Here is a 60,948-nt window from a genome sequence, read left to right on the forward strand (position 1 = left end):
TATTCAGATATATATTATACAAGCTCAAAATTTAACAATATGTTAATAATCTCTTATAGAAGCTCCTAATGGCTCTAGGGTGGAACACAACAATATTCGCACACTTTCCCCTAAGGAAATTTTTTTGGATCATTTTTAGAGGATTATTCATAACAAACAACATAAAATAAATTATTTCAGGTTCAGCGTGGGGACAGGGTTTTGGTTTTGAGGTGGAAACAGTTGAAATAGGGGGTGGGAAGGTGTAATGATGGTGGGATTGGTGTAATATAAAATGTAATAAATTGCTGTGAACAACTTTATAAAAATAAAATAAATCTTAAAAGGTTGGGGTGGGGAAAGGGAAATTGTCAAATAGGTCACATTCCTAGCATGTGAAAGACCCTGAGTTGGTTCAGAGCACCACATGCCCCACCCTTTGCGCTGTCTGTGAGCCCTATCAAAAAAGGAAAAGGAATTAGGGGGTGGGAGGCTTGTGTTTTAATTCTCACAGGCCCATTGTTGTACCACACTTATTAGTTCCTGCTACCCCAAACCTCAGAAGCTGTGAAACTTAGGCTTGGCCAAGAGTTAGCCATTTTACATCCAGAAAAAGATGTGCAAGTGGAACTCAAACATCTATTTCAAAAGAAACTTCGGTTCCAAATTCTAATAGAAAATGGGATATAAGTGTAAGTGCCTTTCTACTGAGACGATAATGAACAAGCCTCTTTCTAAGAGACAAAAACAAGAGGACCATGGGCAACAGGAAACCTCCAGCAAGGGGTGAAGGCAAGTTCGCACAAAAGTGTCAGTGAGAGGAACGAAGTAGGGGAACAGCAAACGTCCTAGCACAGAAGCAGTTGTTTGAACCATAGAAGGATCCTGGGGCGCAAACCCTTCTTCTTATGGCCCAAAGGTGCTCAGTGGCCGGGTGATGTTCCTTACTCATTTCCTCCTGAGGCTGGGCAGGTGTGTCTAGCAGCCACAAGCCGCTTGGGTCTCCGCCGGAAACAGAAACTGTGTCTGACCGGAAGCGGAAGTTGGGCGGTTGACCGTTGCAGCGCACTCGCGCGAGACAGGAGTGGCCGCCATCGAACAGTCCTTTAGTAACCGCCAGCCTGTGACTGTTCGGTCGCCTGTGCGAGCACAGCTCATGGCACCAGTGTCTCGGTCCCGCTATCCAGACACCTCGTGCTCACGGGGAAGGCGCCGCAGCAGCAGCTCGTCAGAGAGCCCGCCCTCCACACAGGCCGGACCTTCCTCGTGGGGTGGCCCTTCACGGTCCCGTTCCCACTCCCGCTGCCGGGAGGACCTCAGACCTCCCTGGGGTGGGTCGGGGCTCGGGGCTGGCTCCTCGCTTAGCTCCTCTGGGTCGCAAGCGCGACCCCTGGTGCCCCGCAACTACCGCATCACGTCCGCATCTGTCTATTATGGGGGATCCAGGTACCACCACCACCACCACCACCACCACGCGGGCGACCAGGACTGGGCTGAAGACTATGAGAAGGAGAAGCAGGAGAGCTATCGGCAGAGGAGGCTGAAGGAGCGGGAAAGGATCGGGGAGTTGGGTGCTCCCGAGGTGTGGGGACTGTCTCCGAGATTTCCAGAGCCCGATTCGGATGAGTACACCCCCGTTGAGTATGAAGAGGTAAAGGCCCAGAAGAGCAGCAGCAGCAGCTCCAGTTCCAGCTCGGAAGAAAAGAGGAAGAAGAAGAAGACGGGCCATTCCAAGAACAAGAAGAAAAGAAAGAAAAAATCCAAACGGAAACATAAGAGATGTTCCGATAACAGTGACAGTGATTCAGACTCTGACGCTGATTATAGCTTCCATGAGAAACGGAGAGCCAAGAAGGCCAAGAAAGAGAAGAAAAAGAAACACAGGGGGAAAAGGAACAAGAAAAAGAAGAGTAGGAAGACTAAAAAGGAATCTAGTGACTCAAGCTCTAAGGATTCAGAAGGGGAGTTGCCGGAAGGTATCTGGATTGGCCAACCCAAGGTTGCAGATACCATGGATCTGATAGGCCCAGAAGCACCCATCATCCATACTTCCCAAGATGAGAAACCTTTGAACTATGGCCATGCTCTGCTCCCAGGTGAAGGTGCTGCTATGGCTGAGTATGTCAAAGCTGGGAAGCGAATCCCACGGAGAGGGGAAATTGGGCTGACGAGTGAAGAGATTGCTTCCTTTGAATGCTCAGGTTATGTTATGAGTGGCAGCAGGCATCGCAGAATGGAGGCTGTCCGGCTGCGAAAGGAAAATCAGATCTATAGTGCTGATGAGAAGAGAGCTCTTGCATCCTTCAACCAAGAAGAAAGGCGGAAGAGAGAGAATAAGATCCTGGCCAGCTTCCGAGAGATGGTGTACAGAAAAACAAAAGGAAAAGATGACAAATAATGACTTTTGGAGCATGAGTTTTTAACAGTTTCATATAACCAAAATAGTATCTAAAAGGCTTTCTAGGTGCTACTAAACCTACTGTGTTAATGTCTCAAAAAGAAAAAAAAAGCTGCTTTCTGACACATCTCTAGCAGCTTTTAAAAAAGGTAATGGATTCAATTATTCATAGTCAGTTAACACCAAGCGCTAATATATGGCATTGAGTTGTCCCTGCTTCATGAACTCTTACAATGGATCTAGCAGCTTCTGCTGGTTCAGGTATGGTGATAAATGCCTCTGAGATATGCTTCATAGAAAGGTTTTTATTCTGTTTGATTCAGTAGGGGTTAGCAGTGGCAAGATTTGAAACTCTTGGAATAAGCCTTTTAACTGGCTAGTTGAAGAAAAGTTCCTGAAAAGTCAAATTATGCCCTAGTTTTTCCCGTAATTCTGCTTTATATGGTAGCTTGTAATCATCAGAGTCCAGTATAAGAATAATTCATCCATGAATTGTTCAAGGAAGTCACATACAATGTTGTAGTATTGTGCTCTCTTTGCAGCTATCTGGACCAACAGCAATAGATTTTTCCTTGTTGAATGGAAAGGGATATTGACGAACTGATAAACATTGATCCAGTCAATGCCAACTTCAGCCTAGCATGAGATAGAAGAATTGACAAGTTAATTTTTTTATTTAAAGATATTTGTGTTTGCTTTGGGGCCACACCTAGCAGCACTCAGATTTACACATAATTCTGCACTCAGAACCACTCCTAGTAGGCTCAGGAGACTGATGGCATGCTGGGGATCAAACCTAGGTCTTCTGGGTGCAAGCCAAACACCCTGCAAACCATACTATTGCTCCAACCCAGATTTGACAATATTATATTCTGGCTTTCTTGCTGTCTGATCCTCATTCACCCATGCTTTGAGGATCCTACAATAAAGATTAATACATCACATGCAACTCTGTTCAAAGGTACAAGAGCTGTGGAACAAGAGACAGCGTTGGGAAAAAAATAGATGGCCCCACCCCCCACTTCCTGTCCTGTGTATCTCTGTGTGTAAACACTCCAGCCTTGTAAAGGGCATAATGTAGGCTCTTTAAGTAGAGAAACACCAGCTTGGGGTTAATATTGCTAAACTTGTTCCTTAATTCAAGATTTAACACGGACTTGGTATTTTGTCTGTGAATTCTTGGGAGACTTTGCCTCAAATAAGGTTTGAAACTGTTAAATTATGCCCCTTAAAGAACTGAAAACTCCTCTGATCTCCCCAATGTGCCTGTCATCTTTTTTCCACTGACTATACAGTGTCTTGGTGTCTCAAGATAGCTGGTTCAGTTATTTTTTAAAATCTTAGTAGTAAGCACACATAGCCTTTAAAATAGTCAAAATGCTAAACAGTAAAATATAAATCCTCCTTATCCCCAAAGAAATATTTTTGGTATTTTCTATATTTGTCGTTGATTTATGTATTGCAATCATATATGTTTCAGGATAAAGGTTGAAGATACTAACTTGAAGTTGTTTTTTTGTTTTTTGAATCACTGTTTCCCAAGCTTTTGTCCCTCTTTGAGGACTTCATTTTCTCATGGGGACCATTATTTACCCCAGGGAGAACAATAACAACATCAACAACAACAACAAAAAACAAAGCATAGAAAAAATGCTTCTGGTTGCACTAACCGAGTGGGGTGGGGGTGGGGGAAAGGTTGTATTGTTTATAACTGGGTTTTGTGCCTGGCTCATTTAATAGAGAACTTTGCTTTTTTATTTTATTCCCACTCCTCACTGTACTGGGTCAATGCTCAGGGATCATTGCTGGTAGGCTTGGGGAACCATATGGGATGCTGAGGGTGAAACTCCAGTCTTCTGTGTGCAAGGCAAGCAACTTACCCACTCTACTATCTCTCTGACCCTGTTAGAACTTTGGTTTATAAGCAATTTTCCTCTTCAGGTTTGTTTCCCTTAAGTCATTGTTGCCTAAAATAATCACCAGTCTATGGAGGAACTTTATTTTTCAGAGTTAAGACTGAGGGCCAGTCTTGAGGGAAAGACATTCCAGAGTTCTAAGTAGCTGCTTCCTCCTCAGTAAGTTCCATTTAATATACCATTGTAATGGATGGGGCAGACTCAGTGGAGGGATGTTTTATTATATCAACATTTTATTTGCTTCACTTACTATTATTTTTTGGATTTGGGGCAAACACTTGTCTCAGCATGTAAAGGCATATGCATGCTCCTTCCCTCTGTGTCATCTCCTTGGCTCCAGTATTTACATTATTGTGAGTAGATGGGAGTTTGGGTCACACATCTGCCATACTCAGGGGCTGTTCCTGGTTTTGGGCTCAGGAGTGACCACTGGCAGTACTTGGTTGCAGGATCTGGGGAAGTGGGAGGCATATGCAGTGCCCCGATAAACAGGGTTGGCAGCATGCTAGGCAAGTGCCATACTTAATTTGCATTTTTAATTTGTTCTAAGGGCATGTGATAATTCTAAATATCCTAGCTCAGAAGCAAGGATATTGCCCACTCCTCATCTCCCAAATTTTAATAAATTTAAAAAAAACAAAAAGGATACATATTTTGAACTCTGGAGATCAGTATCTCTAAGGCAGAAGCATTCTGGTTGGGAGGAAATGCAGTTTAAGAGAAAATTTAGTTAAGATATATTTTGGCAATCCGTATGGCTGCTTTGGAAGGTTATTTCATTTTGTTGCAGCAGGGGTCAAAGGGGTCTTTACAGTCAAAAGGGAAAGATTTATTTTGATTTTTCCCATGGATGTCTTGAAACCTCTGCAAAATTCATTTTTTTGTGCCCAAAATTGTGAATCTTCTTCCATAGAACAAAAGAGCTGCCCCGTCTCCTGAATTTGATTGTATATTTCCTGATCCACAAGTGAAGAAACTGTTTTAGCGTTCCAAATAAGAATCCTGAGATTTAACCTAATTGGATTAGTTTAGGTCATACACATGTTGCAGCAGGAGAGATAGCACAGCTGGTGGAAAAAAAAAAAAAAACAACCAGGAGTATACCCTGAGTGCAGTGGGGTTTGGCCTAAACCCCTACCCACTTCTCATATCCCAAAAATTCTGTTGCCAGGGAGATACAATGAGTTGGAGTTGTGGGTTCAGTCCACCCATGTGCTACATGGGGAAGAAATAGGCACCTAAATAAAATTCCAGAGTTTTTGGAAGAGGGAAGAGGCAACAAAAAATTTGACCACTTGGTTTTGAATAATGTTTAAAAACAGAATAAAGAATTCTGAAAACCAAAAAGGATTTTTTGAAAAAAAAAAAAGTTTTACCTATTAAAAAACTAAATTGAAGGAAGCATTGAACTTATCCACAAAAATTGACATGAAGAGCTGGAAAGATTGTACAGGAGATAAGGCACTTTTACTTGCATGCAGTACACCCCAGTTTAATATCTGGCACTGAATATGGTTGTACCCTTTTCTCCCAGCACAGCCAAGGTCACTCCTGAGCAGAGCCAGGAATAGCCCTGAGCACTTTGAAAATGTGATCCAGACCCCCTCTCCCCAAAAACTGGTATCAAAATAATAAGATATATAACCGGTGTGCTTGACTAGGAGAACAAAACTGAGAAACTATAAAGGAGGAGACATTTGGTAGAGGTGATGAGATCAGATTAGAAGGGATCACTTGGACAAGAGTATTAAGAGAATAGCTAGCACCAGTGAGTGTTGGGGGCAGAACCCTAGAATGGACTCCATTCATGATCTATGATAAGGAGTTGGTAATATCTGGTGGTACCCATCCGAACCCTAAAGCTTCCATTTTAACACCAACCAATCTCATTTGGATAAGCTCCTTTACAAGGTTCAAGACCATGGTAAGAAGCCCCATAAAATTGAAGGCCCTGCAGTGAGTGTGAAGTACTTCTGGCACCCTACCTCAGTATGTTTCTTGATTAACACTGAATCCCCAAAGATATCCAAAAGCTTGATATTTCCCCCAAAGATGATCAAAGAACACTGGTAAAATATGCTATTATTACATATGTAGAGGACTGGAGTGAGAGCCCAGCGGGTAGGGCTTTTGCCTTGCACGTGGCCCACCCACGTTTGATTCCTCCGCCCCTCTTGGAGAGCCCAGCAAGCTACCGATAAGTATTTCGCCCGCATGGCAAAGCCTGGCAAGCTACCCGTGACATATTCGATATGCCAAAAACAGTAACAACAAGTCTCACAGTTTGTTGTGAGACATTACTGGTGCCGTTTTGAGCAAATCGATGAACAATGGGAGGACAGTGCTACAGTGCTACATATGTAGAATTGCATTTTAAAAAACAAACCTTACCATATCCACATGACCCTACACTTCTTTTTTACTAAGTTGGAGATGTTTCTATGCCACCTCCTTTCTTTTTCCTATTTTGGTTTTTGGGCCACACCTTGTGGTGCTCAGGACTTGTTCCAGCCCTTTATGCTCAGGGATCACTCCTCACAGAAGATGCTGCAATTGAACCTGACTCAGGTTCTTGGTCATTACAAGGCACCAGCTCAGTCCCCCTACCTACCTTGTTCTTTTCAAATGACTTTTGTTTATTTAGAGTTTTTGTTTTAGATTTCCCGGCTGTGCTCAGGACTTATTTCTGGCTCTGGGCTCAGAAATCACTTGTGGCTGGCTCAGAGGACAATTGGGGGTGCCAGGGATTGAACCTGAGTCAGCCACACATAAGACAAGTGCCTAATCTGTGTTACCCTGTCCTGGGTTCCTCTTTCATTCTATTGTATGGAAGGACTGTTTTTTTATTGTATGTTTAATATGTTTCCTATATTTTGCTGTTACTCGATACTGTCGTGAAAGTCTTGGTAGGTATGTATTTTATCTGAAACATTCATCAATAAATATTGTTGAGTAAAAAATTGTGTTGTTTAAAAATGCACTTTAGAAATAGAATTATTAAGTCAAAGAGGAAGTATTAGGCACTTTTGTGTGCTAGTCATTGTGGCAGGTATTGAAAATAAACTAAGGTATAAGTTGGGCAATTCCTGCTAACATTGTAACAACGGAGTCTCCAATGGAGACTTTACTGGGCCTGCTCGAGCAAACATTGTTTAGTACTTTATATTAAAAAGTAAACTACTTAAATTTAAAATGTACATCTTCAACTTTTAAAAAACTTATTTGCTAAGCTTCATCTCAGTTTTCAATGGGTAATCAATACAGTGCCAATTTTTGTCTTGAGCGACGTTTAAGAAATCAGTTATGGGGGTGACTGAATCATGAAAATTCAGCCGTGATCAAATTCAGCACCTCAGGCATGCTGAGGTATGTTATGGTGGGGGCAGGGGAATCCTTCTTTAGAAATAGATACAATCATTTATGTAGTTTTCCTTTAAAGACAGATGATTAACTTCTAGTTAATAAAATAATTACTTTGATTGGATTTGTAAGCCTAAGGAAGACTTTAAAAACAAATATATTTTATTTTTACTTTTGGAAGTTATTTTAAATCTCTGATACCCCAAGAGAAAATTCTCCTTGTGATAATGAAACTTGTTTTTCTTGGTTTTTCCTTTTCTACAATGATAATCTCAGTGCTTGAAACACAATAAAATACATTTTCTTGCAAAAGAATGATTGGTGATTATTTAATGACTCAAAACAAACTGATTCAGATCGATAAAGGTTCATTTTATTCAAAATCTGTAAAAATAGTTTTTACTGGGATGACTAAAAGAGGAAATATTACTGTTTTCTTCCATAGAAATGATTTTACAAAGGTGATAGCCAGTGCTTCTTTACTTCCTAAAGCTATATTGCAAGTCTGGCTTGATGATTCTCTCCCACACCCTCAGACTTAATTTTCTATTACAATAAACTTTTCTATTCAAATGCATGTTTATTAATTATAACAAGATACTACTGCACAGAGGGTGGGGGGAAAAGTTTTGTTTTTCAGAGTTAAAATGTAACTTTAACCTCTTCTGGCAGCACAGAGGAAGAGTTGTGGATAGGTGCGTCCCCATTGCCTTAGGACAGACTCCAACTTAAAATGCAATTGGGCTTCAGGCTGCCTGAAATCAGTGAGGACCCCTGCCAGGAACTACGGTGCAAACAGTTCTGGCACTTGTGCTATGAAGAGACTGCAGGACCTCGAGAGGCGCTGGGGTGGCTCCGTGAGCAATGCTGGCGGCGCCTGCGCCCCGCCATGCTTGGGGGACCATCTGGAGTGCAGGGGATTGAATCCGGGTCGGCCAGGTGCAAAGCAAGCGCCCTACCCGCTGTACTATCACTCCAGAGTCTCTTCTTTATAACTTTTATCTCTCCCACAGCTAGTAACTATTATTTGTTATTAATGTTGCTTACAGAGAAAGAAAGTATAGGTGTTAAATGGCATGTGTCTTACATGCGTGACCAGGCCTAGTCCAATCCATAGCACTACGTATGGTCCTTTGAGTATGTCCAGGGGTCACCACTGAACACAGAGCCAGGAGTAAGCCAGAAGGCCTTCCGACAGATCCCAGACCTCACTCAGCATGGAAAGATCCAGGATGAGGAAAAACTCTATGAGTGTATTGAATGTGGGGAGACCATCAGGCAGGATTTGGGTCTTTTTCAACATCAAGGGGTAACACTACAGAGACAAACTGGCTTGAGGAGGGGTCCAAGAAGGGACACTAACAGATTGGAGTGAGGGGTTTGCACAAATTTACAAGCCAAAGTCAAGTATGAATAGGTTAATATTTTTGTCTATGCTATACAACAGACATTTTTGTTGTTATATTTTGTTTTGGGGCCACACCCATTCACAGGGCTTACTCATGGCTCTGCGCTAAGGAATTACTCCTGGCAGGCTTGGGGTGCCATACAGGGTGCTGGAAATAGAATTCCAGTTGACTCAGCGCAAGGCAAGTGCTCTGCCCACAGTACTATTGCTTTGGCTCCCACAACAGTCTTTTCTATACAATCAAACTAGTGAGGTGTGGAAATACACTTAAAAGGTCTAAAATTGCAGGTCAGGGGCTGGAGCAATAGCACAGCGGGTAGGGCATTTGCCTTGCACGCAGCCAATCTAGGTTGGATTCCCAGCATCCCATATAGTCCCCCAAGCACCGCCAGGAGTAATTAACTCCTGTGCATTGCCGGGTGTGACCCAAAAAAGCAATAAATAAATAAATAAATAAAATTGCTGGTCAGTGATGAGCATTTCTCCCCGCTGTATTACCTAACCACTCCCCAACTTGTATTACCCCCGCCCACTCCCACCTTCAGTCAACAAAAGCATTTTGGAAAACAAAATATATTTTGACATTTCCCATCCCAGTCTCGACAATTGACCTCTTTGACTAAGATGTAAATTAAAGTTTTATTTGGGCTATGAAAGAGACTTATGCCATTTGAATGTTGTTAAACTTACAGAGCAACACTCTTGGTGACTCCTGGGAGAGTATGTGGCTCCTGTCTGACCCTCTTTGGTGAACACCCAAGGAAAGATATTCAGGCTTGTGCTTCAGTACTGAAAGTGCAGCTTTAAATTGTTGCTTGTTTGGGATTTGCTTGGAAGTCATTAAAGCCAGCTTTGCGGAGATTGTGAATCTTTATATCATGATATGCCAAATATGCTAATGATGAAGAGCATTGGGCTAGAGTGTCCATTCCCAAACAGTGCCATTTGCTTACAGGTGGTAATTGCTTCTACCTGGACCAGGCTTCTCAGTCTACCATGAGAATATAAAAGCTGGTAAAGACTCTTGTTTTGGGGTGCAGAGCTAGGAGTAACCCATGAACATTGCTAGATGTGACCCCTCTCCCCCCAAAACTCATATTTTTCTGAAGGATTTGGCTCAACTGCATATAATTTTAAAACAAAGTTATAGAAAACAGGAAAGGCCAGAAATGAGTAGTAGCCTAGTAAGATGGTTCCAAGACATCAAAAGTGACCCTGGCTTGTTCCTTTCAGCTCCCCACCACCGTATTGTATGCCACCAGTTCTTGAGGCCACGTGGTTCTCCATGGCTGCTAAAACTTCAGCCATTTCATTTCATTTCATCATCCTGTTATTCGTCGATTGCCTCAAGCAGGCCCCAGTAACGTCTCTTTCATCCTAACCCTGAGACTATATTCAAGGCTCTTTAGGAGAATGAGACCCATCATTGTTACTGGTATTTGGCATATTTGGTACGCCACGGGGAGTTTGCCAGACTCTGCCCTGTGGGAAGGCTAAATTCGATAGCCTGCAAGTTTGTCCAAAGTAGGAATGAGATGATAAGATGTCATAAAAGATGTCCTGATAAGATGTCAAGGCCGCATCACATGCAAAAAAAAAAAAAAAACTTCAGCCATCACATACAAAAGAGTAGGCAGAAGAGCAAAAGTTCAGTCAGTTCCCTTTGAGCAGCCTGCCTCTAAGTTTCTCAGTTTCTCCTATACATACATCACAGACCCAAACCTTGACAAAGAAGGTGAGAAAGTATCTCTTTGGTGGCAGCTCAGATAGAGAAGGGAGCACCAAATAAAGGGTGTTGGGAGGATCCTCCCAGGATCGGAGATGCATGCTGAAAGTAGACTATAGACTGAACATGATTGCCACTCAATGCCTCTTTTGCAAACCACAGCACCCAAAAGGAGAGAAAGAACAAAAGGGAATGCCCTGCCACAGAGGTAGGGTGGGATGGGGGGCATGGGGGGTGGGAGGGATACTGGGATCAGTGGTGGTGGAAAATGGGCACTGATGGAGGGATGGGTACTCGATCATTGTATAATTGAAACCCAAGCACAAAAATTTGTAAGTCTACAACTGTACCTCATGGTGTTTCGCTAATAAAATTTTTTTTAAAAAAGTATCTCTTTGGATTGTAGTGTGCCCAGCTGAAAATCTTGTTTCTGTCACAAGAATAAAGAGCATGAAGGCTCAGATGGGCACTTAGCAGTCTTTGACCCACTTCTTATTTCTTCCTACTCTGACTAGGCCAGATGCAAGTTAATAACTCTTTCTGGAGGAAAACTAAATATGAGAAAGCTGCATTTTTTTTTTTGCTTTTTGGGTCACACCCAGCGATGCACAGGGGTTATTCCTGGCTCTGCACTCAGGAGTTACTCCTGGCAGTGCTCAGGGGATCATATGGGATGCTGGGAATTGAACCCGGGTCGGCCGCGTGCAAGGCAAATGCCCTACCCTCTGTGCTATCTCTCCAACCCCTTCTTTTTTTATTGAAAGCTGCAATTTTTTGAGATCTTAAAGAAGCTCATGAAACTCAGCCACATTCTATCACTGAGGAAGCCAAAAAGCTTTGTATCTTTTATTGTATTTTTTTAGTACAATTAAATTTATCACAAGGATTTCCCCAGGTTTGAAGGCTGAACCCCAAGCACTTAAACATCCAGCTCTATGTTTATAGATTAAATATGAGTGTTATATGAAGAAGGAGCATAGAATGTTACCTTTATAATTAATAAAAAGTAATGACTGTTAAGAGTTGTAGTGTCTGGGGCCAGAGAGATACTACAACAGGTACTTACCTTGCCTGTGATCAACCCCGTTTTGATCCTAGGCACCAAATTTTGGTCCCTGGTACTGCATATAGACCCCAAGCACTGTTGGGAGTAAGCCCTGAGTACAGCCAGGCATGGGTCAATATCCAAAAAAGAAAAAATAACCGAAGTAGACATCAATAAATAGTACATCGGTACAGTGGAATCCTGTTAGCTGTTGAAGAATCAGCTAGGGGTTGGAGAGAAAGTACAAACTTGCACAGGTCAACCTGGGTTCTATGCCCAACACCACATAAGGTCCCTAGAGCACTGCTACTAGTGACCTCTGAACACAGAAGCAAGCTCTGAGTACTGCCAAGTGGACCCCGAAAGAAAAAAACGAGAAATGAACAGATTTTCAAGCTTTCCTCACTGGAAAATCTGAGAGCTTGGATTTGTCATCTTGTCTGCCACTAAGATTGAATACATAGTCATTCAATGAAACAAAATGCTTATTGAGGGCTACTATATGGCAGGTTGTAACACGTGATTATTATCAAATGGTTATCTTTGAGAGCAGGAGCACTTTTTTTTTCTTTTTGGGTCATACCCAGCGATGCACAGGAATTACTCCTGGTTCATGAACTCAGGAATTACTCCTGGCGGTGCTCGGGGGACCATATGGGATGCTGGGAATCGAACCTAGGTCGGCTGCGTGCAAGGCAAACGCCCAACCCGCTGTGCTATTGCTCCAGCCCCAGGAGCACTTCTTTTTACAGTCTCTACGCAACTTGAGTGCATATATCATCACACTAAATGCAATTAACATGTTGATTTTCATCTACACTTGTCTGGGAATATTCATCTATTGTCATTCTTCATCCGCCACCTGTGGGTATCGAAAGAGATACTCGTGTCGTGGGCGTAGGGGTCGGTCACAGGCATGGTTGAGGCGGGCGATGACAGTGGGTGGGGGATTTGGGAGGATGGAAAGCTGGCCAGCGCACCACAGAGACTAGGGGCCGCGTTCCTAGAGAGACGCCGAGGGGGCCGCACTCGGCTGCCCGGGCGGCAGGAAGAGAAGCCTCGAGCCCAGCCCCGCGGCGGCGCGCAGAGCTCGCGAGACTCGCGGGCCTCTAAAGGGGCAGCGGCGCTCACCTGTCGCGGCCGGAGCGGCGCCGTCCGAGGCGTCTTTGCCGGACTGTGGCCCGGCTTTGTGGGACGCCGGCCGCGCTTGTTGGCTTCAGGTAAGGGGGGGCGGGTGACGGGGAAGCGGGGCGCCCACCTCCCGCGGCGACCCTCGGGGACCGTTTTCTCTCAGGTGTGGGTGTTCGAGGTGACCGAGCCAAGGTGGGCCTCGGGGATTGACCCCGTTGGGGGGAAACAGTTTGTCAGCTCGCCAAGGAGGGTCCCCCCCGCACGAGAAGACGAACCCCCGAAGTCCGCTCAGAGGAGACGCGACGCATCGGGGCATCGAACCCCCGAGACCGGCCGCTTCGTGTCTTCGGTGTGGCCCGAGGTTCGCGCGCCCGGGCCGGAAGAGAACGACGCGCCCGAACCGACGGTGACTCGAGTGGACGCATCGGGGACGAGGAGAGCCCCGGGGAATCGGAGCTTCGTGCGGACCCGGAGCCCGGGGAAACGGCGCCTGGAAACGGAGCGGTCCGGGCTGAGTTGCCGCTTGGCGGGGCGCGGGTTCGAGAGTGGGGGTGGGGGTGGGGGTGTTGGGAATGCCGTGCAGGGGCGCCCGTGGACGAGAGTCGGGGACGCGAAACGCCCGTCCGAGCCAGAGATCGCGGGAACTGGGATGCTTGGCGCGAGGGAACCCAGAAGATGTGAACCGCGTCTCTCCCGTCCCCATTATCTATTGTTCCATTAATGAAAAAATTAAATAAAATAAAGACACGCAAACTCTATAAACAGTGGCTTAAAAGCCAGTGGAGCTTTTATTTATTTATTTATTTTTGGGTTTTTGAGTCACACCTGGCGATGCACAGGGCTTACTCCTGGCTCTGCACTCAGGAGTTACTCCTGGTGGTGCTCAGGGGACCATATGGGATGCTGGGAATCGAACCTGGGTTGGCCACATGCGAGGCAAAAGCCCTACCCGCTATGCTATCTCTCCATCCCTGCCAGTGGAGCTTTTAATTTGTCAACGATTCTGAGGGTTGAGCCTGTGGTTTGGTATTCTCCGCAGTGACCCACGTCCCCACATCAGCAGGTGAATCCGAATTGGTCCTTAGCTCGGGCCCCTGGTTCTCATCCTCATCCCTTGTTGGTTGAGGAGTTTGGGCTTCCTCACAGCAGTGGCAGTTTCCTGGCAGCCTGCCAAGGGCCACAGGCTTGCTTGCTGTATCGTTTCTCCTTTCTCTGTTGGTTAAAGCAAGTCATAGGCCAGCGCAGATTCCAGGGAAGGCCTGATAGACCCCATCTCTTGATGAGGAGAAGGGCAGAATCTCATCAGAAAAGGGAGTTGGGAATAGGAGACTGGAAACTGCAGTCAACCTCACCTGTGTTGAAGGGGAATCTTCAATGAGAGGAAACAGAGAAATTCCTTTTGAGAGTGTATCATCTGTCTATGGGCTGGGGCGATAGCACAACGGGTAGTGTTTGTCTTGCACCCGACCTGGGTTTGATTCCTGCGCCCCTCTTGGAGAGCCTGGCAAGCTACCGAGAGTATCTCACCCACCCTGCAAAGCCTGGCAAGCTCCCTGTGATGTATTTGATATGCCAGAAACAGTAACAACAAGTCTCGCAATTTGTTGTGAGATGTTACTGGTGCCTGCTCGAGCAAATTGATGAACAATGGGAGGATAGTGCTACAGGACAGTGCTATTATCTGTCTATGAAGGTAGCTTTCTGGCTTCACTCTTGGTACCATTATCCCTTCTCCCGAGCTTAGTATAACTGCTCTAGCATTCTTATTGTTAATCCTTCCTTCATATTCCTTACATCCCTTCCTCCCATGCTACACCCACTTTGGGTTCAGTACAATCTTCTGATCAATTGTTCTGGCTATATGAGCAGTTGCCTCAGTTTTTGACTATTGTGGGGACAAAACATGTCAGTATGTTAACATAGACTTCTGAGACTTTCATTGTTTTCAGATTACTGAGAAGTTCTTTTTTTTTTATTTTACAAAGTTGCTCATGATTGGGTTTCAGTTATACAATGTCCCAATACCTATTTCTTCATCAGTGTACATTTCCTACCACCAGAGTCCCCAGTTTTACTTCCACCACAACACAACACAACCCCCACAGACTGCCTCTATGACAGACACTACCTCTCTGTCTCTTCTCTCTCTCTCTTTCTTTCTCTCTCTCTCTCTCTCTCTCTCTTCCCCCCATCCCTTCCTCTCGCTCATGCTCTCACCCTCACTCTCTTTTCTTTCCTTTTGAGCATTATGCTTTGCAATACAGTTCTGAAAGTTTATCATGTTAAGGTAAAGGTAAAGGCCCTCCCGTTGATCGTCGATTTGCTCGAGCGGGCCCAGTGACGTCTCCACTGGAGACTTTGTTGTTACTGTGTCTGGCATATCGAATACTCTCGGTAGCTTGCCGGGCTCTCCGAGAGGGGCGGAGGAATCGAACTCGGGTCGGCCATGTTGGCCGCTTGTAAGGCAGACGCCCTACCCCCTGTGTGTTATCATGTATATATTCCTTTACTTCTTTACTGATCAGCTCTGCCTCCAGTGTATATTTGTAAAGACATTTCCGAAAACATTCCAGTCCTCAAAGCACATGTGAACTTCTTCCTAGGCTTTAAGCACAACATGGATGAAGCTCAGCTGCGCCCCCATCCGGAAAAGGAAGTTGGCTTTGGGAGAGTGAAGGAGGAAGATGTCAAATGGGAGCAGACATGCAGCTCCCAGGAGACCGGCACCCATACCCCAGAGCTTTGCCGCCTGTGCTTCCGACAGTTCTGCTATCAGGAGGTAGAAGGGCCCCGTGAGGCCCTGGCCCAACTCCGACAACTTTGCCATCGCTGGCTGCGGCCAGACACCCACACCAAGGAACAGATCCTGGAGCTGCTGGTGCTGGAGCAGTTCCTCAGCATCCTGCCCGGGGAGCTGCAGGCCCGGGTGCCCACTTACCCGCTGCAGAGTGGGGACGAGGTGGTGACTGTGCTGGAGAGTCTCAAGATGCCAGACACGGGAGACATGAAACAGCAGGTGTGTGTGTGTGTTTGATTCTCAAAGCAGCGATTCTGTGTTTGTCTCTTCTCCCTTTTTGCCATCTCTCCCCGGCACATAGCCCAGAGCCTGCCCCTTATGCATGCTGTCTGTGTTTGCACAGTGAATAGGAATCTGCTACTCTGTCTTAATGCTGCTAGTCTGGCATTCCCTGGAGAATGTCTCTCGGCTATGTGCTCCAATCCCTACCAGGATGCCTTTTCAAAATGGATCTTTTGTCTTCAGGTCTCTGACTATAACCAGGAACAGGTGCTGCACCTAGTGGTGACCGAATATCAAGGAACCTCTTTGGTAAATCAGAACCTCCAACTCCTGCCTAGGGTGACCACCCTGAAGTGTGAACCTCCAGAGCTTCCTAAGGAAAAGACCCCCGTAGTGAGTGGTGAGTGCCAGAGGGTGAGTTTAGTGAGGGCAGTAAGTGCAGATCCCAGACAAGTCCCCGATCTCTCAGTAAAAGCACCTCAAGTTTGTTTTGTTTTTTTCTAACCCCATATCTTAGTATTCTTAAAAGACTGAAAATTGTCAGTCTCAGAATTCTGAGATCCTTTTATCCAGCAATTAAGAGTTAGAAAGGAAAAAAACTCAACTTTAAATGGCCTTGTCCAGGGGCTGGAGTGATAGCACAGCAGCTAGGGTGTTTGCCTTGCACGCAGCCAACCCGGGTTCGATTCCCAGCATCCCATATGGTCCCCTGAGCACCACCAAGGGTAATCCTGAGTGCAGAGCCAGGTGTAACCCCTGTGCATCACCGGGTGTGACTCAAAAAGCTAAATAAATAAATGGGCTTGTCCAGGAAGAGAAGCTTTCAGCTGTAGTCATCTGCTATCTCTCCCACTTCTCTCCTTACCCTATATCTCTGTTCTGCTTTTCTAATTTTATACTTGTGCATGTTTCAGATATTTACTTGGTTACTGTATACTCAAGTCTATCTTTTCCTACACAGTAGCTTTTGGGGGAATGGGTGATTATTGTCAGTTCCTGTAGGACCACCAGCTTCCAACAATGGCCAGCCCATTCTCCAACCAATATCTTGCTGTGTGTGGTTGTTGTTTTTGTTTGTTTGTTTGTTTTTAAGTTTTTGGGCCATCCCTCTGCAATGCTCAGGGATTACTCCTGGTTCTGCACTCAGGAATTACCCCTGGTGGTGCTCGGGCCACCCTATATTATGGCAGGGATCCAACTGGGTCAGCTGCATGCAAGGCAAGTATCCTACTCACTGCACTGTCTCTCTAGTCCTACTAAGTATGTCCCTACTGAGTATTTTTTTTTCAATAGTTTTACAGAATATTTGAAAGACACAGAGATTTCCTGTATACCCACAAAGGCTCCCTATTACCAATTTTTTTTTCACTGCCATACCCCATAGTGTTCAGGGCTTATTCCTCTGTATTTAGGGATAACTCCTGGTGGTGCTTTCGAGACTATATGTGTTGATGGGAGACGAACTCAAGTTGGCCATATGCAAAACAAGCATCCTGCCTGCTGTAGTATATCTCTGGCCCAATTCTCATTCTTTTGTATTTTTCTCTTTTCACCTCCCGTGTCTTCTTTGCTTTGTCTCAGTCCTCTACTTCTCTGATCTGTGATTTATTACCAGCTGCTTCTTTCTTTCTCTTTGTCTCCATCAGTGATTTAAAATGTTTTCTTTATGTCAGTTTGATCAGCTCACTCTATAAGCACGTTTTGGGTTCATAAAACTGCTCAACCCAAACGTTGAGAATTGTCCAGCACTTAGAGTGTGATGTTTTGTCTTAGAGAGTAAAATGTGTCATAGCTCTTAGATGTTTAATGAATGTAAGATTTCGGGCCTGGGTTCCCCCACAGAGGGCACTCCTAAAGGCTGTGGTATCTTAATCAGGACTCTTCTCTCCTCAGGGCCTGCCACCCAGGGACCATCCCCTCTCCAGGAAGAAAACCTTAGAGACAGGACTGCAGGGGCAGAGTTGAACTCCGCCAGGTGCCAGGTGAGCAGCTTGCCCAGGCTCCTTCTCCCTCACCACCTACTCCTGGACTCACTCCTCATCCTTGGAAGTGTCTTGGTAGCACAATAAGAAGCAGCAGAGTAAGAAACTTGGTAGTGTTTCAGTAGCAGGAGTGTTCCCCTGCCTCCTCCTGGTTCAGAATATCACGATCACACTTGCCCCATCTAAGGAGCTCATGTTGATGGCAGGCTGCTACTTCATTCCTGAGCTCAGGAGCACATCTAGATCGCATGTGGAAGTGAGAGGTTGGATTTTTGCCCTTTGAGTCCATAAATTCCCTCCACTGGTTTGATTATTTGATGCTTGGTGACTGATCTTTTTTGGGGGCAAGGAGAATCCTCTATTGTTTTCCTCCCCAGCCTGAGAACCAGGACTCCCATCTGTTCTTTCATAGTTTCTTTTTGACACAGAGTCAATTAATATTTGTTGCTAATGATGATAAAAATTCAACATATATAAGATAAAAGTTTATCTCTCACAAAATGGGCCCTGATCCCACCCCCACCCTTCTGGTCTCCCTGGCCTTTATTCTCCCAGAGATTTAGTCCTTTACCTAGTGCTTTGTTTTTGTTTTTGTTTTTTTTTAAATCACTTAGAGGCTGGGTGATGACTCAAAAGACTGAAGTGCAAGCTTTGCATATGGAGTCCTGAGCTCTATCTTGAGGACTGCATGATTTATCAAACACTGCCAGGAGAACTTCCAAGCACCCAGCTGGAAGTACCTGAGCAATAATGTGGCCCCAAAGAAAAACAATTTATATGAAAGTCTTGAACCAGAGAGATAACTCAAGTGGTAGAACCTATACCTAGAATGTATAGAGCCTTAAATTCAATCCTGAGAGCTACATGGCCTCCCTGACTCACCCCAGGTATATCCTGAATGGCCCCCAAACACCATCCTGATGGGCTCAAGGGCTGACCCTTCAGACTCGTATCAGTGGGTCAAAGGCCTTGGCCCTTCGAGTGCCTTTGGTTGGGTGTAACTTCCATTTCAGCCCTCTGCAGCCACATCAACTGTCTCAAGACAGTCTTCATGGGATTTCTCAGTCCTGTTCTGTTGCTTCTTATTGGTTCCTTCCCCCCTCCCTACCATTCTCTCCATCTCATTTCCCTTCCCCATGCTGCTGATGTTGCTGCCATAACTGGGGTCTCATACATGCCAACTTGATGCTTATGCATCTGGATGTGCCCATTGGTGTTGCTTATCGGCTCACTGTGCTTGCATACTTGTGCTGCTTGCCATGGGTCACAGTCCTCATTTCCTCATGGAAATTCTGGTTGCCTTATTCCCATATATGCCCAGCAGCGGTCGTAATTCCTGGCTATGGGGTTCACACATCTTTTAATTTGGGTGCTCACTAGGGTCACACACCCTTGTGGTCCTTACACACAGCTGGCTGCAGTATAGCTGCAAATCACTTGTTTTGGAAATCCTTGTGATTCGAAGCTCACAAGGAGGAGCTTCTGTGATTGTGCTCAGTGCATGTGACAGCCCTGAGCTTGAACTCTACCATCAGCTAGCCACTGAGCCAATCTACCATGCCCCTCTAAATGGTCCTTAACCTTATCGGATCCAATGCCTTCTGCTCTCAACAAGTATTTTACCTTTCTGGAAATAAAGGTATTGAAAATAAAACTTGCCTATACGTGCTTTTTAATCAGCATAATTGTGTAATGTACTCTAATGGAGAAACAAAGAAAAAATAATTCAAAAAATGTAGCACATGGGCTGGGGAGATAGGTCAAGTGGTAAAGAGCATGTGACCATCATGTGTGCAGCCTTGAGTTTGGTCCCTAGGATGCATGACCCCCCCAGCGCCCTTAGAATGATCTGGTGACTCCTGACTACCATAGGTTCCTAGCGTCAATTCTTTATGTCTGCACCACCAGGCCAAGCATCAGGAGTGGCTCTGGGTGTTACCTCTATAAATAAAAGTGTATTTTTCTAATGCAAATTTATGGACATGATTATACCAGGAAAGGTAACAGTGTAACTAAATACTTGCACCCATGTATATATGTATACTCAATATTTTGATTTGTGGAAGAATAGGTTTGAAGAAAAAAAAGGGCAGTGCTTAGGTGAACAGTAAACTAAAGACTAAAGTATTGAATTAAATAATAAAAGACCAGATAGTATAAGAGAAATAGCCTTAATTGAAATTAGGCTTAATTGAAAAAGATACGTTGACGTATTAGCTGCATTGTACCTATGAATGTGATGATTTGGAAATAGCCTGTCTGATATAATCATGTTAGAGGATGTACAGGTTTTAACTCCAAGTTCACTATTTTTGCAAAGTAAAATCATCCTTTTGTAAATCATTCACCTTGGACTCAGTAGCATGAAATGAGTAATAGTGTCATTTTTTTGTGAAGTAAGTAATAATACGATTTTTTAGTTTGACATTATTAACTTAGGAGGTCAGGTATCTGTACTGACTAGCATTCCATAGGCAATCATTTAGCAAGTATACACATTAATTTAATCAGTGTATTATAAACAGATTATTGTTAATTATTGTTAATTGTTATTGTGTAATCCCATCAACGGCCAAGACTCAGAGACTATAAAAACCAGCTCCCAGAACCGACATCTTATTATGACATCTTATTATCTCATTCCTACTTTGGACAAACTGGCAGGCTACCGAATGTAGCCTGCCCACACGGCAGAGTCTGGCAAACTCCCCGTGGCGTACCCAATATGCCAAATACCAGTAACAATGATGGGTCTCATTCTCCTAAAGAGCCTTGAATATAATCTCAGGGCTAGGATGAAGGAGACATTGCTGGGGCCTGCTCGAGGCAATCGACAAATAACAGGATGATTTGTGATTTACAGCGGGTAGGGTGTTCGCCTTACAAGCGGCCAACATGGCCGATCCGAGTTCGATTCCTCTGCCCCTCTCGGAGAGCCCGGCAAGCTACCGAGAGTATTTGATATGCCAGACACAGTAACAATAAAGTCTCCAATGGAGACGTTACTGGGCCCGCTCGAGCAAATCGACGATCAACGGGAGGGCCTTTACCTTTTGTTAATTGAAAAATGTGTGTTCTCAAAAGTGTATGGGTGCTCTTGCCATGTGCATTCTGTGGCCATGAGCTGCTTCTCAACCCCAGCCTGCAGCCTCCAGACTCATGAAGGAGGGATTAGGGCTGCCGAACTGTTTGGTGATCAGTCTCCATTTATTCCCATCTCCATTCCCATTGCAAACTCACTGTGCCTGTCATTCCAGACTCTGCCTGTCCCTCGTGCTAATCTCCTCCAGTCTCCTATTCCTGTCTCCCTCTGGCCCAGTCTCACAGCCTAGTTACAGAGAACAATCCTCAAGGGTTGGGGGTAGCAATTACACATAGGTGAGATAGCACAATCAACCTATGTAAACTCCTTCCTTCCTGGGAAGCTTATTCTAAGACAGAGATCTCATCCTGCTAGGAGATCCACTCAAGGGCAGAATTTCATCTTAGAGCATATTTCTCCTTTCCTTACTTCATATCCATTTAAACAGTCATCTTAAACTTCTTAATAATATTTCAAATCATTTTGTATGGACACAGTAAGAGATATATTAAGCTTATAGGGTGGCTCCCCTGGGGACATCTAGCTGTACATCCCAGTCCTCAGACCAGATTAGCCAGCAGTCACTTCTCTTTGGTTTATGACAGAATTTGTTCATGACCAAGCTCTTAAGTTTTATGGCACTTGACCTGTCCCTTTTTGATGCCAGTGTAGCTTCCAGCTTGCCCTGGGTCCATCCAAGTCCCTTCGTTGAGATCCTGCATTTGGCATGCTAGTAACTAAGAGCAACTGAGGCTTAAGTCAAGTAAGTATGACAGATGCCCAGGAGTAAATATAATTCAGAGAAAATTAACTCCCAAGTTGCAAAAGCATAGCATTAACTGCCTTCCTGTGTGTATACAAAAAGGACATTGCTTTAAAGTAAACTGCAAAGGACATAAAGGAAAGAGAAAAGCAGTATTTCACTTCCAGATACAAAATTCAGAGATCTCTGAAGAATCTGACTTTACACATCACAGGTTCTGAGTAGGGGAAATGAGTGATAACAGAAAGGGGACGCAGAGCACAAAGGAGAAATTAAAGATGAATACTGAGGAAATAAGAGTGCTTCAGAAGCATTGCGATCGGTGTTACTCAGTAAACCTAAACTCCTAGTGGTGGAGGAGAAAAGACTGACCAATGTTATCCAACAGGAAGACTACCATGACTTTAAACCTTGAAATAATTACAAAAATTTTCTTTCATATAAATTGTACAAATTCCAGATGAGTTAAATGTTCATATGGATGTGTATATAACTGATCAGTCTAGGGAGTATCTGTTTAGGAAGAAATAAAATTGTTTCAATTTTATTTAATTTTACTTTCTGCATACAAAGAGAAAAATACTGTAACATATCAGCATATTTTCATTTTATCTTTATCTTTGTGATGTCAGCATATTACATATTTTGATTCCATTGAGAGATTTTTAAATTAATCCAGGGCATTTTTTTCAGATACTGAAAATGGAGACAGCATCACACACTGAATCAAGCCCTGGGAATCCACGTCCAATACGTTTGTGTAAGCGAATGCGAGCCACATCATCGAAATCATCAAGAAATTCAGTTATTCGATGTAATAATCCACCTAAATATGACCGTATCAGTCATGATAAAAAAAGTATTTTAATCAAATGTTATGAGGATGGTAGAACAGTGAACGAATCAGCCAAAATCTCTGGTATTAATAAAAATACTGCAAAATCCATCATTAAGCGATATAACAAAAATGGTGGTGTTTTAATAGAAAAAAAACGTGGTGGCAAGAGGAATATCAAATTAAATGCTTCAATATTAAGCAGAATTGGCCAAATAATTGAAGAAAATCCACGCATAACTTTAAAGGGAATTCGTGACAAGATTATTGAATCAGAACATACAGAATTAAGCACAAGTTCTATTAGAAATGGACTGAAACGGTTACAGTAAGCTGTACATCTTAACAGAATCATCATCAAAATGCAGAGAGAACAATTGAGATGTACTCTGAGGATATAAGAGATGAATTTTTCTCTTACTGTCCTAAAGGTTTAATCGCCAATAATTTAAAGGTGTGATCCAAACTTAATACACCAATTTGTGACTGTGCCAAAAATTAGAGGACAATCTTGTTTCCCTAGTTTTAACAATAAACATTTAAGGAATGATGTGGCATGAAGGAACTGCACATTCTACTGTTACTTCAAATATATTTTTGTGAATTTCTTTCGAGATTACTATGGAAATTGAGTGTTGTTAGTCTGGAATAAGTGTGATTGATTGTGGACAGTGTAAGCCTTCATAAAAACCAGGAAGTATGTGATCTTGTTGGTGAGACAAGACATACTTTATTATTTCTACCTCCATACTCTCCAGAGTTGATCCCTACTGAAGAAAATTTTTTCAGAAATTAAGCTCAGCATGAGAAATATTCTAGTTGACCTTCAAACCACAAACATGTAATAGATGTTATTAATCATTCTGTGGCAACTAATATACCTACAAATCACAATCACAAATCATCCTGTTATTCGTTGATTGCCTCGAGCAGGCCCCAGTAACGTCTCTTTCATCCTAGCCCTGAGATTATATTCAAGGCTCTTTAGGAGAATGAGACCCATCATTGTTACTGGTATTTGGCATATTGGGTACGCCACGGGGAGTTTGCCAGACTCTGCCGTGTGGGCAGGCTACATTCGGTAGCCTGCCAGTTTGTCCAAAGTAGGAATGAGATAATAAGATGTCATAATAAGATGCTGCATTCGCGGCCGTGCGGTTTTGGGAGCTGGTTTTTATAGTCTCTGGGCCTACTGGAGTTTGGAGGATCTGGGTGGAGGATGCCCGGCCCCAATCCAAGTAGGCTTGGAGATCTCGGCCCTGGAACCCGCGTGACTTTGTCCCTCTGCCAGTACCTTCATGTGTGCGGAGAGTGGTCTCAGCATGGTGGTAGCTGGTCCTGGAGGTCTTTGGCTGCCGGGGCCCTGGTCGGGGCGGGGAGGAAAGCTCAACCCGCTCCCCTCCAAGGGGCTCTGGCGAGGGCAGCCAGGCGCGGGGGCAGGAGACTGAATACACCTACAGATTGTCGTAATTATGAATGTATGTAAATAAGATTACTGTGAGCAGTGGCAAGTGAACCTTTATAATTGAGACTGTAAGTAAATATTTCTTATGTTAAATAAGTATTTTGTTTGTTATATATGCAATAAAATATTTTAACAATTACATCAGATTTATTTGTATTACAAAGCTTAAAAATGAGAAAAATTTTGTGGGAAATTTTTGTCAATAGGTTAAATTTGATTTACAAGAAGGTGAATTTGGAGTGCAAAATTATATTGGAAGCCAGGAGATAATATAGCAGTTAGGCAGTTAGGGTTTTTACCTAGCATATACCCAACCTGGTTTTGGTTTCTGGTGTCACGTGGAGTCCTTTAGCACTGCAGAGTCCAAGCAGCAGCGCATTCTGGGACCCTGGCATTGAACCTCTGGCCAATAGCCAAGAATCACCAGTGTGGCCCCAAGGTTTCCTGAGCACCACTTGGGAGGCTTCCAAAAATAAAAGTATTAAATGAGAATATGGTTTCAGGTAGGGCCTAATTTCAGCAGTTAGTGTACTTAGTACAATACTATGTGAAGACAGGCACACAGAGAGAAAGCCCTGTGACAGTAGAGGCTGACATTGGAGAACTGCCTCTACAAATCAAGCAACCTTGTGGGTTGGTGACAGCTCTTGAGCAGGGTGAGATGCGGGGTGAGATGCACCGACTATTCATTCCCCTCTTCCCAGGCCTTAAAAAGGTTGTGGTCCTGCCAAGGGGTTGGCACTACTATTTTGCAGTATGGTTTTCAACCTATTTCACAACTGTAGCCCTATTCATCACAGGGTGAAATCTAAGCGGCTGTATTTTGCCCTTTTTAGACATCACTGAAGACTGAAAATGAAGCATCCCAGGGCATTGTCCCAGAGGAGTGGCCACAAATAAGTCTGGCCCAGAGGAACCTGTGTGAGCTCAGCTGAGAAGGTTCCATGCCTCTGCCTGTATGTAAGAAGACTCAGCTGGTCCTGTCTTTGCTCACATTTTCCCATCTTTAATCCTAGCTTGGCCCTTGGAGCGCATGTTTCTCATATACCCTCAACCCCCTCTTTCCTCTTCTGGCCTCTGCCTCCAGACTTCTCTTGCAGTGGTGGTTTTTGGTCATTATCTTCTCCTGCTTATCACTCTGCTAATTCCAGTAATCTCACCACTCCTCCAGATTCCCAGAACCTTTCAATTGTGATTTTGCATTAATGTATTTGTGGTGCTATTTGTCATTTTGTTTTATGTTTTTAAAAACACTTTTATAGAGATACTGTGACAGACGATACAATTATACTTTCCATGCCTCTGTCAGTCCGATGCTTGCCTCCACCGTTGGCCCAAGGGCCCTTTCCAGCCAGCCCTCCCGAGCCTCCTAGACTGTAATCTCAAAATTTCCACTTCCAATGCCTTTGACCATTAGTCAATCCCTTACTATGTTTTGTTATATCTCAGATATGAGATTTTTTTCTTTTTATTGATGAGTTGGTGACACCTACATACATGTACATGAGTAAAGCTAAAATCCTAAAATTGTAAGACAATGGTGATTTGCCACTTTGAAACATGCTTTCATAACCTTGTTAATTGATCTTCCTTATTTTCTTCCCATACTGTTCGTTTCATGTGATTAATATGCAGCATTTTGGGGACACCTTTGATTTTGTTTGAAATTTGAACATCCCATTTTCTACTCGGAGTATCTTATTTCTAAATTCAGGTAACAAATGACATTTAAATTATTATTTTATTTTAGCTGAGGAAGCTAACACTAAAGATGAATTGTTTAATGCAAAGCAAGGATCTTTTGAAGAAATGCATCAGGGCTCTGAGGCCTCAGAAATACCCAGTAGGTAAGTGTTTTTGATCCTTAAGTGGAACAAGTCTACTGATAGGAAAATTGGAATGGACACAGAGAAACAGGTTGTCCCCAGACTATAACCCCTAGGATATTACAGGAAGAATACCACTCACTTCTGTGATCCTAAGAGGCGTCAGGCAAATAAGGTGATTAGAAAACCTTTAGTGGGTGCAATTGCCACTGAGAATCCCATCCTGATCCAGTCTCCTCCGCCTGCTCACTCTTCCCCAGTTCACTTATGTCTTTGTGGTCAAGGCAAGAGAAGACAGTGGTCAAAAGATTTAGTGAGAGACTACAGGAGAGGTGCCATTGTGATTAAAAAGAACTCTCAGAGCACCATGACATGTAGGACTGATGGGATTTTGCAACCTCCATCCAGAGTTTCCTGAACAAGGGCTGCAGAGATAGTACAGTTGTAGGGCACTTGCCCCACATACAGTCAACCTGGGGTTCATCTCCCACATTCCATATGGTTCCCCCAGCACTGCCAGGAGTAATTCCTGAGTGCAGAACCAGGAGTAAGCCCTGAGCAATGCTGGGTATGGCCCCCCAAATTTTTTTTAAAAAAGTATCCTGAACAAGAATCAAAAGGAAAGTAACTGATAAGTTTAAAGTAGCAAGTCCTCAGATAACATTTCATTATAAAGGTAATGAGAAAAAATAATACTTTGTAAAATACAGTAATTCAAACCACAATATTCTAAAATTTAAGAAAATATTATTGTTTCCATATTTGTTTATTTACAATAAAAATGATAAAGACCGGAAAATGATTCCATGAATTCTTGAACAAAATCAAAGGTTACAGTGCATGGTGCAAAAATTTTATCAGACTTCCTGAAAAAATGCTAAAGGAATACAAAATCCTGAAAATTGCTAGTGTTACTGGGCCTTGTGTATACTGTCTGTACATATAGACTTTGTTATTTCCTCTCCTTTTTCTTTTCTTTTTTCTTTTTTATTGAATCACCGTGAGATACAGTTACAAGTTTTCATGTTTAAGTTACAATCAAACACCCATCTCTCCACCAGTACACATTCCCTACCACCAGTGTCCCCAATATAACCACCCATTAAGCCCTCCCCCTGCCACCATGGCAGACAATTTTCCCCGTACTCTCTGTACTTTGGGGCATTATGGTTTGCAATACAGATACTGAGAGGTCACCATGTTTGGCACACATCTCCTATCCTAAACGATTCCTCCAATCATCATTGTGTTAGTGATCCCTTCTCTATTCCAGCTGCCCCAGCTCATGAGACAGGCTTCTAGCTATGGGGCAATATTCCTGGCCCTTTTGTCTACTGTCCTCAGGTGTCAGTCTCATGTTATTTTATATTCCACAAATGAGTGCAGTTCTTCTATGTCCTTCTCTTTCTGACTCATTTCACTTAGCATGATACTCTCCTTGTCTATCCACTTATAAGCAAATTTTATGACCATTTTTTCTAACAGCTGCGTAGTATTCCATTGTGTAGATATACCAAAGTTTCTTTAACCAGTCATCCGTTCTCGGGCACTCAGGTTGTTTCCAGATTCTGGCTATTGTGAACAATGCTGCAATGAACATATAGGTACAGATGTCATTTCTACTGTGCTTTTTTGCACCCTCAGGTTATATTCCCAGAAGTGGTATTGTGGTGTCATATGGAAGCTCAATTTCTAGTTTTTGAAAGAATGTCCATATTGTTTTCCAGAAAGGCTGGATCAGTTGGCATTCCCACCGACAGTGGAAGAGTGTTTCCTTTTTCCCCATATCCATGCCAACACTGGTTGCTTTTGTTGCCCTGTTCTTTTTCTTCCCCTTTGTTCACATTTGCTTGTCTCTTGCCACATCTCAGTAGCATCAGTATTTCAAGTTAAATTCAGATAAGTGTATTTGAGTTTACACACATTCTTACATAACATGCATCTTCATAACTCTTTCTAAAGGACAGTAGTAAATGAAATGCAAGTTTCTAAAATTAAAAGAGAGGTATCTCTTTTGTTTGTGTTTATTTTTTTTACGGGAGTGGGGAGGCCACTCCTGATGGTGCACAGGACTTACTCCCGGTTCTGTGCTCAGAGATCATTCCTGGTGAATCTCAGGAACCATGTAGGAGGCGAGGGATCAAACCTGGATCAGCCACATGCAAGGCAAGTGCCTTATCCACCGGACTCTCTCCAACACCCCAAAAGAGGAATCTATAACAATACTTTTTGTGGGGAGAGTGCCAGGAAAAATCCCAGGGTCTCCCATATTCAAGGCATCTGTTCTACCACCGAACTTGCCCCCAGCTGTGAAATAGCACTTTCCATTTTAGTAACTTTAACTTTTTTGTAAAATCCATAAAAATGGATTCAAGGGTAGTACTTTTGAGTTTCTGTTTTGTTTCAGTCCACTATGTCTGCCACATGAGTGAAAAACTAAAGAAACTAAGTCTCCATGTTGAGAAATTCTGTGGGAAGTGTGAGGGAATCCTATACATATAACCTCTCCTTGTTCAAGCTTAGTGCCAACGGGTAGGAAACTAGATGGCTCTGGAAAACTAAACCCACTGCTAACTACACTGGCTAACTGGTGCATGGAGGCAGAGGAATGCAGACCTCCTCTGCAGAGGCCACGTTCTACACACCAGCAAAGAGAAGAACAAATGGGGATAGAGCAATATTACAGCAGGGAGGGCACTTGCCTTGCCCAGGGCCAACCCAGGTTTGATCCCTGCCACCCCAGAAGGTCCCCCGAAGCCCACTAAGAGTGATCCCTGAGCTCAGAACCATAAGTAAACTCCAAGCACAGCCTGCCCAAACACAAAACAAGCAAACAAACAAAACCACAAAGGAGCACAAATGTGTAAAGTTTAAGAGAGCTTAGAGGAATGGGGTGTCCTGAAGAGGCCCTGAATCTCTCAGATTCAACAGTAAAATCACAACACATGATGAGGTGGGAAGAAGGATAAATTTTAGCACAGGTCTCCCTTCCCATGGAAAGCTGAAATAAGACTTAAAAGAATGTGTTAGTAGATTAATTGTGTACTAGTAAAATTACAAATTTTCATCTTAAATGTTCTTTTTCTTTCTCAGAGCTCATGCATCCCAGGTCCCTTGTGGTTGTACTGTGTCTCCTGAAGGGACAATGGCACATTTGAATGACCTGAATGCCATTACCAGGGCGACTCTTGGGCCCATATGCATGTCTCATATTTGGAATATGCCGCAGGAGACACTACCAGCGAAAGGAGAAAAAGGGACAAAGCCTAAGTGAGTGAACTGCTGCAAGGTCTTGCATTTTTGGTGACTCAGATGTGGGAAAACAATGCGCCTGAAACCCAGCCTGCTCAAAAAAGCTAAAGATGTCATATGTCCCAGCAAAAAAACTGGCCAACAGAAACATTAAACCAGCTTCCCAAACTGGTTAGCTTTGGATTCTGGACTTTTGACTCTCAAGAGTGAAAATTTGAATGCTGTAGAGTTCTTTGAATTATTTTTTGATGATGAAATATTCAGATTGGGACCAGAGCGATAGCACAGTGGGTAAGGGTGTGTGCCTTGCACGCGGTCAACCTGGGTTCGATCCCCAGCATCCCATATGGTCCCCCAAGCACTGCCAGGAGTTATTCCTGAGTGCAGAGCCAGGAATAAGCCCTGAACATCGCTGGGTGTGACCCAAAAAGCAAAAAAAAAAAAAAAAGGAAAAGAAAAATATTCAGATTGATTGTCAATGAAACAAATAATTATGCTTCTTTAATCTGACTCAACAATGGGAGCCCCATTCAGTAATGGTCAGGAACTTCTTGGCTTGGGAGTGACCCCTTGTGATGCTTGGGGTATTTAGAAATATTCTTAACATTTTGTTAAGCACAATTTTAGATATTCTGATAATCTAATTGTTCTATTGAAAACATTTAGAGGTTTTTTTGGTTGTTATGGTTATGATGGACTGGAGTAAAAGCACAGCAGGTAGGCGTTTGCCTTGCATGTGGAGGAATTTCTCCATCCCTCTCGCAGAGCCCTGCAAGCTACCAAGAGTATCCCGCCCGCATCCTGCCCGCATGGCAGAGCCTGGCAAGCTCCCCGTGGCGTATTCAATATGCCAAAAACAGAAACAACAAGTCTCACAATGGAGACATTACTGGTGCTCGCTCGAGCAAATCGGTGAACAACGGGAGGAGAGTGCTACTGTGCTACATGTTTACGATGTAATATGAAAACCAGTGGGGTAAGGTGCTTGAACATGGCCAATCTGGGTTCAGTCCCCAACATCCCATATGGTACCTTGAGCCTCTCAAGGAGCGATCCCTGAGCCCAGAGCCAGGAGTAAATCCCTGAGGACCACCAGGTTGGGTGTGTCCCCCAAAACAAAAAATAACTAAATCCAGCTTTGAATATAAAGGTTTAGTATATTTTTTTTCTCCCTTTGGTTTTTGGACCATACCCAGCAATGCTCAGGTCTCATACCTGGCTCTCAGCTCAGGGATCACCCCTGACAGGATTCTTGGGGACCATATGGGATACCAGGGATTGAACCTGGGTCAGCCACGTGAAAGACAAGTACCCTACTTACTAAACTATTTCTCCAGCCTCTAGCACAATATATATATTTTTAAATTTTTTGTTTATGAAGTAGTTCACAATATTTGATTACATTTAATATTCAAACACCAATCCACCACCATTACACCTTTCATCCACCATATTTCGAATGTTTCCATCCTTAACTCCAATCCCTGCCCCAAAGCAGAACCGAAATAATATATTTTGTGTTGTTTGTTATGAAAAAACCACTGAAAGTGCTACCAAAAAATGTATCCTTAAAGTAAAGACTGTGAAGATTGTTGTATTTCACCCAGGAGCCTTTAAGCCCTTCTATAAGAGAACACTAACATGTTGTTAAAGGTTGAGCCTTGTGTGCTTTTATATATTTTTATATAAATATATAATATAAATTGTATATAATTTATAAATTTTATATATAAAAATATATATATAAAAAAATTTCCCTCTAAGATTGGTTGCCTCCTGCTTGGAACCCCATCAGATGTGGTGTGGTACTCTTGGAGTATGGGTAGGGTGTGTCCTATGAAGTGATGGCCTCGAGGTCCAGGAATAGGTTCACTCTTGGCTGAGGCTCAACCCGAACGTGTGGAAAGCGGCCTTGAGCATGGCGGCTGTTGGGTTCTGGAGATTTTCAGCTGCTGAGGCTGGGTCCCTTGGGGCAGGGAGGGGTCTCATCCTCTGGTACACCCCTAGTGAAACAGCCTGGTACGGGGTTCAGCAGCACGTTTATGGCAAGATATACAATATATTTTTAATTGTTCTTTGGCAGAACTTTATTTCCTCTCTGAAAATTCCCATTTAGACTTTGAGAAAAGTATAATGAAAAAATAAGCAGAAGCTTAATACCCTATTCAATTTGAACTTCATACTTAAAATTCCACATACCATCATTGAATGGTATTCTTTTCAGGCGATGGGGAGTGGGGTGCCACACCCAGTTACTCTCAAGGCTTACTCTGGGCTCTGGGCTCAGGAATTACTCCTGGCAGTGTTGAGAGAACCATCTGGGATGATGCCATATGGGATCGAACTCAGGTCATACACATGCAAGGCAAGAACCCTATCCACTGCACTTTTCTCTAGCCCAATAACTGCACATTACTTATTAATAAATAAGTGTTGGACACTACCTCCACTTCCCAGCTGCCGCCACACTCCAGGATGCTTTGCGGCCGCACGACACATCATAAGACACTAAATACCCATCTTCCGGAATTGTCGTACCATATTTGATAGGGTTCAAATATGGTAACACCTACGAGGGAGATTAGAGATCGCCCCAAAAGTCTCTATCCCTCTCGGAAAGACTGGCAAGTTACCAAGAGTATTCTGCCCACACGGAAGAGCCTGGCAAGCTATCCATTGCGTATTCGATATGCCAAAACTAGTAACTACAACTGGTCTCATTCACCTGACCCTGAAGACTTCACCGACATGGCAGCACTGAGAAGGATGAGAAAGGAGAGGCCGATAAAATCTCAAGGTCGAACTAGGCTGCCACAACGAAGGGAGACAAAAATGATCATCTGTACTTTCAATGCACGTACGCTAGCGTCAGATGCATCCATCGAGGACCTGATGGTACAAGCGCGAATAATCATGTATGACATCATTGGTCTGACCGAGACAAGAAGGCACGAATCTCACCGTGCCATTTTCGACACTGGAGAAGAATTGTTCCTCGGAACATGCGATAAAAGAGGTGTGGGAGGCGTCGGTGTCCTTGTCAGCACAAACTTGGCTATGAACATTGATTCATTCAAATGCCTAACCACCCAAATCAGACGTTTACATTTGAATAGATGTGGCTCACTGCCGGCAGTTTCTATCTTCATTGTCTATGCACCAACATCTAATTATGATGGAGAAATTGAGAAGTTCTACGTGGAGCTGGAGAAGTTCTATAAAGAAGACCACACCTTCTACAAGATCATTATGGGTGATTTTTATGCCAAGATAGGACCGAGAAGATCAGCTAAAGAACTTCACATTGGGACCCATGGCCTAGAATGGAACGAACAGGGTGAGACACTGTCTGAGTTCATCATGTCAACCAAGACCATCCATGATAACTCACAGTTCCAGAAGGCAGAATCTAAACGTTGGACATGGGAGTCTCCCGGTGGACGATTCCACAATGAAATAGACCACATCATATTCAATCGACGGTTTTGCCTGACCAATGTCGCTGTTGTCCCAAAATTCCGAACGGGATCGGACCACCGTCTGCTTCGTGCAAAATTCTACTTCACAGAGCGGGGAGAAAGGGCTGCAAAGTTTAAAAAGAGAACTCCCAGAACGACCACCAACTAGGAGCTCTTTGGCACTATTGCGGCAATATGGGAAGATGCCATTGTTGACAACATTGACGAGGAATACGATCGACTGGTTCAGCACCTCCATGAATGTGCGAGGAACGCCAAGAGAGAGATAGCGACAAAAAAAGCCTGTCTTCGAAAACTCTTGAGCTTATTCGCCAGTGTGGTTTGGCGCATGCCTCAGGCAACCACAAGCTAACATCCGAGCTTGCAAAGCAATGCAGAGATGTGATCAAGGAAGACCTCAAAGAGAGAAGAGCAGAAGTGCTGGTAGATGCGGCAGAAGCCAGGAAAAGTATTTGTAACGCCCGCCTGTCCTTTGCCAACTACAAGACCAAGATGACTGCCCTCCGACGTCCTGATGGGTCCATCACATCCTCCAGAATGACAATGGAGAAGATTATCCATGACTTCTACTCAAATCTCTTCGATAGCCATGTCCACTTGCCAACATAACAAATTCCACAGGATGGATATGTCGTTCCCAACGTTCTCCCTTCCGAAATCCGACACGCCATTTCGTCGGTAAAGAAACAAACAGCACCCGGCCCAGACAAGGTCAGACCTGAACACCTGAAGAACCTGCCATCAGTACTCATCAATACATTGGCTCGGCTCTTCACTCGCTACCTGTCTGAATGCAAGGTTCCATCCCAATGGAAAACCAGCAGGACTGTACTACTTTTCAAGAAGGGAGACATCCATGACATTGGCAACTATCGCCCGATCTGCCTATTGTCTGTCATCTACAAGTTGTTCACTCAAGTCATCCTAAATAGGATTGGCAGAACACTAGATGAAGGACAACCATGCGAGCAAGCTGGGTTCCACAGAGGATTCAGCACCATCGACCATATCCACACAATAACCAAGCTCATTGAGGTTTCTCGGGAGTTCAAGATGCCGCTCTGTTTAACGTTCTTTGATTTAAAGAAGGCCTTTGATTCTGTTGAGATGGAAGCGGTCATTGAAGCCCTAGCCAATCAGGGCATTCAAGCCCAATACATCAAGATCCTCCATGAATTGTATTGCAGATTCACTACCAGGATCTCACCATTCTTCAAAGAAGTAATCATTGATGTTAAGAGAGGGGTTTGGCAGGGTGATACCATTTCACCGAAACTCTTCAGTGCCACTCTCGAGAACATCATGCGACGACTGGAATGGGAAGGAATGGGAGTGCAGATAGATTGTCGGCAACTACACCACCTCCGCTTTGCTGATGACATTGTTTTAATAACACCAAACATCAGCCAAGCGGCACAAATGCTGGCCAACTTTGACCATGAGTGTGGAAAGGTAGGACTACAGATCTTACGAAGACAATGTTTATGAGAAACAGCCTCGTTCCTGACGCCCCATTTGCTCTCAACGGAACGACCATCTCTGAATGCAACAGCTATGTGTACCTAGGTCGAGAAGTCAACATGACAAATGACCTGGCACCCGAGCTGCGCAGGAGGAAGAGAGCGGCTTGGAATGCCTTCAAGAACATTGAAGAAATAGCTAAGAGGACGAAGAACCTCTGGCTCCAGGCACATCTCTTTGATTCCACTGTTCTTCCTGCATTAACATATGCCTCAGAGACCTGGGCCTATGCACACAGGATGAGAACGCTATTCAGGTCTCCCAAAGAAGAATTGAAAGAGCTATGCTTGGAATATCACATTTCACTCAAATGAGAGAAAGAATCCGGAGTTCCGACATCCATGGACGATCAAGAATCAGGGACGCTGTCTCGTTTGCCAAGGTGTCGAAAATCAGATGGGCTGGTCACGTAATGAGATTTAAAGACGACCGCTGGACTAGAGCTGTTACCGACTGGATTCCACAGGATATCAAAAGACCGTGTGGCCGCCCACCTACCAGATGGTCAGACTTCTTCATCAAGATCATGAATGATCGGTTTGAGGCTCTTCATGTTCCCAGAGCGAACAGATGCCATTGGGCTACACCAGCATGCGACAGGGACAAATGGAGACGTTACTGGTGCCCGCTCGAGCAAATCGACGACTAACGGGAAGTTAAGTGATTAAGTGAAATAAGTGTTAAGTCCCTTATAAGTCTGAATGAATTTAATCTTACCTTATGAGAATGGCACCACTATATAGGATAAGAGCATTTAAATTAGATGCTCAGAGTTCCAGCACTCACATTGGAAGCATTATGATTTGAACCTTTGTGGTCTGATGCCAGAGCATGTGTGTTTAATCCAACAGTGACGGGCCCAAGCATTCAGGTTTCTCCAGTGAAGCAGCTACCTGTGTCAGAGGCTTCTTTTCTCCTTAGAGCCTCAGCAGTTCAAAGTTGAACTATCCCACTTAAAGGCAGTACAGGGGAAAAATGCTCACAGAAAAGGTTATGCAGAAGAGGTACGTGGCGAGTCACTGTCTTACTTAGAATAGCACACGCATGGAAACCTTAAATTTGGTGTAGGACTACACTATGAATTTGGAGCTTGAGAGCATAAAATCTGCACAAGTGGGCCAGAGATTTCTAAACCTGTTTAGAGAATTAAGACTACAGGCTTTACAGCAGAGCCATACGCAGAGCTAATGAGTATGCCACCTCTTCCAATGAAGAACCCAAGATCATCCATCATATTCAAATAAATTATTTTCTGTGGGCAAATGAATGATTCCTGGTCACCCAGGAAAGAAAGGTGAACTGTTTCTAACATGCAGTTTTTCACAAAAAACAAAATCCCTCACTCCAATATTTCTATTGAATTTACCCAAACCAGTAACAACAAAGTCTCCAATGGAGACGTTACTGGGCCCGCTCGAGCAAATCGATGATCAACGGGAGGGCCTTTACTTTACTTTACTTTACCCAAACTTGGAAAAAAAAGAAAAACCTACTCAGATAAGGCTGGAGCGATAGCACAGCGGTAGGGCGTTTGCCTTGCACGCAGCCAACATGGCCGACCCGAGTTCGATTCCTCCGCCCCTCTCAGAGAGCCCGGCAAGCTACTGAGAGTATCTCGCCCGCACAGCAGAGCCTGGCAAGCCACCCATGATTTACTCGATATGCCAAACACAGTAACAACAAAATCTCCAATGGAGACGTTACTGGGCCCACTCGAGCAAATCGATGAACAACGGGAGGACCTTTACCTTTACCTTTTACTCAGATATTAGCCTGGTAGAACTGTTCAGTATTTGGTATTACTCAAGAATAGCCCCTCCATACCTATTTATTTCCTGTTAAGATTTGGGCCTTTCAAAGGAAATCATTAGAAAATGAACCAAGGAAAATAGGCAGAGGCAGCTGAGCAACTGCCTATCCCAGACAGCTCTCCTGGGGGACCAGAATCTGGTGTACAGACAAGCTAACTCATTCCAAAGCTAAAGAAATTTAGTAAGAACAAAATAAGCTATTTGGAAATCTTGTTTTCCAAGATGGTCGCATTTAGGGCTCTTGGCAGCGAGTATCCATGAAATTAGTCCAGTATGGCCACAGTATGGGTTTGAAAATTCCTAATGAGGTTGGAATGGTGACTGAAGGTTTTCCCACACTGGTCACACAAATACGGTCTCTCTCCAGGGTGCCCTCTCTGATGCTTGATGAGGAGCATTTGCCTACTGAAACTTTTACTGAACTGACCACACTTCATAGCACTCCCAGTGTGGATGCAAAGATTCTGGAAGATACCTGAATTCTGACTGAAGGCTTTCCCACACTTGTGACAGAGATAGCCTTCTCTCCGGTGTGTGTCCTCTGGTGCTGAGTAAGGTACGAGCTCAGGGGGAAGGCTTCCCCACACTCTTCAAATTTGTAGAGCTTCTCTGCAGTGTGGATTCTTCTGTATCTAAAGAGGGCACTGCTGGCACTGAAGGCTTTCCCACACTGCTTACAGTCAGAGGGTTTCTCTCCAGTGTGGCTCCGCTGATGTTCAGTCAGGCCCAATCTCTGGCTGAAGGTCTTCCCACGTTTCTCACATTCAAATGGCTCCTCTCCTGTGGAGTCTTTGCTGCAGACTGACTAGTGAACTCTGAGGAAAGCTTTTCCCACATCCATTGCACCAGTGACGTCGCTCTCAGGACCGTATCTTCTTAGCTTTTCTATTCTATTCTCCCATTTATAAGTTTCTGGACTGAGAATCTAGAACATCTCTTTGGAGTCTGTTATTTCCAAAATGCTCCATTTCTTTCAAAACTTCTTGTTTTGATGCCAACTCTAGGTTTTCACTTTCACCACCTGGAATGGAAATGTATCAAACAGTGTCATATCTTCCTTTGACAGACACAGAATTGGAAGATCCTAAGAAAACACACATTGTAAAAATAAAAAATATATAAGGAAGAGCTGGATTGGGATAGTGTCTGCCAAGTGAGTGGTCACCAGCACTGCTGAAATGTCAGATCACCCAGGAGAGGTGCCCAGAAAGGATATATGGACACAGAAACTCTTGAATGAGTGTGACAAAAGACACTGTTTTACATTAACATATGGAATACTTAAACAACTCTATGACAGAGATATGATTGTCCCCATCCTATAAGTGCATATCATACCTAGGTAGAAGCCCCAATAAACTTTTCTACTTTCCAACTCTGAGTCTGAGCATCTTTATTATTCAGTATTTTCATTCTGAAAATATTAAAGAACCGGGGAGTTGCGAACGAACAGAGACCCCCCCCCCCCGCCACTGCCGCTTCTGCCTCACCTGCATCACTGCCCCTCCTAAAAAAGTGCTACCCAAAGCACAGAACCAGAAAATCTTTGCGGTACATATTTTAAGACCATCGCAAAATATTTATCACGGAAGAGGCAATGCACAAACCCAACTAGCAATCATCTACCAATAACAGTTGACCACCCCAAAATTAGCACAAAAGAATCATGAATGTGACAGATGTGATAGAGAGGAAGGGTATCCTTAAGCCCTAGAGCATTGACTTACATCATTGGTGAATTGGTTCTATTGAATAGCTCAAATTTCTAGCTACAGAAAAGAATATTGAGTCCTCACTCTGGGATCATATCGTGAGGGGATGATTTTGCTGTACCTATGTGTATAATATCTTCAGCTCTTCTTTCAAGATGAGCAGAATAAGTTATGCTCACATCTGTGTGTGAGTTGAGTTTTGCACATGTTATTGCTGAGGCGTGGGTATGAAATCTCTAAATTGTTTGCTTGTTTGATTTACCTCTTATTTATTGTTAGTGGGACTTTTGCATCATTCAGCTTCTTTGGAAACCTGTTTGCTGACTTTTTTTTTTTGCTTTTTGGGTCACACCTGGCAATGCACAGAGGTTACTCCTGGCTCATGCACTCAGGAGTTACTCCTGGCGGTGCTCAGGGGACCATATGGGATGCTGGGAATCAAACCCGGGTCAGCCGCGTGCAAGGCAAATGCCTCACCCACTGTGCTATCGCTCCAGCCCCTGAGTTCTTAAAAGATGATGAATAGAACTTCATATGACTCAGAAATTCCACTCCAGGGCATCTATTCCAAAAACAAAAGGAAATTTTCACATCTATGCGAAACACAGTATTACTTACTAGTGCCAAGAACTGGAAGTAACCCAAATGTCCAACGATGGGTGACTGGATAAAGAAACTGTAGTTTATAAAAACAATGTGTACTACTCAGCTATGAGAAAAGATGAAAGTTGGCTTTTTATTTTTTGCAAATTGCCTGCCTTTGGAGGGTACCCTAATAAGGGAAGTGAGTGAGAAAGTAAATGACAAGGGCCTGATGGTTTTGTTCATACGAAGTATCAAGAAAGGGATCAGACAATTCCCAGTGAAAACAAATTTGAGACATACTAGAACTATGAAGTGAGAAAGCTAGAGGCTGGGAGGCAAATCCCTGGCAAGATGGTGATGGGTTAGCGGCGCACTGGAGAAGGGATGGGGTAGATGTAGGACAAGAATAAGACAATGGTCTCGATCCAATTGTAAGCTGCTATCTCAGCTTAAAAATTATAAGTGTATAAGATCGGCGTTTCTTTGATCATAGGTAAGTATTAATGATTATATTTATAGGTTATTTAAGAGTACTTCTATATAACTTCTCTATTCTTTGTCACTTTTTTATTTGCAGGAATATTTTTTCTGTTTTAAAATACATGTTTATTATATGTTTAGTTAGTTGCAAATATCTTCTGCTCCTTTTCCTGTTTTCCCACTAGATATGGTATCTTTTTATATACTGTTAATAAAGGTAAAAATTTTTTTAATTTCATTTTATTTTTCCTGGCTGGAGCAATAAGACAGCGGTAGAGCATTTGTCTTGCACGCAGCCAGCCCGGCCGAGCCGGGTTCACTTCTTCTGCCCCTCTCGGACAGCCCGGCAAGCTGCCGAGAGTATCTCGCTTGCAAGGCAAAGCCTGGCAAGCTACCCATGATGTATTCAATATGCCAAACACAGTAACAACAAGTCTCAAAATGGAGATGTTACTGGATCCGCTCGAGCAAATCGATGAACAAAGAGAGGACAGTGTTTGTTTGTTGTTGTTTATTTTTCCATTTGGAAATCCAGTCACCACAGTGATTATTTGTCAAGCAGCTCCTTCTTCCTAACGCTACATTTGTCTGATATCAAAGATTCATATATACACAGTTATGTCCTCAAATATTCTGCTCCATCAACCTATTTGTCTGCAGTTGTGCCAATAATATGATGTCTTAAATGTTCTTATAATAACCCTGCTATAAGGCTCAAATATTGTTCAAAATATTACTTGGATCTACTTCACTTTTATTATTCCATTCATTCATTCATTCATTCATCCATCATCCTGTTATTCGTCGAGGCAAGTAACGTCTCTTTCATCCTAGCCCTGAGATTATATTCAAGGCTCTTTAGGAGAATGAGACCCATCATTGTTACTGGTATTTGGCATATTTGGTACGCCACGGGGAGTTTGCCAGACTCTGCCCTGTGGGCAGGCTACATTCGATAGCCTGCAAGTTTGTCCAAATTATTCCATATAAATTTATTTCATATAAATTTAGAATCAACTAGTTAAGTTCTGTGGAACACAGTTTTTGGATATTAATAGGTTTTTCACCCAATTTGTATATTAACATAGGAAGTAATAACATTTAAGATTTGGGTTTCTACACATAGGTGTGACGTGTCTCTGTAATCGAGTCTTAATTTTTCAAAATGCTTAGTATGTTTCTATTCAAATATCCTTTGAATTTCTCTGCTTCTGTAATTGCTGTTTTTGAAAAACTACATTTTCTCACCTGTATTAATCATGAGAAATGCAACTGTGAATAAAAATTTATTTGAACTCTACAACTTGACTCAACTCACTAATCATTATTTTAGAAAGCTGAAACAGTTCAGCTTTCTCCTTAATATAATCATGTATTCATAATTGTTCTAATTAGGTAATACAATCAGCTCTAAAGTTTAAATCAAAATATACTAAGATGCGCACAGGAATACTCTTCATGTTACTCTTCATGTTACTCTCTGACACTTCCCCTGCTCTGGTTCCCACTAATTAATCTCACACTTACATAAGGGTTTCTTTATGACTTTACTAGAAAATATCATTAAGATTCCTTTCCTCTGTCTGCTAGCAGGTGTAGCAAACTGCAGACCAAGACCCGTGCCCCCCTTTCCCCGTGAACGACCCCTACAAACGTCATCTTGGACGTCCTATACAGGCGGGGTGGGCGTGGCCGGGGCTGGGGGGGGGCTGACACTGAACCATAGAGTGTCCGGGCGGTGGCTAGAGCGACCGGAAGTGGCCCCGCGCCCGGCCTTGGGTGATTTGCTAGTTTCGGAGACTGTGAGTACGGGGTGAGCGGGGGCTCAGGCTTGTTTCTCGGATCCCAGTGTGGCTTAGGTCCCCTTTGGTGGCTCTCCTCCCCCTGCCCGGCGGTTCTTTTTGTCCCCGTGTCTGTCTGTGAGTGGGTACAAGTCCCTCCCTGTCGGAGGTGGGAAATCCCTGGGAGAGACTGTGGGGGTTTGTTGCCCGACCTGGTGGGTCCAGGGGTCCCGAGTAGGGGTCCTCACTGGTGCCCGGGTGTACGACACATGCCTCATGGTATTTGCACACTGGGGATTCTTGTGTCACACCCACTGACAAGCCTTGAAAATAGCAGCCATAACCTTTGTTCTCTGCCTGGCCAGTACCAAAGGCTTTGAATTACTCAGTAATGGACAAGTAGTGGACCAGTGCCCCCTGACATGGAGCTGGTCGCACCCCAGAAGTCATCAGGGCTGAGAGAAGCCTGATTTTAGAGGAAGAGCTATTCTCTCACAACTTCGTGCATTTGTCCTTTCACTGAGGCTTACATGGCAGGACATAGGGAGGACAAAAACAAGCAAGCCGGGGAGATAGTACAATTTCTACCGTGCCTGCCTTGCACACCCGGGCTTGATCCCCAGAATCCCTTATGGTCCGTGGAGCCCACCTGGAGTGATCTCTGAGCACAGCCAGGAGGATGCCCTAAGCGCAGCCATGTGTGACCCAAAAAGAAAAAAGGAGAAAGGCTAGTGAGTAACTCCATGTAGTATATAAGTGTATTTTCATAATATTATAGTAATTCCCAGGAGCCAAGCACTTCAGAAAAGACTTTATAAGCATGCTTACTTTTTTTTTTGCAAACTTCTTTTAATGGCCTATGAGATATGGTTTTCCTCTTTTTAAATTTTTATTAGTGAAACACCATGAGGTACAGTTGTAGACTTACAAATTTTTGGGCTTGGGTTTCAGTTACACAATGATTGAGTACCCATCCCCCCACCAGTGCCCATTCTCCACCACCACTGATCCCAGTATCCCTCCCACCCCTATCCCCCCCCCCCATCCCACCCTGCCTCTGTGGCAGGGCATTCCCTTTTTTTTTCCTCTTTCTCCTTTTGGGATAAGCATGCTTACTTAGGCTCAGCACATCCCTAGACATAGCCTGTGATATATGGGGAATTGAGGCACAGAGGTAAGCGAGCGATTCAGCAAGTCACCTAGTTGATGCAAACCCAGGCAACTGAGGCTTGAGGGTCTACAGCTTATCAGAGGGGGACAGTGCTCGGGGCTGGGACGAAGGAGCCCCAGCCTGTCACCTCTCCTCCTCCTGTCACTCTGGGGCAGCTGAGGACTTGATATTGGTCTCCTGTCACTACAGGACCCTTCACCAAAAGTGGGACAATTTAAGGACCCTCTGGGCTGGTGGGGCCGAGCCCCTCTTGACCCTGGGGAAGAATCCACTTAAATCCTCATGGAAGTCAAACTCAACTACCTCGTGTTCAAAGGTCTAGGTCAGGGCAGGAATCTGGGGTCATTTTAGAGTGTGTCCAGTCCAAGACTGGGGTTCTGTAGTCTGAGTAGCTGAGGTTCCCACTACAGGTCAGCCCTGGAGATCTGCAGGTGTGTGTGTGTGTGTGTGTGTGTGTGTGTGTCTGTGTCTGTGTGTGTCTGTGTGTGTGTGTTTCTGTAGTGTGAGTGGCTGAGGTTCCCACTACAGGTCAGCCCTGGAGATCTGCAGGCGTGTGTCTGTGTGTGTGTGTGTGTGTGTGTGTGTGTGTCTGTGTCTGTGTCTGTGTCTGTGTCTGTCTGTGTGTATGTGTGTCTGGGCATCAGAGGGGTTATCGTACACGCTCACAACTGCACTTCCTAAGAACATTTTCCATTTTCAGGTGCTCCTACAGAAACAGTCGCCAGCTCTAGCACAGCCCTGGACGGCCTGGGCCCAGGATGGCGAGAGAGTCCCAGGAGGGCCCCGCGCTGGGCGCGCGATCCGCGGACGATCCGACGGGCATCCTGCGCGTCAAGGGGGAGCCGGAGGGGAGCGCGGGCCTGGAGGAGGCGGCCGCGGCGCCCGGCTGCAGCCCCGTGCCCGGCCCCGAGCACTCCCGCCGGCGCTTCCGAGCCTTCCGCTACCCCGACGCCCGGGGCCCCCGCCAGGCGCTGGGGCGGCTCCGCGAGCTCTGCCGGCGCTGGCTGCGGCCCGACGTGCACAGCAAGGAGCAGATGCTGGAGCTGCTGGTGCTGGAGCAGTTCCTCAGCATCCTGCCCGCCCAGCTGCAGGCCCGGGTGCGCGCGCGGCAGCCGGCCAGCGGCGAGGACGCGGTGCGGCTGCTGGAGGCCTGGGAGCGGCCGCTGGACGCGCGGAGGCCGCAGGTGCCCAGGGCCGGGGGAGGCTCGGGGGAGGCTCGGGGCGGGCGCGCTCGCCCGCGGGCTCTTGCTGTCCCCAGGACGTCCTGGGCGGTGAGGCGAGGTCCCTGGGCCCTCCTCATCATAAAGCGTCTTTTGACTCGCAGGAAGCAAATGCTCAAGGGTCTGAAAGAGTTACTGAAAGAGTTAACAGAGCGCGCAGCCAGTTTGTGAAACGGGCTGCTTCAATGATGGTCCAGACCCAGGAACCGGTTATAGTTTGCAGGCGGTGATGAGTAGCTTGAACGATGCCTTCCTGGTTGTAATGTGATGTGGAAACATCTGCATGTTCCACCTCATCTGCAGTGCTCGGAGGGACTCACGGTGCGTGGTCGGGGGCTGCTCTGTGGTGCTGGGGGTTTGAGCCAGTCGGTGGGATGCAAGGCGAGCAATCCGCCTACGGCTCTCAGACTTTCTTCAGGGCAAGTTTCAGGCCACTGGGGAAAGCTCTGCCAAGCCTGAACATAATAAATCAAACGTTTACTAAAATTTGGGTTTGAGGGAGTCATTGCCACATGGAGCTTAACCTTCTTCTGGGGAGAGGCAGATCAGCACATTAATCACACGGTTTCAGACTGCAGGAAGTGCTGAGAAGGTGCAGGGTAGCCTCTAAAAAGTCACACTCTGCCCGAGTGCACAGTAAAGAGCATTCATCTTTGAACCTTACATCTGTTACTAAAATCATGGGGGCTGGGGGAGGCAGAGACATATCATAGCGGTCAGGGCGCTTGCTTTGCATGTGGCTGGCCTGGGTTCAATCCCAACATACCAGATGGTCCTGAGCACCAGCAGGAGTTATCCCTGAGGTCAGAGCCAAAACTTAGGCCTTTGGGGCTGGAGCAGTAGCACAGCGGGTAGGGCGTTTGCCTTGCACGCGACCAACCTGAGTTCGATTCCCAGCATCCCATATGGTCTCCTGAGCACTGCCAGGGGTAATTCCTGAGCGCAGAGCCAGGAGTAACCCCTGTGCATCGCCGGGTGTGACCCAAAAAGAAAAAAAAAACCAAAAATTAGGCCTTGAACACCATCAGGTGTGGCCCAAACACTAAAAAGAAATAAATGAATAATAAAATGATAATGAATAATAAAATAATAAAATGAATAGTGGGAGCTGGAGTGGTAGAATAAAAATCAAGCCTGCTTCTTTGTGAGAAACATGAAATTTTTCATTTCTTTTTCCTCTCTCTTGAGTAAAAGCAGGTTTTCCATAACCAGAATCTATGCCTTTCCAAGCCTGGCTTCATCTATTAGCTAACTTTTTCCTTTCAGTTTTGCTAGCTACCCTGTCATGGGGGCCAGGAGGGCTCGGAATTTACCCAGGGCCTTCCACACGCAAGACCTGTGCTCTCCTGTTCCCACATCCTCTGCCATCTGTTTTTTTTGTTTTTCAAAACTGAAGCATAAAGCCCTTGAACAGCCACTTAAGCCATTTAAACCCAATCCGATTCCCCAGCCCTATGCTTTCCCTGACAAGATTCAGAGTCATCGGATGAAAAGCTTGCGTCCCGTGGCCTTCAGGACCCCGTATCACCCAGGATCCTGCCTCTCGTGTGGTTTTGTGTCTGCAAGCAGAGTTTGGAGCTGGCGAGGGTCCAAAGTGTTTGAGACAAATGTTCTCTATATCCAGTTCTCACTGGAGTTCATGAGTGCACTTTGGACAAGAGACAGAGGCTGGATGTCAGAAAGATCTCTTTAGGGCCTTTGCCCGGCGGAAAAAATGCGGGAGGGCAGTAGAGGAGGAGTGGGGGTCGCCCCGGAATTCCAGGTGAGCTAGAGACTCCTCCCCAACATAGAGAGGGAGAGAGAGGCAGAGACAGAGATGCTGGGTTGAACCCAGGGTCTCTGCAGCCAGCCCCTTTACTATCATGGTACATCCCTCCCGCTGGGATTGGAAATGTCTCATTCTCGCCCAGATTATTTGCTCTTCAGAGCCTCTCCCAGTTCGCTTACTAGCCTACGTACTGTCTGTGCGCCCCTCGTTGTCCCTGCCCCGTCTCTGGGTCAGCTCCTTCTTACAGTTGTCATCTGAAAGAAGGGTGCGCCAACAAATACCGACTGAAGCTTTGGTTTCATTTCATTTTGTGAAGTAGGGGGGGGTTGTGATTTGGGCCACAAATGACAGTGTTCAGGGGTTATCCTGGCAGTGCTGGTGGATCCTGTGAGGTGCCAGGATTGAACTGGAGTCAGCGTCATGCAAGGCAAGAGCTCTAACCCCTTTCATACTATTTCTCTGGCCCTACTTGCATTTTCCAAGTTTCACTGAATCTCCTCTTAGTAGGGGAATAAAGACATGGTCTCTTCCCCTTAGGAACTTGAAGGGACCCATAAAACATGTCCTTTTCACTTGATCACTTGATATCTGTTACTCATCGATTTGCTCAAGCGGGCGCCAGTAACATCTCCATTCATCCCTGTTGCGTGTTAGCATAGCCCAATGGCATCTGCTCATTCTACGAACATGAAGAGCCTCAAACTGATCATTCGGGGTCTTGACGAAGAAGTCTGGCCATCTCGTAGGTGGGCATCCATATGATCTTTTGACGACAGTGGAATCCAGTCTATAATGGCTCTAGTCCAGCGGTCATCTCTAAATCTCATTACATGTCCAGCCCAACTGATTTTCGATGCCTTGGCAAGTGAGACAGTGTCCCTGATTCTTGAGCATTGATGGAGGTTGGAACTCCGGATTCTATCTCTTATTTGAGTGAAGTGTGATACTCCAAGCATAGCTCTTTCGATTCCTCTTTGAGAGACCCGAATAGCGTTCTCATCCTATTTTTGTAGGGCCCAGGTCTCTGAGGCGTATGTTAATGCAGGAAGAACAGTGGAATCAAAGAGATGTGCTTGGAGCTGGAAGTTCTTCATCCTCTTAGTTATTTCTTCGACGCTCTTGAAGGCGTTCCAAGCCACTCTCTTCTTCCTGCGTAACTCAGGTGCCAGGTCATTGGTCATGTTGACTTCTCGACCTAGGTACACATAACTGTTGCATTCAGAGATAGTCGTTCCGTTGAGAGTGAATGGAACATCAGGAACAAGACTGTTTCTCATGAACATTGTCTTTGTGAGATTCAGTTGTAATCCGACCTTTCCACACTCACAGTCGAAGTTGGTCACCATTTGTGCTGCTTGGCTAATGTTTGGTGTTATTAGAATGATGTCATCAGCAAAGCGGAGTTGGTGTAGTTGCTGACCATCTATCTTCACTCCCATTCCTTCCCATTCCAGTCGTCGCATGACGTTTTCGAGGGCGGACTGAAGAGTTTCTGTGAAATAATATCACCCTGCCGAACCCCTCTCTTGACATGGATGATCACTTCTTTGTAGAATGGTGAGATCCTGGTAGTGAATCCATAATACAGCTCATGGAGGATCCTGATGTATTGAGTTTAAATGCCCTGATTGGCTAGGGCTTCAATGACCGCTTCCGTCTCAACAGAATCAAAGGCCTTCTTTAAATCAATGAACGTTAAGCAGAGCGGCATCTTGAACACCTGAGAAACCTCAATGAGCTTGGTTATCGTGTGGATATGGTCGATGGTGCTGAATCCTTTGCGGAACCCGGCTTGCTTGTCCTTTTATCAGACCTAATTATTTAATCACAGCAATCTGTATTTAGACAAGATTTTAATCTTCTTGTTTGTGATGCTCAGGGGTTCCTCCTGGCTCTGTACTCAGGAATTACTCCAGACAGTGCTTTGTGGACCTTGCGAGATTCCAGCTATCAAGCCTGGGTTGGCTGCATGCAAGGCAAACACCTTATCCTCTATACTATCTCTCTGATACCTAAATTTTAGTTTTCTACCCAGTTCTTTATGTTAATTTTCTTTTCTGATTTTTCCCACCTTCATCCTAAATTTCGTTTCATCTTGATCACTGTTGATATAAATGAGCCCATGAGTTTGTTATGTCCCAGAAGCAATTATTTGTAAAGTTCTGGGTGGGTTCCATTCCTTTCACTATGCTCACCTTTTTTTCCTCATATATTTTCTTTCTGCACTGATATCTGTATAGTTATATGAAAACACTTACCCTGATATGCCCTTTATTTCTGCCTGTGGCTGCTTGGTTGAGAAAGATGTTGTCTAAGAGATGGGTAGAGGACCAGAGAGATAGTACAGGGGTTAAGGCACTTGCCTTGCATGCTGCTGATTCCGGTTCAAATCCAGGCACTGAAGTCTTCTAAGCACCAACAGGGGGCACTCCTGAGCATATAACCAGGAGTAGTCCCTGAGCACTGCTGGCTGTGGCCCCCAAACAAACAAACAAACAAAAAAAAAACCAAGACGGGGTGGAGTTGGACCAAGAGTGCCACATGGGCTGTATTTGCAGAGCTCTGTAGAGTGACTCCGTTGCTGTGTTCACTCCTCACTGGAATTTGGTCCTGCACAAGAGTCTCTAGGTGGGGTCACTGTCGTTACAGGGGCTGAAAGTGGAAGCCGTGGCCCGGACCCTCTCCCCTGGATGGAGGCAGCAGGAGCCGTCTCTGGTGAACGCCCGAGTGGAGAGGCAGAAGCACAGCAGTCTCATCTCCCCAGGTAAGGCCACTGCTTTTCCAGAAGGTTCTTGGCTTCCTTTGTGTTTAAGAACCTCCTGGACTTTAGAGGCCATTGGTGCCTGTTATGTGAGGTTCAGTTGCGATCCTAGAGGCTGGAGTTGAGGCCCCGCGCTGGAGAGCAGACCTGGGTTCAATCCTTGACCTGCTAGGGGATATTTGTCATTGTAGAGAGGTTAATGGAATCCCGTGTCTATGCCCAGTGGTTAACCACTTCTGAACCCTCTTACTGGCTTTTGCCCCTTTTGTCCTGCTTCTGGTGAGGCTCCTCGGGTTGACGCAGGCTCCTGGTTAGTCTCAGTAAATGCAGATTCCCCACGTGAGGCCTGACAGGAACGAAGCTGAGGGGTCTCCTCCAGGAATTAGAAAGAGTGTGAGAGCTAAATGGGACCAGGGGAGGACAACAGGGCCTGACCTGAGAGGGTGCAGGGACACAGGATTACCCAATGGTCTTAGTTCCACAGCCTGTTGCTGGCCCTGGGGCCCCAGCCCCAGTCTCCCAATGTTGAATCCAGCTCTGTTTGGGAACCCCATCTTCCCGGGGATGAGACCAGAGAAGAGTGACCACCCCTGTCTCTGGAAGGATCTGCTTCTGAGTCCTACCTTCCCTGTTTCTTACAGAATATTCCAGAAGTCCACTCTCAGACCCTGCATACCATGAACATTGTTGCCTTCTGCCCCCCTTTTGGTGTGGGATCCCAGGTGCCCGCCTGCCCTAGTCCAAGTGCCCAGCACGGTCCTTGGTCCTCACTTACTTCCCCCCACTTCCTCCAGTCCTAGTTTGAGCCCTTCTGTTTATCTGCTTCATTTCTCAGGTCCTCTTCCCCAGTATCCCTGAAATCCCTCTTTAATCCCAGCCTCTTTCATTCACCCAAGCCCTCAGCCAAGTTGTCTGGAGACCTGATTCTTGCTGCCCTGGTAGACACTGCAGAGCTCTCCTTTGGCAGAACATGAGTGACAGTTGTCCACCATTTGTGTTACAGGTGAAGTAATGCTGACTGAGATCAGGGACATGCCCCTGGATGAGGAACTTCCAGAAATGGAGAATGCGCAGAAAGCAGGCTGCCTGGGCGACGACACTGTCCAGATTTCTCCCTGCTTAGAGACTGGGGAGCTAGAGAGTGGGTTACAAAGAAAGCAGAGAAATGCCACAGGGAGTAGGAGGTACTATTGTCACGAGTGTGGAAAGAGTTTTGCTCAGAGCTCAGGCCTAAGCAAGCACAGGAGGATCCATTCAGGGGAGAAACCCTTTGAATGCGAGGACTGTGGGAAAGCCTTCATCGGGAGCTCGGCCCTCATCATCCACCAGCGAGTCCACACGGGGGAGAAACCGTATGAATGTGAAGAGTGCGGCAAGGCCTTCGGTCACAGCTCAGACCTCATCAAACACCAGAGAACTCACACTGGCGAGAGACCCTATGAGTGTGAGAACTGTGGGAAGACTTTCAGCCAGAGCTGCAGCCTCCTTGAACATCACAGAATCCACACAGGGGAAAAGCCATATAGCTGCACCATGTGTGGGAAAGCCTTCCGGCGGAATTCCCATCTCCTCAGGCACCAGAGGATCCATGGGGATAAAAATGCCCAGAATCCTAAACCTGGAGAGACCAGGCAGAGCCAGGGGAGGAGGGAAAGCCAGTGGGAAAACTTCGAGGCACCTGTGACCTACAAGTGTAGCTTCTGTGGGAGAAGCTTCAGGCAGAACAGTAGCCTTCTGGAACACCAGAAAATCCACACAGGCGAGAAGCCCTATCAGTGTGATGCCTGTGGGAAGGGCTTCACCCGAACTTCGTACCTTATCCAACATCAGAGAAGCCATGGTAGAAAAAATATTCTCTCAGTGACTCATGACTTATCTGTGGAAGTTGGCGCTAGTTCCTCATTGAACGGAAGCCCGCCTGGAGCCCTTGCCGATGCGGAAATCATGTCTGGGGTCTAATTTACCACTATTCTTCCTCTGGTGTTTGTTACCAGTAGTGTCTGGATGAGCTGAATTATCTGGTACCTTCGAGAAGGTGACTGATGGGAAAGCAGCTCACGGATAGGCAGATGTGGGGTGCCACATGGAAGGGACAGGGTCTGACGTACTGGGGTGCCCGGAGCTTCTAGACTGTCCAGTTCCCTCAGCCAGCACCTGGTAATGTCTCCTGGGCAGCAGACCATGAGCTCGTGCTGCAGCTCTCCCTGTTTTGTTGATGCTGAACCCTCCGAAGTCGGTCAGCTTCACCATGTTTTATTTTTACCGCATTCCCCCGTGCCTTGCACACAGCTGCTAATAAATATTTCTTAAATCTGCCAGTGACGTGCCCTTGTAGCCTGGCCTAAAAGCCCGTTACCTAGATTCCTGTGGAATTTCTTCCCAAAGTTATTTTTGCCTTGTGCATCTCTCCCACCGTCCCCCCCTCTTCTTTTTGGGCATTATGGTTTCCAGTTCAGATATGAAAGGTTATCATGTTTATCCTCTTACCTACTTTCAACACTCAGTTAGTGGGCTTTTTTAACATCAACATTTTTTAACATCAAGTTTTTAATAGTTCTGTTGATTGCTATCAGAGGAAAATACTGAAAACATATCTTAAAATCGAAAATATTATAGTTGTAGGATACCACTGGTTTGCCATTTCTCCCTGGTCACAGGAGCTTAGGTTTATTGGGTTACACCATTCATAGTGTTCCCAAGGCACTCGAATTCCTCTGTGTTTATCATTAATTTCTCTATGCTCTCTTCCCCAACTGTTTTTTTTTATTTTTTAATTTTTGTTAGTGAAACACCATGAGGTACAGTTGTAGACTTACAAATTTTTGTGCTTGGGTCTCAGTTATACAATTATCAAGTACCCATCCCTCCACCAGTGCCCATTTTCCACCACCACGGGTCCCAGTATCCCTCCAACCACCCATCCCCCCCATTCCTCCCTGCCTCTGTGGCAGGACATTCCCTTTTATTCTCTCTCCTTTTGGGTGTTGTGGTTTGCAAAAGAGGCATTGAGTGGCAATCATGTTTGGTCTATAGTCTACTTTCAGCATGCTTCTCCCATCCTGGGAGGATCCTCCCAACACCCTTTATTTGGTGCTCCCTTCTCTATCTGAGCTCCCTTTTCCCCTAGAGTGTGTGGCTGGCCTCCAAGCCATGGAGCAAAATTCCTGGTACTAATCTCAGCCACTCTTGGGTGTGAGTCTCCTATTTTGTTACTTTATGTTCCCCAGATGAATGCAATCTTTCTACGTCTATCCCTCTCTTTCTGACTCATTTCGCATAACATGATACTTTCCATGTGGTACCACTTGTATGTAAATTTCATGACTTCATCTTTTCTAACAGCTACATAGTACTCCATTGTGTAGATGTACCAAAGTTTCTTTAACCAGTCACCTGTTCTCAGGCACTCAGGTTTTTTTCCAGATTCTGGCTATTGTTAAGAGTGCTGCAATGAAAAAACAAGTGCAGATGTCACTTCAACTCTACTTCTTTGCCTCTCTGGAATGTATTTCCAGGAGTGGTATTGCTGGGTCAAATGTCTTCCCCAACTGTTTAATCACTCATTTTCCCCAAGCAGTGACTTGTAAAGTCAAATTACTCAGAAATCTCTGGATTGGTGTTTGTAAGTGAAATACTGCTTTTCTCCTTCCCCTATGTCCTTCTGCATAGTTTATTTTAGAGCAGTGTTCCTTTTTGTATAGAAACAGAAAGGTAGTTAATGCTATGCTTTTGTAACTTGGGAGTTAACTCTAATATTCACTCCTGGGCATCTGTTTACCTGACTTAAGCCTCAGTTGCCCTTAGTTCTTAGTACCCCAAGGCAGGTTCCAGACAAGGGACTGGATGAACCCAGGGCAAGCTATGAGTTACCCTGGCATAGAAATGGGACAGGCCAAGTGCCATAATATTTAAGTTAAAAGCAAGGTCAATGACAAATTCTATCATGATCCAAAGAGTAATAACTGGATTAGGACCCTGCTAGGGTTAGGAAAGACTAATCTGGCCTAAGTACTATAGTCTGGGTTCTATAGCGAGATGTTCCCAGGAGAACCAAACTACAAGCTTAATGTGTCTCTTATTGTGTCCATGCAAAATGACTAATATTAAGAAGTAGGATTAAGATGAATGTTTAAATGGTCATTGACTAAGGAAAGGAGAAACACACCCCTTAGATGCTGTTTTGTCCTTGAGGGGATCTCCTAGATGCAGGAGATCTTTGTCTTAGAAGAGCTTTGCTGGGAAGGAAGGGCTTTCATGTGCTGATTGTGCTACCCAACCTAGGTGTAGATGCTACCTGGAATGCTTGGAGGTTGGGCGCAAGACGTAGGCAGAGAGACAGCGCAGAGACTAGCATGGGAGACAGGAGGAGATGGGAATGAGGGGCAGTGTGAGACTGGGATGGGGTATGTAGTGAGACTGGAACAGGTGTGTGGGGAGAATGGAATAAACGGCAACTGATCACCAACCAGCCTGGTGGCTCTTGTTTCCTCCTTCACCCACCCATTACTATAAGTTATCCCGGGTGTGGGAAGCGGCGTGAGACCACTGAACACATGCGGTGAAAGAGCACCACTAATTCAGTTTTCCATTACACAATATTGTCTAGTTTTGGGTTTTTTGGGTTTTTTTTTTTTTGTTTTTGCTTTTTGGGTCACACCCAGCAATGCTCGGCGGTTACTCCTGGCTTTGCACTCAGGAATTACTCCTGGTGGTGCTTGGGGGACCATATGGGATGCCAGAGATCGAACCCAGGTTGGCCGCGTGCAAGGCAAACGCCCTACCCGCTGTGCTATCGCTCCGGCCCCTAGGATTTTATTTTTTAAAAATTCAAGACAACAAAAATAACTAATCATTCCATAAAGCATGAGTATTCCAACTTGAAAGAAAAACATCAACAAACACCAACACCAAGATGAGAAAGATAATTAGAATTAACAAGGATTGTGTGTGTGAAACAAATAGTTTTTATTGAAAGGAATTTAGCCAGAGCCATAGTACAGCAGGTAGGGCACTTGCGTTACACGCTGTTGACACAAGTTCCATCTTTGGCATCCCATAGGGTCCTGTTAGCAACTCCAGGAGTAATTCCTGAGTTGTAGAGCCAAAGCATCTCCGTGAGGCAGGAGAGTGAGGGGGGTGGTAGCTTGAAAAAGCAAGTCTTGATAAAGATTTTAAGGCATCAAACAAAAAAGTGAGTCAGGGTGCCTCAGATGAAACAGGTGCCTCAGCTCCGCCCACTACGGATGAAATCCCAGTGGCTTCCAGAAGAAAAACCCAGGTACACAAGATTAGGGACTAAGTCTCCAGGCCCCATGGTGCACCAGGGATAGGCCCATCCCCTGCCACTTGTGGTCCAGGCTCTCACGCCCACAAACTGCCTCCAGGCGCCATCATTAACAGCCTTGATCCAAAGACTCACAAACAAATCTCAAAATGGACTAGCTCCCTACAGAGATAACTCTGGACCCCAATCATTTACAATTTTAGAATTCCAGAAGCATGTGGTCACTTTTGCAACCATACAGCCTCTCATGATATTTATAATAAGCAATAGAAAATAAATTATCTGGCATCTGCCAGATAATTTATGTTAGGAACATTTCATGTTAGGAACATGAAACATGTAAAATTCAAAAATCTTAGTAAAGTAGTAGAAATTCATCTAAAACTAGGAGACAGAAGAATCAAGTTGAAATTTCAGGGCTGCAAAATACAGTTACTGGTAATAAGTTCCCAGGCAATAACTCATTGCCATTTTTTCATCAAAGCTTCTTAGTACCCACTTCATGTACTCTCCACCTGACAACAAAAAAAAAGGAAAGAAAAAGAAACTGAAACCAAAAATACGAAGACACTTTTGTGTCTTTGTGCTCTGAAGTTCCTATTAGCCCTAACTCCAACTTTCAGCCTTCCTGTTTCTTTTTTATATATAAGAATGTCAGGATTTTTGAATGCCCAAGAACAGATGACTGGTTAAAGAAACTTTGGTACATCTACACAATGGAGTACTATGTAGCTGTTAGAAAAGATGAAGTCATGAAATTTACATACAAGTGGTACAATATGGAAAGTATCATGCTAAGCGAAATGAGTCAGAAAGAGAGGGATAGACATAGAAAGATTGCATTCATCTGGGGGATATAAAGTAACAAAGTATGAGATTAATACCCAAGAATAGCTGAGATCAGCACCAGGAGGATTACTCCATAACTTAGAGGCCAGCCGGGTATCCTAGAGGAAAGGGCAGTTCAGATAGAGAAGGGAGCACCAAATAAAGGATGTTTGGAGGATCCTCCCAGGAGGGGAGATGCATGTCAAAAGTAGACTATGGACTGAACATGTTTGCCACTCAATGCCTCTTTTGCAGACCACAACACCCAAACGGAGAGAGAGAACACAGGGGATTGCCCTGCCACAGAGACAGGGGGGATGGGGGGATGGGGGTGGGAGGGATATTATCCATGGTGGTGGAAAATGGGCACTGGTGGAGGGATGGGTATCTGATCATTGTATGATTGAAACCAAAGCACAAAAAATTGTAAATCTACAACTTAAAAAAAAAATAAAATAAAGGGAAAAAAAAAGAATGTCAGGATTTTAGGGACTGGAGTGATAGCACAGCAGGTAGGGCGTTTGCCTTGCATGCGGCCCAACCTGGGTTCAATTCCCAGCATCCCATATGGTCCCCCGAGCATCGCCAGGAGTAATTCCTGAGTGCATGAACCAGGAGTAACCCCTGTGCATTGCTGGGTATGACCCAAAAAGAAAAAAAAAAGAATGTCCGGGTTTTAGTTGTGGTTAGTGGGGGAAATGGGAGACGTGTGCTCCATTTCCACAGCAACTGGATGTTCACACCTTACTGTTCACTTTGCAAATAGGTGGGAACTACTTTTAAGTTCTTTTGGCCACCATCTTTTAGAAAGCAAACCCTGTGACCGCTGGAATGTTTGCCATTTCATCTGCCAGCCTCAGGACTATTTATGTCTAAAAGGACCAACTTGTACAAAATCTTTGTGCCTTATATTTGAGGGTATAGATGTTATTCAACCAGTACAATTACATTAAACTGGGAAAAATTAAATATTGTTTCTTGGGCTGAAGAGAACAGGAGTTAAGGCACTTGCCACCATGGAAGGTTCCTTCCTTGGTAGCATCCCTAGCACTGCATATGGTCCCCGAGGACCATCTGGAGCACAAAGCCAAGAGGAGGCCTTGTGCACTGCTGGGTGTGCATGGTTACATATTCTCTCTCTCTCTCTCTCTCTCTCTCTCTCTCTCTCGCTCTCGCTCTCGCTCTCGCTCTCTCTCATGTTACCTTCATTGTATGAGCATATTGAGGTTTCAAATACAGAAAAAGCTGAGGTCAATCCAATGACTCAATGCCATAAAGATACCTGTTACATTAAGGGTGAAAAACCAAAAGACGTTTACAGTGGGCACAGAGTTGGCTCTGAATGAAGAACCGCCCCCCCAAGACCCCCCAGGAGTGATTCCTGAACACCACCGGGTGTAACCACAAAAGGAAAAGGAATCAGGAAGAAATACAAGAGAGTAGGTGGGAACTACTTTAAGTTCTTAGAGTGTGAACACTTAAGGAACCCATCGATTGATAAACGAACCCCAAATGGGTCGTGCCAGGTGAAAGCAAGCCGCCAAAGGCCTCAAGCCAAGCGAGCCACGTGCTTCGGACCCTGGGCTGGCTCGAGGCAGGAGGCGCCGTGGGAAACGCAGCCAACGGCAAAGCGTCGGGAAGGTGCCAACGGCCTCAGCTCACGGGGAGTGGGGGCTTCTCCCCTGCAGGGGTGACATCACCCCCCCCCCACGCAGCAGATGCTCACGTGCAGTTTCCATAGAATTCCTAGCCGTTCGGCCAAGGAGACCGCGCGGGACCCCGGCGCACCCAGCCACAGGCCAGCCCTGAGCCGGGACCCATGGCGCCCGCCTCTGGCGCTTCACGCTTCCTCTCTAGGACCCAGGAGGCCTCCGGACTCGATGGTCTCGGGCGTCTGCCCGAGCCCGGCTCGCGTTAACAGAACCCGACAGGGTCCAGCAGCCCACCCCCTGCGACGGCCCCTGGCACTCCGGACACCCCACCCGGCGTTTGGGTTTGATCTCTGGCATCCTATATGGTTCCCCTGAGCACCTCCAGGAGTAATTCCTTAGTGTATTATTAAACTGGCAGTAAGTGCCCGCTGAGCACTGCCCAGTGTGGCCCCAAAAGTCAGTGGAACCTAGAATTGATAGGCCCAACTGATGAGCTGACTCACTGGGTACAAAAGAAAATGTAAAATAATGGCTGTGTTGAGCCCAGAACCAGGAGAAAGCCCTGAACTTGGCCAAAAAAAAAAAAAAAACACCTCTATTTATTTCTCAAGAATGGGCAATAATACCAGCTTGCTGAAGAGCTTCTAAAGATTTTCTCTTTTAACCTACAGGTTTTCAAATGAAAAAAAAAAGTAAAAGTATTAGCCTTTGTGTTGTAATTTTATGTTATTTGTAAGGGAAAAAATAACTCTCAATGCATGTGAAATGTCATTTTTCATCTTATCAAAGCTGAAAGATCTCTAAGAGACATGGGGCCTTGTGCTGGAGAACAGAGGGGCTGTATTCCTAGAGCTCTCAGACTTTTCTTACACTCTTTTGAAGTTCAGATACCCATCTCCTGAGGGTAACAACTTAGTCTGAAAAAAATATGAATTCTTTTTCCAGTCTGATACCTGGTTCCGGTACAGCCCTGGTCTTCTAGCATATGTCACCATTATCCTTCCTGCAAAAGTTTGGACTGCCATTCTGAGCTTAGTAGAAGACTGACACCAGCTTGAGGTTCAGGCTGATTTCTCATAAGCATTTCCTTGCAGCCAGTCTTCCTGAGTACAAGTGGTAACAGAAACTACTCCGTTTTGATCACGGAAATGCACTGCATTCACCTGGAGAATGCATGAAAGAAAAGGGAACAGTCAGAAACACATTTTTAAAAAAAAAAGAAAAGGGAAAGAAAAAAGAAAAGGGTTGGGGTGATAACAAATCAAGGTCTAGATGCCTTGGCTAAAATCTCTTCCTCCCTAAGCCTTCCCCTTAGGAAAGCTGGAATGATCTGCGTGATGCTCTTCCATCTGGTACTCAGAGAATCCCAAAGGACCTAGACAAGGTATCAGATGTAAGTAAATACTTATTTAAGTCGATTACAGATTTACTCCTACCGAAACCCAGAAGGCCTAAGTAATTTGCTGTAAGTCACCTATGCCAGAAGCTGCTCATTCCCTGCGCTCAGGCGTTGATCCTTCTCCTCCAGGGAAAGTCCCCGAGTCGGATCCTCCTCCCAGACGCCGCCGCCTACGGGGAGCCTTCCAGATTGCCTCTTCGACGGCCCCAGTGTCCCTAGGACAACTCAACGCTCCTCCAACTTTCTGGGCCCGTCTGTTACTTTCCCCTGCGAACCCACAACCACCAGACCCAACCTCGACAGAGTCCCTGGTCAACGGGGAGACCGGACCCCGTTTAGAACCCAGAACCTTGGAACCAGAGGCGGGAAGCCCCCCCCCCCCCTCCGCCCGGCCGCCAACACCCCGCGCGCGCCCCGCATCTCCTGGCCACGTGGCTGGCGTCACAGCCGCACCGGGGTAACGTTCAGGCTGCAGTTCAGAAACGTCAAAAGGAAAGTGAAAATCGTGCTGTGCAAAGGGAGAGCAAGAGTAACAGACGCGTCGGTGCCCGCGAGCCAACAGCGGCGACGTTTGTCCCCAGCCGGCCTCGCTCATCAGTTCCCAGGAAAGTCAGAGTGAAACCTGGTGGGCACCCCAGGGCCCGGGGCTGGGCGGCCAAGCAAGTTTCGGGGACTCCCGGCGCTTCAAGGCAATTTGTTTGTGTGTGTGTGTTTGTGTGTTTGTTTGTTTGTTTGGGGACCACACCTGGCTCCGCACTCAGAAATTACTCCTGGCGGTGCTGGGGGACCAAATGGGATGTGGGGAGCAAAGCCGGGTGTGCAGAGAGCCGGAGCATCTGGAATCAAGCGTTTTAGAGCCCACCTAGGCAAAGGGCTCTAAACACCACGCCATTATAGGACCTGTATGTTCTGTATTTGAATCTATTTAATTCATCTATGAATGTATATGTATCTTTTAGGTAATTGCACATTGAGTAATTTATGTAATTGCTCATTGATGAATCACATATTCTATATTTGAATCTATTTAATTCATATATGAATGTATATGTATCTTTTGTGTAATTGCACATTGAGTAATTTATGTGATTGCTCATTGAGCACTGTAGCACTGTCCTCCCGTTGTTCATCGACTTGCTGCAGCGGGCCCAGTAACGTCTCCATTGTGAGACTTGTTGTTACTGTGTTTGGCATATCGGATACGTCTCAGGGAGCTTTCCAGGCTTTGCCGTGAGGGTGAGATACTCTCGGTAGCTTGCCGGGCTCTCCCAGAGGGGCAGAGGAATTGAACCCGGGTGGCCCCATTGAGGTAGCTCCTACTAGTGTTGTCACCATATTAATAATGAGGAAGTGAAGGCACAAAGATTCAGCCCCTCACCCTAAATTACAAATTTACCCAGCTAGAGTTTAGCTACAGAAATTTGGAGCGTTCCTAAATTGGATTTAAACTCTACAAAGGAACCAAGTACTAGGCTCTTCTCGGAACCTAATACAGTGGGTCGCAAGTGATACATTTTTTATGAAGTTTCCTTTAGAAAAGTGGCGGGAAGTTTGCCTTCCGTTGTTTCAAAGCTAGTAATTCTCTCCAGCCTATACCCTGTGACATAGCTTCCCTGTGGCCAAACAGAAACGCACTTTTCTCCCTTGTAGTCTGACATTCAGAGTTGAGTGTTTCCTGACGACTACCACACCCTTGACACTTCTAGGAACTACCTCTCTTGTGGATTCTCTGGCGTTCCCTATGGCTCTGCCACATTCATCACATTAGTGGGGTTTCACCTCAGTGTGGCTCTCTGATGCTGGATGAGGCCAGTAACCCATTCCCCCCCCCAAAAGCATTCCCACACCCATTACACTTGTAGAGGCTCTCTCCAATGCAGATTCTCTGGCGTTCTCTCAGGACTGACTGTTGAAAGACCCTTTAAAGGCTCTCTCTTTAGTGTGAATGATGTTCCGTAAAATTTGTCCTCTGAATAAAGACTTTCTGCAGGTATCACAGTTGGGTTTCTTTCTACTGTGGATTCTCAGATGCTGCACAGGGCCGCTCTGACTGAAGGATGTTCCACATTCCTTACGCGGATAACATTTTTCTTTGTGATGGATCTCCTGATGGGAAGCAAGGGGTTACAAAGGCATCTCCGCACTCAGTACACTCATAGGGCATTCCCCAGCATGAACTCCTTGATTTGAATATGTATTGAATGCCAACTAAAACTTTCATTACCCTGAGTACAATTAGGGTTTACCTCTTCACATGGATCTTGAGGTGGTAGGAAAGACCAGCTTTCTAGTTAAAGGCTTTGCCACGTTCATTACAGTGGTAGTTTTTCTCTCCTGTGTGGAGTTTCTGTTAAGAGCTGCACACTGGCCAAAGGCTTTGCCACACTGACCATTAACATTATGTTCTTTCTCCAATGTGTATTATTTTGTGTTGAGTAAGTACAGTTCCCCACATTTGCAAGGCCTCTCTCCAGTATGAATCCTCTGATGTCTGAAGAGGAGGGAATGCTGTCTGAATGTCTGTCCAGTCATCACATTCATAGGATTTTTCTCCTGACCCCACTCTGCTCTCTGCCGTTCATCAAGGTTTGTGTTATCAGTCAAATTTACTCCATTTTCCTTATGGGAAAGCTGATTTTTCTTCCCTGTAATACCCCAAATTTCTTTTTTCTTGAGGTTCGTAAGTTTTTCCATACTGAGCATACTGAAACACTTTTTCAAATCTGCTAGATTTATTCCCATTCAGTTCGATTTCTTCAGAAACTTTGCTGTGGGATGCGGCGGGGAAGGTATCTCAGCTGAGCTCTTCAATAAATTATTACGACAGTTATTTACACTTTACAGGAAATAGATTTGTATCTACTTGTTAGATGATTTTTGTCAGGCTGCCATATAGCTAATATGAATGTCTCGAGAAGGTTTTCTGGTAATCTAGGCAAGCGATGAAGTTTGGTTTGGTGTATAAAATGCACTTTCCATTTAAAACATTTTCAGCTTGTCATGGATGTAACCTAAACTGAAGACTTGCAAGAGTTACTTTTGTCATATACTCACAGGTCCTGGAGATTAGGAAGTAGATATTCTTTGGGAGACCTTCTTTGTCCCCACCCCATTCATCTCCCCGGGTAGTTTTTCTTTGTTATAATTGGGTTGTTTCTATTGTTCTAGATCCTGGTCCACACCTGGCGATTCTCAGGGGTTCCTCCTGGCTCTGCACTCAGGAATTACTCTTGGAAGTGCTCACGGGACCACATGGAATTCCAGGGACCAAACCTGGGTCGGCCGCATGCAAGGCAAATGCCCTAACCACTGTCCTATCACTCTGGCACCAGCTCTTTGATTCTTTACTCTGTCTCCTGCATTCTGTTGCTGAGACCATTCAGTGGGCTTTCAATTTCAGTTACTGTGTTTTCAGTTTTTCTAATTTCCATTTGGTTCTGAAATATAGCTCATGTGTGTGTGTTGGTGGAGGCTGAAGCTGTTGAATTTTGATGTTTTATGTGCATTCACAACTTCTCACTGAAGTTTTGAAAAAGAAAATTATGGCTGCTTTAAATCTGATTAATTCTAACATCCTTGTCATCATGGTGTAAGCGTTATTTAATTTCTTTTCCAGTCAATTTAAGACCTTCTAAGGTTTTGCTATTTTGAGTGATACTGAAACCTGGACACTATATTTGGTCTTTTTTTTTGGTGGGGGAGGGGGCCACACTTGGCAAAGTGCAGGGGTTACTCCTGGCTCTGCACTCAGGAATTACTCCTGGTGGTGCTCAGGGGGACCATATGGGATGTGGGAATCGAACCTGGGTTGGTTGTGTACAAGGCAAACGCCCTATATGCTGTGCTATCACTCCAGCCCCTAAATTTGGTCTTGAGATACACTCCAGTACAGTGTATGCAGTATATCTTAGAGGCTCTTTCTTTTTCACTGTGGGCCACACCTGACTGTGCTCAGGGATCACTCCTGGTAGTGTTCAGGGCATCGTATGCAATGCTGGAGATCGAGCCATGTGTACCCCTGAGGCATGCCATCATACACCTCTATTTTATTTATTTATTTTTAATGTAGGAGTACTGCTATTTATTCAGCCATTGGTTTAGCTGATATACCTCTATTTTAGATGGCTTTTATTGAAGCTATTCTGGCTCAGGAAGGGGGGGGGGGTGGTAGCTCACTGCTGAAGGGAGGTAGAAACCCAGATTTGCCGCCTGACTTCCTGAGGGAGAAGCTCCTGCTTCTTGTTGAAAGTTCTCATGCCCTACGTGCTCACGTGGTTTCTTACTGCCTGATGCAGACAGAAGTTCATGA

At 45.1% G+C, this 60,948-nt stretch overlaps 3 protein-coding genes across 3 annotated transcripts; all 3 read left to right on the forward strand.

Moving 5' to 3' along the window:
• Window positions 1–1,135: 1,135 nt before the first annotated feature.
• NKAPL (NFKB activating protein like) lies at window positions 1,136–2,377 on the forward strand. The gene has a single exon (XM_056132541.1). It carries the CDS (start codon window positions 1,136–1,138, stop codon window positions 2,375–2,377), a length of 1,242 nt encoding a protein of 413 aa, XP_055988516.1.
• Window positions 2,378–12,866: 10,489 nt separating this feature from the next.
• On the forward strand, window positions 12,867–25,119 carry LOC130040465 (piggyBac transposable element-derived protein 1-like). The gene is made up of 3 exons (XM_056132545.1): window positions 12,867–13,052; window positions 15,567–15,979; window positions 24,946–25,119. Exons 2-3 carry the CDS (start codon window positions 15,581–15,583, stop codon window positions 25,042–25,044), a joined length of 498 nt encoding a protein of 165 aa, XP_055988520.1. The 5' UTR covers window positions 12,867–13,052; window positions 15,567–15,580; the 3' UTR covers window positions 25,045–25,119.
• A 15,398-nt stretch (window positions 25,120–40,517) lies between these two features.
• Window positions 40,518–49,435, forward strand: LOC130040165 (zinc finger protein with KRAB and SCAN domains 4-like). The gene is made up of 4 exons (XM_056132173.1): window positions 40,518–40,577; window positions 42,428–42,911; window positions 47,365–47,479; window positions 48,480–49,435. Exons 2-4 carry the CDS (start codon window positions 42,486–42,488, stop codon window positions 49,433–49,435), a joined length of 1,497 nt encoding a protein of 498 aa, XP_055988148.1. The 5' UTR covers window positions 40,518–40,577; window positions 42,428–42,485.
• The last annotated feature ends 11,513 nt before the right edge of the window (window positions 49,436–60,948 follow it).

This window comes from Sorex fumeus, unplaced genomic scaffold (assembly GCF_029834395.1).
Source record: "Sorex fumeus unplaced genomic scaffold, SorFum_2.1 ptg000094l, whole genome shotgun sequence".
NCBI lineage: Eukaryota > Metazoa > Chordata > Mammalia > Eulipotyphla > Soricidae > Sorex > Sorex fumeus.

Excerpts from the sequence above, each read along its gene's own strand:
- LOC130040465 (XM_056132545.1), top strand. The coding sequence starts at position 15,581 with ATGGATGAAGCTCAGCTGCGCCCCCATCCGGAAAAGGAAGTTGGCTTT. Across the intron at positions 15,980-24,945 it reads CGGGAGACATGAAACAGCAG|ACATCACTGAAGACTGAAAA; the intron begins GTGTGTGTGTGT and ends TGCCCTTTTTAG.
- NKAPL (XM_056132541.1), top strand. The coding sequence starts at position 1,136 with ATGGCACCAGTGTCTCGGTCCCGCTATCCAGACACCTCGTGCTCACGG.
- LOC130040165 (XM_056132173.1), top strand. The coding sequence starts at position 42,486 with ATGGCGAGAGAGTCCCAGGAGGGCCCCGCGCTGGGCGCGCGATCCGCG. Across the intron at positions 42,912-47,364 it reads TGGACGCGCGGAGGCCGCAG|GGGCTGAAAGTGGAAGCCGT; the intron begins GTGCCCAGGGCC and ends CTGTCGTTACAG. Across the intron at positions 47,480-48,479 it reads CAGCAGTCTCATCTCCCCAG|GTGAAGTAATGCTGACTGAG; the intron begins GTAAGGCCACTG and ends TTTGTGTTACAG.